Raw genomic sequence first — 72,089 nt, 5'->3', positions numbered from 1 at the left:
TCATCACGTAAAACGAGGTAAAACGGCCAGTACACTTACGCTTGCGCTCACCTGAATACCGGACAAGCTAAATTCCATTGTAGCAATCCTTCGACGCGAAGTGACGGCCGCAAATGCGTAGATGCTGGCGCCGTTTGGATACCGACAGTCCGATGCGCTACAGCCACTCCGCTTGTCTGCTGCCTTGCAGCGGGGCACGAAGTCGCAGCTTTACATGTCGCCGATCACTACGTTTGCAGCCGACAACGCAAGAACGAACCATGGTGCTTGCGAAAAGAAAGAACAAGACCAACACTGACCGCGCAGCTCTCGTCAACACGAAGCACGATGTAACACAAGCAGACGACACTTGCTGGGTGCCGAAAGTGCTTTTTGTGTAGTCATACATGACCTTGTGCATTCTCTTTCTGTAACTTTCTTTTTATAGAAACAAATTCACTAACATCTAAACTATTACGAATAACATTTGTTCACCATAACGTTGGAAAAATTATCGATGACGCGCCCTGGGCAGCCAATCGGATAGCTGGCCCAGTGACGTATTCTGGGCAAACACGTCATCTGGGTACAAAACTCAGCCGCTTGGCGTGCTGCAATCGGTAGCGATGTTCATCTTTAAAACATTATAATAAATTACACGCTTTACGTGGAGCGCTTAGATGCGTCAATCAATGATCAGAAGGACCTACTCTAACGACTCAACACGTTTGTACAAAATCGTCAAGATCGCTTCAGGGTCCATTCTAGGGAAAAATACCCATTTTATCTAAAGTTCCAGTCTTCTGAACTTTCTGGCACCCGTAAACGCTGTAACACGCAGTGTAGGGCCTGTAATGTAATCGCACAAGCGATGACATTACATGACATTTTACTGGTGTGGCTGTTTGCAAATAGCCGCGCCAGTAAAATTACAGTGGAATCTCGTTCACACAATCTTTACGGGAAACGATAAATAAAACGTCACATGAGAAAAACATATTATTCAAAGCAACCTCAAACATTTGAAAGATGTATGCGGTGACAGACTGAATAGCAAAAGTTCCCGTGGCGTCGAGTGACACTGGTCTGCAGGACACGTTATGCGGAGTGGCAGGAAGGCGCACCAGAAAGAGACGTCTTCCCAGTCGATTACGCAAGAGCATACTAGCATCGTGACGTTGTTGCTGTGGCCTCAAAACATGGCCAGTACCCACGAGGGGGATTGGCCACAGTGGATGAATTGAAACATACACTCAACAACGTCCCGTCATCGACCCGTCATACTGCGGTTTTTTTATTTTGCCGAAAAAATGACAGTTCTGCGCAACTGTTCAAAGCTCAAAGGCACAGACCTATCAGTGTCGGAGGATTTTTCATTCGCAGTTCGTGAAACGCGCAGGAAGTTATGGGAGTCCTCAAAACCAAACCGAGCATGCGGTGATAGGGTTGTGCTTCTTTTCGATAAGCTGAAAATAAATGACACGCTCTACGCATGGGATAAGCAAGTGGAAAAGAGGATACTTCTTAAGCAAGCGCGTTCTGAGAAGACTGGTCGCGAGGGTAATAGTTCAACTGCATGATGCCGAGAAAGCACGCCGTCGTTTTCTTTATTATGTTTCAACGCTAGAAGCATAGTGAACAAGACGGATAAACTAGAGGAGATTTTATTGGCTTACGAGCCTGATATTCTAGTAATTACCGAGACGTGGCTTCATCCCTCTATCCACGATTCAGAAATAATTCCAAAAGATTATAGCTTAATTCGCAAAGATCGTGATAGCCGTGGAGGCGGAGTGGCCATCGTTATAAAGAATGGTCTAACGTTCCAAGAGGAACAAGGTATACCTGACCACGAGAGTCTCTGGTGCACTGTCACATTTCAAGCCACACCTCTGCTAATAGGTGGAGTATACAGACGACCTGGGGCACCTGAAAGTTACCTTACGGAATTACACAACTACCTGCTCAAAAAAATGCATGATCGAACCAAGCTAGTACTAGTTGGCGACTTCAACTTGGCAGGAATAGACTGGGATAACCTAACCGTCGGCCATAGGGAGGTAAACAGCTGCGAACGACTTTTTGATACCATGCTAAGTTTTTCTTTATCTCAACGTGTAACGCAAGCGACACGCGTCCAAGGGCTTGTTTCTAATATCTTAGACCTTGCTTTGATTTCCTGCTCAGTAGATACTGAAGTTAAGGTGGAAGATGGAATATCTGACCATAAATTGATTCTAATTAATTTTCCTAATCTTAGCCTGGCAAAAAGTAACACTGAAAATTCACATATATTTATTAAAGATTATTGCAGAGCAAACGATGAAAGTATTATTGATTACCTGGAAATGAAGTTAGACGATTTTTATGCTGAACCTTCCGATGATGTCGAGAACTTGTGGCTAAAATTTAAAGCGGCAATTTTTCACTGTGAAGAAACTTATATTCCTACGAAGCGTAAGCGGACAAAACAAAGAAATCCTTGGATAACGCGCGAACTTATTCATATGAAACGGAGGCTGAAAAGAATTCGGAAGCGTAAATCCGATCCAGCAGTAATAAATCAATATTACCACGAATTTAAAAGTCTGTTGCGGCAAGCAAGAAATAACTTTTTTTCACACACCTTAACAGATTTCATGACCACGCAACCGAAAAAATTTTGGCGTTACCTTGCTAAGCCGGACAGTCCAATCCGTAAGATGGAAATCAACGGCATCGTTACTGAAAATACGCACGTAATAGTTAACTCATTCAATTCTTTTTTCCAATCTGTATTCACCCAAGCATGCCCAGTCCAAGTACCGCTTGTTCAACGTGATTCGGCTATGCCGGAAATCGAGATAACCGAACGAGGTATCTTGAATCTGCTTTTACAACTAGATGTTAAGAAATCCCCGGGCCCAGATAAAATCCCAAATGTGTTTCTTAAGCGTTATGCAGAACAACTTACCCCTTTTTTGTATAAAATATTTACGCTTTCACTGAAAAATGGTGCACTACCGACAGACTGGCTATGCGCCAGAATAATCCCTATTCATAAAAGTGGTAACAAATATACTGTGGAAACATATCGACCCATATCACTAACTACTTGTTCTTGCAAATTGATGGAGCATATCCTCAACAAAGCCATCATAGATTACCTAGAGTCTAACAATATTCTTTACCCTAAACAGCACGGCTTCCGTAGAGGGCTCTCCACGGTAACACAGCTTGCGGAAATAACACATGACTTCGCTGGCATAATTGATTCTAAGCTTCAAGCTGACGCAATCCTCATAGACTTTGCGAAAGCATTCGATCGCGTACCTCATTCTAAATTAATAGCCAAGCTTGAATCGATTGGCATTAATAGCAAAGTAATAGGATGGATTTCGGCTTATCTAACAAATCGTACCCAGTATGTAAGTTTAAACAATGTAGATTCTAATTGCCTAAGCGTTTTCTCCGGCGTACCCCAAGGGTCTGTTTTAGGGCCAACATTGTTTCTTATATACGTTAACGACATCTCTTCTTGTGCAGAACCAGGTGTAACATTGCGACTTTTCGCAGATGACTGTGTCATTTATACTGCAATCCGCAGTGCAGATGACCACCTAAAGCTTAATTCTTCCTTAGAAAATATTGCCCAATGGTGCAATACGTGGGGGATGGAAATAAATGTCTCTAAAACAGCGTTCATCAGCCTAACCAGGAAAAAACAACCTTCATCATTTACGTACAATCTTGAAGGCTTGAATATTACACAAGTTGACAAAGTAAAATACTTGGGTGTCACATTTTCGCAAGACTTAAAATGGGATAAGCACATTACCGATACATGCGCCAAGGCATTCAAGCAACTAGGGTTTCTGCGCAGAAGATTGAGCAAAGCACCTCAAGCCGTTAAACTAACTGCCTATAAAACTCTGGTCAGACCTATTCTAGAATACGGAAGCATAGTGTGGGACCCTCATCAAAAGTACCTTCGTGATAAACTTGAAAGATTACAAAATAGGGCTCTTAGGTTTATCTATTCAAAGTATTCTTGGCACGAGAGTGCAACGGACATGCGCAATCAAGCGCATTTGGCTACTCTTTCTTGCCGGCGTCATGTTGCATCTATGAAGTTTCTTTATCTCCTCTTTTACGGACACATTAAAATCAGAAAAGACGACTATACACCCGCCTGGCCGTCGGTCTAGTAGGACAAACCACGATAAGTGCATCCGGCCATTTAATACGCATTGCAATACATTTAAGTATTCCTATTTCCCTCGCGCTGTGAACGCTTGGAATGCGCTACCAAGCGAAGCTGTAAATAATCCAAACTTAGATCAGTTTTGTTCACTTGTGGAGCAGCTAATGGACCCTGTATAACTGCTTTTCCTGATGAAAAATTGCAAAAAGTATCTTGTAGTATTGTATTGGTATTGTTTGTACATTTCTTTTCTCATGTATAGCATACGATTTATAGTGCTAGATTTTTTCTTCTCGTGTACGCGATGTGTAACCATGCATAGATAATATAATATTCATGCACTTGCTGTTGAAAAATGTTCTGATTACCTCATGTTGTCGTGTTGTCTTTTTCGGAACTTGTATCTTATTATATGCCTATGATGATGTAAGCCCGCTCCCTGTATGGGTCTGCAGAAGACCTACAGTATTGATAAATAAAAAAAATAAATAAACGTACAAAATGAATAAGCCAAACAATCGAAATGAAGCGTTTGAAAACTAACTCCTAACACAGATTTTGAGAGGTCCTATAGATAAACTAAATAAATAAAAAATAAAGAGAAATCCAACTACAAAATAAAAATAATGTAACATGTCCCACGGTCGGTACCCTAGCAGCCAAACCTTCTGGATGCTTCAATGAATTTGTGCACAGCAGTGATCATCGAACCCTGGCTTGTGCCTAATTGACAGGCTCCAAAAGAGAAAAAGTTTGGTGTTGTAAGTGTCAAAGCCAGATTACTACTTGGAAATATCACAAACATTCTACGGAGGGAGGAGAAGCGGTGGCAAGAAAGAAAGAAATGGTCAATGGTTTCTGGTTCATTACAAAAGGAGCAGAGGTCAGTGATGGATAAACCAGATTTATGAAGAAAAAAAGTAAGCGGGGAACTCTGCAGCGGAAGTTTGACAACGTCACCTCACATTGGCGTGAAAGACATTTGCTCGTGTACCATCGAAATTTTAGATGTCAAAAATCGTCGAGGAAAGTATGGACGATTCATTGCAATTCAGCCGCCTTCGTTATTTTCGTCTTCTTCACATCCCCGCCGACAGGTGCGCCTCCTCCATCCATCATCAGAGGGCGCTATAGTCGGAGAAATGAGCGAGAATGTATTGCTTAAGCATTTGTGCATCGAGTGACGCTTACGCCACGAACAAGTAGCATTGGGACAAAGTGCTAAAAAGTTCTTCACTACACGACCAACTTCGGGCTGTCGAGGAGGCCCGCGAGGCGGCGGAGAGCTTCGCGTTCTCTGTGCCGACGTGGGAGGTGCCCTCTACACCTGGCGCCTAGCCGACTGTGCTTCTGGACCCCTAGTTTGGGGACCACCACCGTTGTTTGAGCACATCACGGCCGCCTTCTGCTTTTTTTTCTTGGTTTGTCTTCGCATTCCGCCGTTACGTGCGCCTCCACCATCCATCGACACAGGGCGGTACATGTTCACCATTAGCAGTTCGTGACAGGTGTGGGATCGGTCCAAGTTGTACGCTGGTATGCAGCATCGCCCGATTCTCACCATCATCATCTTGATCACCCCGATTCGAATCGGCGGTGTGGTAGCCGCTCTCTCCGCTCTTTCCCGGTGGCGATTTCTCCGCAATGCTGCTGCAGAACAAGCAAGCAAGCCAGCAAGCCAGCAAGCTGCTGCAGCATCTGTACAGCTGTGGGCGTGTAACACGTTGTTCGTGGGTAGCTGCAATGCTTTTTAAGCTAGTGTACTGGAATATAACGCTATGATTTTTAGAAATAGCAAAAGCGCACGTCTGCAGTCGTATTATCCAAGTTAAGATGATAACACGATCGCAATAACCATATGAAATTACATTGCTCCTAACGGAGGTCGGCTGGGTAAAGGGGAGGAAAATGTGTTATCCCGAAATACGTATTATGCAGAATCGTATCAACGAGTTTCCACTGTATATCACTTTCAGGTTGGAGCACTGTTATTGTTTTGCACTTTTAAATATTTACTGGTTTGAGTAAAAATGTATGTGCTGTGAATGTTATGTTTCGTGACATTTGTTTGTCGGCTGCTATTCTCAAAATTCTTAGGAATAATTTATTCAAGAACATAAGACGTGGTATAAGAGACGTTAGTGATAGAATGGTGTAGTAATACAATCCGCATCGGATTGCGGCATAGAAAAGCTTATGACATACACACCATTCTGGCTTCTGGTCATGCAACTCCACAGTCAAAGAATGACGAGCTCCTTTGGAGCGGTATTGGCGACTTCAAGTCCCAGAAACCGCAGTGTTGATTGAACGGACAGGGACAAGAAGATAATTTTGCCGCGTTTGCCAACAGGCCGTGGTGCTTATAACACAGTTTTCTTGCACGGGGAAGTACGGGTGTGGCCTATCCGTGAAGAGTACTTCCGAGATGCGCTGGCCAAGGTTAGTGCGCGACCAGATGTCGTGGCACTGGGGGCGTATCAAGTTAACCACGTCAGGTCAGTGCCACTCAGCTGTCCGGAAGCGACCATGAGATTCGCGGCGCTGAAGGAGCTACAGGTGAAGGAACGACGCTGCCTCGTCATCGACCCGGGGGAGCAGCAGGTTAAACTTTGGCTGCGCTGGCTCCTTCATGTGGTTGAGGGCGTCCGTACGGCACTGGCGGCCTTCCGCAAGGTTACAGAGGTGACCCGCGAGCGCTTGCTTGTCGACGGCGTCAACGACAAGGGCTCTGCTGCCAGGGCCATGCTGCTGACGCTTATGACAGGCCTAAAGGTATATGACTTGTCGCACCAGATTCGTGTCGCCGGCGAGCTGGCCTTAGTGGTCGCGCCAGGTTGCCCCATGCCTTCGTGGCCAGGGCTCAGGTCACGTCCGGTGAGACTGTAAGGTGCCCCGATGCTCTCTGTGCCGGTGGTTCGGACATGTCGACGCTCACTGCGTTGCCTCATACACTGCAAAAACGGTGAGCGCGTCTACCGAGACGCCGAGCGAGTTCGTCATGGACGTGAATGAGACGAAAATCCGGTCAAGGGCAATGGAAACACGTCGACGCCGGTTGGGACTGACGGAGCATCGCCTCCGGTAAACCAGATTTCCGGGGACCACGTCGGCGCAACAGCAACAGAGGCCAACGTGGCGGTGGCTGCGAAATGCGGCACAAGCTGTCGAGTAGCGGCTGCTGCTAAGTAGGCGGAGCCCATGAACGGGGACTCACCGGCTACTGGCACCGGTCGATCTACAGGTGTTTCCGCGCAGCTCAAACTGCCCTAGATACGGCCGCAAGCATGGAACGCGTGACCACCCGTATTCAGAAGGTGCCATAAGAGGAAGCCCAAGCTTGACTTGGTCAAGATAAAGCCTGGCGTCAACGTGCCCAAGAAAAGCAATGGCCACCTTATCCACGCCAGGTGTAATTGTCTTGACCAAGCCAAGCAAGGTCTTCAAGTTAAGGCTGATTTTAATGCGTAAGCATTCTTTGGCGAGTTACCCAGCCCCGTCACGCGAAAAGTGCAACGCCCTTTTATCTCCACAAAAATGCGTAATTTGCAAAGTTAAGACATTTAATCGTCATGATAGTGTAAATGGTAACTGGTAATAGTGGATTGGTAACTTTTTTTTCATTTTATTTATTTAGCAATACTGCGAGCCCTAGCTCTGGCCCAAGCAAGAGGGACTATGTACAACGCAAGAGGCAGGTTTGTCTAACAACATGCCAACAGAACATACTAACAGAGCTTCTTAATCCAAACAAGTCAAACGTTTTAAACCTGCATCTCGAAAGCATCAAAGGTAAGTAATGTACGTTAAAATCAAACTCAAGATACATCAACATTGGCGAACAAGCCGAACATAAGCAGCAGCAGTAGTGTACGGTGGAAAGACCTACAACAAAGATTTCTCTATTTATCTGCTAAAGTTACCTGAATCGCACACTTCAACTGGCAACAAATTCCAATCAGCACCAGTTCTGGGAAAGAAACTATGCTTAAATCCTTCAGTGCGTGCGAATATTGGAGCTAGTAAGTGTCCGTGAAATCGCTTTGTTTTAGTTCTAGCGGCTGGCTTAACACAATCAGCCAAATTAACAACTACCTTTCTTGTAATAATGTTCTGCAAGAAGGCTAGGCGAGCAACTCTTCGACGGGCCTCCAATGAAGAAATATTGTGCTGTTGCATGAGCGAAGATGGCGAGTAATTTCTTCTATACTTTCCAAAAATAAATCCTATTGCTTTCCTCTGAACACTTTTCAATTTTGCAATATCGTTTTCAGTCTGAGGATGTCAACTGACCGCCGCATATTCGACCTAAATGAAGCCATATAAGCTAACAATTTTGTACTTACGGGAGCATTTTTTTGCTTTCTTTTCGGAGCCGAAAGTTGACTGAGTGCAGATGCACAAATTCTTGAAATATGACTAGACCACGTAAGTTTATCTGATATTTGTAGTTGTTAACTTGGAAGGTTGAATTATTACGAAGACTGTATGAAAATGCAGTAGGTGTCTTCTTTCTTGTTATACGTAAAAGTACAGTTTTCTCCGTGTTTAGTTGTATGCCCAACTCCTCGCACCATTCATCTATTGACTGCAATGCCTTTTGAAGCAAAAATTGGAGCAACTATTTATAAGCCATAAGGAACAATTTAAGCAAAATGAAAATTTATACTGTTCTAGAAAATAGACGGAGAATATTAAATATAAGAGGGATGGGCTGTGAAAAAAAATTTCATGGCTTTTGTTTGCACGCTGCAATTCTAAAGATTCCTAAGGAATAATTCAGTCGATAACACAATACTGATGTCAGCAACTTTGGCGGTTGAATAGTATAGCACCTACCGAGCACGTACGGCCTACATAAACATATAGCATACGTATACCTAAATATAGACCCTTTTCGCTGAGCAGTTTTCTCTGGAGGAACGAGGTGGCGCTTCTGGCGGCGCGCCGCACGTTGCCTCAGCGAAAGCGCACCAACATGAAACCATTACCGCTTCTGCCCTGCTTCTGTGCAACTGCTGTCGGAAGTGAAAGTGGCTGTTCGCTAACGCACAGTATTCCAATGATGTTGCAAAATATAGAGCGGTTGAGAAAACACGTCTGGAATAGTTCGCTGCAAAAATAGTCACTGACATATTAAGAATAGAATGAATCTGTGTCGCTAAGTTCACGAACTACTGCTTCACAAGGACTGCTTGTGTAACCCACCGTTCGCACTGCACGACTTTCTTCAAGAATAAAAAAGTGACTGATCTCTCAGCGCTGTATCGCTAACTTTCAAAGAAAGGACTCGAAGCCCCGAACAACACCAAGAGTGAGTATTGCTCGTTACATAGTGACAAATGGAGTAGCGCTGCTTCCTGGCATGGTAAGTTTCTCGCACGTTATATTCACACGTCCACCTACACTCAGACGCAAACTTACGCCCACTCTAATGCCAACGTATCAAGAATGCGTGATCGGGTACACACTTGAATCAATGCGGCGAAGCATTGGTCACGGCAACTAAAGCGAGAGCACACGTATGCCCAAAGTTAAACGTTTTTTGACGGTCCACCAAGTGAGCGGGTGACTGGCGATAATACGTCTTTGCTGGAAGCTATTCAAATGTACAGAATATCTATGTTCCAAATCTTGTGTGCAGAAAGAACAAATAGCACACCCGCTAGCGATTAGGCACAAAGTAAACAATCGGATAGTGACCACACCGAGGGACGTTACTGAGCCAGAAACATGACAAGGCGCTGGTCCAAAGTTTATGCCAAATAAAGAATGAAGAGCAAAACCACACTGGACCTGATTTAACTCATAAGTGGAAAGTTTTGACAGCTTGGAATACATTTCTGGCCCCGCGTTTTGTACAAGCACTGTATACCCTGCTCGCGCTGTTAGGACAAGGCGTAATGGGCTCCGAAAGCGCTTACATGCCTTCTGAAGCTGTAGCCAAAGCTTCGTGTCGTCCAGTCACCGTATATAATATCTGCCGAAGCATAGCATTTCTGAGCCGCACCGGCGTGATGTACGGACATTGCAAATACAGAGGCAACGGAGACAGCTGAGGCAAGGCTTGAACGCGTCAACACGTGATCCAACATGGCGGCGGCCACAAGATCGTCGTGAAAAGGGTCTGTATACGAAACATCACGGCGATGCCGAAGGCAACAATTTGTCTGGAGTGTCCGTATTGTTGCTATCACAATAAAATATAACGTGTAACTTTAAGTGGCAGGACGACAGCGATGTAGATAAAGAGTAAACGAAGGAAGACGAAGGAAGTAAACGAGGTCGACAGCTAGAGGGGGGAAATCAAGCTGGGCAGGCCATGCAATGCGCAGGGAAGATAACCGATGGTCCATTTTATAGTTACAGACTAGACGCCAAGGGAAGGGAATACGGCAGTGAAAATGGACGGGGTAGTAAAATTGGGAAACTTAGAGGCACAACTTGCAACCAGCTATAGCGCTAGACCGTGGAAAATTAAGATAGTTGGGAAAGGCCGTTGTCCTGTAGAGGACAAAAAAAAGGATGATGTTGACGTCAGAGACAGTACGTGAGCCCTCTTACACTCTCCTTGCCTCTTCAGAAAGTTGCTTAGCGTGAAGTTTGAGGAACGCAAGTGCCACCGAACCGAAGCACGGCTCGCTGCTCCTATGCGACGGAGCCTGCGGAAGCCTGCATCATGAATCAATGGACACTTCTTTCTAAAGTATGCGTGGTCGTATGTGCATATAGAGAAAAAATATATATAGAAATGTATATGGGCAGAAAATGTACATTGAACAATTGAAGACAGCATGCGAAGCTCTTTAATAAACTTTCTGCACTAGTACATTGACGTTTCTCAACCAAGAGAACAGGCTGGCTTCAGGGCCATGTCGTCAATCAGGTAATACAGAAATCTGCAGAGTACAATGAACCTCTTTATATGGTTTTCATAGATTATGAAGACGCGTTTGCTTCGGTAGAAATACCAGCAGTCATGGGAGCATTACGTAATAAAGAAGTACAGGAGGCATAAGAGAATATCTTGGGAAATATCTACCAAGATTCCACAGTTACCTTGCTTATCCACACGAAAAGTAAAAAAGACCTATCAAGAAATGGGTTAGGCAAGAAGACGCAATCTCTCCAATGCCATTTATTGCATGCTTAGAAGTACTCAAGCTATTAGAATGGGAAGGCTTAGAAATGAGGATCAACGGCGAAAATCTCAACAAACTTTGCTTTCCAGGTGACATTGTCCTATTCAGCAACAATGGGGACAAATTGCAACAAATGATTGAGGACCTTAACCGCGAAAGTGTGAGATTAAGGTAGAAGATTGGTATGCAGAAGACAAAGATAATGTTCAATAACCTGGCTAGGGAAGAGGAATTCATGACCGCCAGTCAGCCTCTGGTCAGTGCAGCAGTATGTTTATAAAGGTCAAATACTCACGGAACCCTCATCATAAAATAAAATTTACAGAAGAATAAATATGGGTTGTAGTGCATGTAGGCATTACAAATCCTCACTGGGGGATTATTACTGTCTTGAAAAGAAAAGCGTGCAATCATTGCATTCTACCGGTGCTAGCATATGGCGCGGAAACTTGTAAGTAGAGAGAGGTATAGATCAGGAAGCAAACGGGGATGGCCGATATTCTAGCTGATATTAGGAAACAAACATTGCAGTTTCGATCAAAAGGTGAAGTATCGATTGCGATAGCAACTCAGTAGATAGCTATACGAAATAAGGATAGTAGCTTTATGGGCGTTGTAAACTTGTAAACATTCGCCAACTAACTAAATTAACAAGCATGGTGTCACGAGCGCACAAGCAAACGTGAGCACGTCTCACTTGATGACCGCGAAAACTCGCTGTCAGAACGCTGGAGTGAGGAAGCACGGTAGCATCAGCGAGCGAATTGACCTTTGTGCTGCCTCTAGCTTCAGCGCGAACAAAGCGGCGAGAACGCAGCGGAAACCAAGCTATCAGCACTCCGCGCACTCTATCTCCATCGCAGATCGCTTTCAAGATAAGGCCCTTACGGCCGCGCCATACGTAGCAGCCGCCGGAGTAGAAGGCCCCACCCCCTCTCTCCTCACTCTCGGTGCCTTGCGCGCCATGGAATACGGTGTACATCCTCCCCGCTTTCTTCCCTTGCGCGCGCAAGACTGAACCACCATCGTCGGCTCACCCTCGCACGCTTTCACTCGCACATACAGCATACGGCGTGCGGAGACGATGTTATCGCCCTTGGATTTTAGACGGAACATCACGGCAATGCCGATGGCGTCGACAGAAATGCGCCTGGAGTGTCCACATAATTGCTATCGCAATAAATGTGGATCTGGGCAGGCCATGTAATGCGTATGGCAGATAACCAGTGGACCATTAGAGTTACAGAATGGGTGCCAATGGAGGGGTAGCGCAGTCAAGGACGGCAGAAAACTAGGTGGGGTGAGGAAATTAGGAAATTTGCAGGCAAGAGTTGGAATCAGCAAGACATTGGTTATTGGAGATCGCTGGGAGAAGGCTTCCTCTTGCAGTGGACATAAAATATAGGCTGATAATGATGAGCACTCCTACATATCACAACTCCATCTGTCATGTTACTTTCATCACTATAATCATGATAATATGTTTCATAAAATTCCGCCAGAACTCGTCTCACGATGAATGTCGACGATAATGCAAGTAGCTTTTAAGAAATGTAGCGACGAAATTTACTCGTACTGCCAAATTATTCACTTCTGTGTAGCCGACTTTGGTTTGGTTTTGTTTTTGTTTTCTCTACGAGTGGCTTTTACGCCTACCTATAAGCCACTCGACCAAGAATCAGAATTAGGAAACTAATTGGTCGAATGTAAAAGGGAAGACTAATCGATCAAAAGAAAACCACTTCAATTTTTTGTTATCGTCTTCTGCACCTCCCTGCAGCTCGACGCTCCTCGCTGAATGAACGTTCTAGTCTCGTTCTGTTCACTTCACTTTCTTCACACTCGTCCACTATTGACGCGGGCTTCTTCACACCTGTATAGCTGACTTCTTCACTTTTTTGCCTTTTCTTCGGCTTGTCTATACGGACAGCTACACAGTGGCGGATGACCAGATGTAGATGTCCAGTGGGCCAAGTTGTTTATTCTTGCAAGCACACTGGAGCACATGCCCAGTTCCACATACAAATGGTCCATGTTCTCTATTCACAAGGGCGCATGCCATGTGGCACATCCCCAGTGGAATATACACAGTGGCCGAAGTTGGAGTGAAAGGGTTAGATGGGGACATGCATTATACCTTCTACAATATGGGTGAAGTTCTCCAGGAGTGTTGGTCACATTAATAATACTCACAGCATAGAAAACATGCCATCACCAGTTCCACACTCATCGCACGAAATAACGCTGACCACATTATTGGCGCCAATCATCTCCAAAAACGTGTGCGTGCCACCTTTCCTTGTTTTTTTCTTGATGCGACAACTGCAGCGCACGGCACAGAACTCAGTATCATGAAACTGCACATGGCTTACAGAGAATTCTGTAGATTTCTGCAAAATTTATGTCGCAATTTTTGTATTTTTACATGTAAATTTTGCTTCATTCGTATCTTTGTCCACCTTCGTGCACGTCTTCTGCAGCAGGGTACACATATGGGCTATTTTGTGAATTATCATGACGAAACGGTACGACAGGTACAACAGCTAAAATGCACATGACGCATATATGTCTCCTACGTCGTTTAGTCTTGTGTTCGCGCTGTTTGTTCAACGTGACGTGTACTTTGGGCTCTTTTTTTCATCAATACTTAACGACAGCACAACTCACAGAGGTTATTTGCCGGAGTATCCATTGTCATCAACAACGAACAGTACCTCCCCAGATATCGCCTAGGAATAGAAGAAGAGGAGGTCTGGACCTTGGCGGTGAGCAAAGGGGGGGGGCCTCTTTCGGCGGCGCTTCGCCACCGATGGGCCGGCGGCGGTAGGGTGTCCCCGGGCTCTGAGTCGCGGCAGCGCGGTCGGCGGGCCCGTCGGCCGTAGTAAGCCCCTATCGCCGCCATGGCCGAGAACGGCGCCAGCGTGGCGTTCAATGGCAGCGGAGGATTCGCCAAGGATATCGTCAACTTCGTGAGTCTCCCGTTTCACGCTCCTCTGTGCCGTCTCAGTGCATGGCTGCCCTCGCGGCTGACGCTTACGCGGGTCATGCGCCGTATCTTGAGCGCAAACGTTCGACGAGCCAGAGAGGGCTGGTCTGCGAGCCGGTGCACATTCTACTTGGGCAGCCTTTCATTGGTTGCAGTTTCGAGCGGGCTCTCAATCGTTGCATACCTGGTCGGATCACTGTAAAAACCAGTCGAATGAACCATTAAAGAAATAATCCGGTGGTACCATAAACATTTCTTGTCCTCTTCCTGTCCTCCTCTTCTTGAGTCTAAAGCTGCCCACTCCTTTAACTGGTGTCGTCCTGGTGTCGTCAGACCACTTCCCCCCTGTCTGACTTAACTAAAAATACGGGCCGATCCCACAGGTAGTGCAGTATAAAAATGTGGGCCGTTCCCACGGCGTGTCTGCAAGCCACGGTTATGTGCCACTAGGTTCATGCCGCTCTTAAATGAACCTCTTTGAGCCAATTTGCGCATGTGTAATTGAATATCTACCGCTGCTGCAACGGGGGTTCGTGAGTATCTTCCAAGGGGCACAAACCGCCAGGGACCTGTGGCTATCAGCGACTAGGTGACCTTGGCCAACCTGGGCTGTATAAGCCACCGGTGTCGAGTGCTATTGTTTCCTTAGCACCCCTTACCTACCGAGCCAACGATATGCAGCGATTTGGTGTGCGCCGATATACAATGAGCCTCTAAAGCCAACTTGGGTCTCTGGGTGTGTGTCACTAGTGGCGCCACCACAATTCGTGGTGGCACCGCTGGATGGCGTAGCGTGTCCAGAGGAAAGAGGTGAGGCACCAGCCAACTATGGGCAGCATTAAGGAACTAATAGACATGCAGAAGTGCAGCAGAAAAAGGCGAGAGACGAGCCAGGCTGTAGTTTGCGCATCATACATGGCACGTTTCGGCTATTCGCATGATTCGATAGCCAACGTAAATCAGTTCTGTCCGAATGTTTTTTCTTTGACGTGCGAGCAACCAGTGAAACATATTTCTTTCTTTTTTAGTTATTCTCAGTACGGAACTTATAACCAGAAGGCTTGGCTGACACAATATGATGTAGATGCTTGGTGCATCATGTGCTCTTGTTGACGGTTGCTGGAAAAAGCAAACGTTGCACAATAGTTTTTAATAGGGCTCAAGTGCTCAGCGAATGCGAAAATGCGAGAGGAAGGCCAGTCGCGAGACGCGAAACATCGAGTGAATCCGCAAGCAGTGCAGAAATATCAAAGCTCGCAGAATTTTTTTTTCATTAACTACGCGTCGAATAAAACCTTCGTAGCTTGCTCAATTCCGAGCGTAGATCTACTGAAAGCCACCTTTAGGAAATTTAAAATCTTGCTGTACTTATATTAAACTTGGTCCACCGACGATGCTGTATCAACAAAATTATCTTTCGTCTTACAATCAACAAACGTCTTAATGCTAGTAATATCCTAAGGCAAAAGTAGCATTTTGAATGCGTAATATTGACGTTTAGGCTGGTCTATCCACACCCAAGGTAGGCTTTTAATCAATGAGAAGAATTCCTCGCATTATACTATTTCTACTTGGTGAAGGGAACACTAAGAGGAAGTGGACCAAGAACTTCTGTTTAGCGAAAAAAAATTATTGCATATCCTCTTTTCCTCCCCATCGTTTTCCTTTTCCCCACGTGATAGCTGGTCCCCACGAAATAGAGGAGGACGTTACGCTGTTTAATGAAAACGATAAAGTGCGTCATGATACGATATTTCATTCCTACATCCTTCTCAATAGCCTTCTAATAGGGGCCACATAAATCCTCTTTCTCTACATCCGTGGTTTTTATTCACCCACGCTTTTCAAACGCATAATTTCATCCCCGTTTCTTATTTCTTTTATTTTCCTCCTGTCCTCGTGTCAATTTTCTGTCATACCTTCTGATGAAGCAGGTGGAAACGTCTTGAAGGCCGGAACTTTCGTCGTGCTGTTTCTGTCTTCAAAAGCTACATTTGCTTGTGGTTATATGCAGATGGCCGACGGCTCGTTAAACTGTGTATCCGTCATCCAGCTGAAGGAGAACGACTACCTCCTGCCGACAGCGGCGCTCTGCGATTACAGTCCCACCATCAGGGAGATCGTGAGCGTCCAGAGGGGGGACACGATTCCCAGGGTGAGCTCCTATGATTAAAGAACGCCAAAGACGATCACAAAGAAAAGAAACATCGAGAGACAATGTATTGACTCTCAGCTGAAGTTTACTGAAAAACAAAAACACAGCCCTGCTTTGGAGGGTGAGTGGCGCACTCGAGGGAATGCAAAAGGGTTTGGCCTGATGTACTATGGCGCGCTTGATACTAAATGTTGACGCCTGACATGTCACCTCATTCCGCGCCAAGGAAGGCAGACTGGGGTTAAAATTGAACCATAGGGGAAAGTGTAGCGCTCATCTCTCGGTTGCTGCTCCCACTGCAGAGAAATCCAATTCGCCGTTGGGGATAAAGCGTACTATGCTGCGCGGGCGCGTATCACTACAAGTCCGTAATTTGGGATGCAGCGTAGAACTATAGCCAATTTTTCGCAGCAAAATCTTCCATGCCGATGTTCGCAGCCGGGTGTCTAGCCAAATAGCAGCATCGATTCCAATTTCATAGTCTCGAGCTGGGCATACTTACAGTCCCAATATCGGAATAGTACCGCGATCTACTCCCTCCTCCGCCGTCTCCTCTCCTAAAACGCTTGTTTTATAAAGCGATAGCGCTAAGGGTCCCGTGTCGCAGAAAATCCGGCGTTGGCGTCGGTGTGGATGTCGGCTTCCGTGGCGAAGAAAATCATCCCGAACCACAGCGGCCGCGCAGGCCCTCCGCGTGCCACAAGGTGTTAGTGAACAAAAACTGAATTCCTCACAATGAAAGCCGTCAGAAAAACGGTAAAGTACTACTTAACCAGACATGGTGTCATCAGACTGTAATTTGAATGTACGAGAAAACATATTTCTATTACAAGGAAACTCAAACACAAACCCCTTTTCCAGCATTTCTACCATGCCAACAGCGGCGCGCTCGGGTAGGCTACTTGCGAAAATCTTATCCAGATGGCGCTCGCATCCTCGGCAGGTCAAATTGGGACTTGGCATGTCTAATGCGTTTTGGACACGCGCGCGTCGGAGCAATAGCAAACAATTAAAAATTAATTAAGAAGATCTTAGGGCATTCAGATTTTAATATAAGACGACTTATATTACCCCTGAAAAAACGTCTTCCGAGCAATTCATTTCTGTTTAAAAGTGAAGTCAACTTGAAGGGGATCGATGTAAGCTTGGTCTTTGTAAGCTGGCTTTCCTACGTTTTGTGTTGCAGCGAAGCCTACTCAAAGAAAAATGCGATACGAACTGAGCCCGATAACGCTATCGCGTTCCACTGTTAAAGGCGAAGCTTAAGCGTCCTCCAAGTTTTTCTTTACCCTTTGCTTGCGGTATAGGTACTTTAGGCGTACTTAGCGATAGAGGTAGTAGCGGGTCGACTGCGTTCGAAAGAAATTTAGCAGAAGAAACCAAGCTCATGTTCGCAAGCTTTTAACACTTTGCAAAAGAATAGTGTTCGAAAACAGCGTTCGTAACCAGTGTTAAGTGTTCAAATAGCACTGTTCAAAGGAACAGTGTCCAAAACAACACTGTTCATGAGGGCAGGTAGCAGCTACATGTGATTTTGGAAACACTAGCGAAAGAGGCCGGACAATGGCAAACAATATTTTTTAAATTACACTCTGGCGTTTTACGTGCCAAAAACCACGATATGATTATGAGGCACGCCGTAGCACTATGGTTTTGGCCACCTGGGGATCTCTACCGTGCCCCCAATGCAAGCGACACGGGCGTTTTTGCATTTCTTCCGATCTAAATGCGGCCGCCACGGCCAGGATTAGATCCCGCGACCTCGTGCTTAGCAGCGCAACATCGTAGCCGCTAATCCAGCACGGCAGGTACGCCAAGGGCAAACGGCTCTTTCGAACGAATAGGTTTGTGATTTCGGCCACTGACGAGAAGAAACCTTGCTAGCGACGAAGTTTCAACAGACACGCACTTCGCTCACAACTTGTATTACATTTCGCCACCAACGCGCCTTGATGGCCGGGTCCGATGCAATTATATCTGGCATGCGCTTGCCTATTTCCTTCTAGCTCAAAATAGTACCTAAACGAGCACTACAAAATGTAGCACACCAATTTGCATTCGACAGGCCGTAGTAGCCAGACATCTGCACGGAATATAAGAATGAACCATCAAATGCAATATTGAGCATTGCATGCATTTCATGCGTTTCATGTCAGCAGTATTGAAACGTCTGCTCGTGAAGTCCAACAGTTTCATATTTTTCATGCGTTTCTTGTGGCATTATTGCTGGACTTAGTAGCCATTGAGTATAGACTGTTTTATAGAGGGCGCCGCCTTTGCTGCAGCATGCACATGAGTGGTCTCCAGATTTTTGCTGCAGCATACACATGCTTCATCCAATTGCGAATATTTGCTACGGTATGTTTTTGTCCTTAGCGCCATTTCGCGACCACAGCTCCCTCTATCAGTCGGCGCCATGCTGATATCTGGGATCGCGCTGGAGGGTGCCCAGCAAACGTGCTGCCGACGACGAGTGGCAAGTTTTCGCGTTTACCGGTGAGGTCTCGGCAAGTTTTTGCGATTGGGAAATTTGTTAGCGTGTCTTTACTGAGCTTTGAGCTTCGATAGAGTCGCAACATTGAACGGCGACGGGCATAAAGGCGCTACCACAGCTCTACCCGCGATCGTAATAGGAGGCGAACATTGCGAAATCTGAACATTGTCGATAAGTAACATACGTGCAACGATGTATTATTGTATATCTAGCCTTGAAATCTATTAAGTTATCACTCAAGTTACAACAATCAGAGGTGTCTGCCATGTGGTGCGCCGCACCAGCATACATCCCAATCTAGGTAACTAGCGAAGCTCTGAGGAAACACGTTTGAATAGCTTGCGTGCTCCTAAAATTTTTGTGGTGTGATTTTCTAAACGTTGATTACTTGACACCCGGGCATCAAGTACAATATAAAGAAATTAAGATCACTCGACAGGACGGGCCGTTATAACATGGAGTACTGGTGACTATGGCTGCGAATATGCCACGATGAACCGGCGCACGCGGCGCACTGAAAGAATATGCGCACTCATAGGGCTCGAGTAGTTCCTGTGCAAGGACACCTCGCTGACTCGAGAGTGAGCTGAAAGACGAATAACTGCTCCCTGCAACAGCAACCTTATTTACTGAAGTAACACAGCGTGTGATGCGGGGCGTCGGCCAGGCAGCTTGCCCGCGATATTCGGACACCGTTGCCATTCCAAGCTTCCGCTGGGATAAACGGCGATCCGTACATACCAGTGCAAAGAGGAGAGCGGCGCGGCGTGCTGGTTCGAGGCTACGTTCCTCCTCACCGATAAGACAGTCTATAAGTACCACGCCGTTTCTACGGAATGATGGAGGAAGCATTTGAAATAATTAGACAACGAGTGAATTCAACAGGGAAGGGTAGAATCTACAATTTGTGTTAGGTAGGTTCTGGCAGATTCAGTGTTGCCGTGTATATTGTTTATGGCTGCACAAACATTGCCACTACCTGCCGCAGTGGATCAGCCGTTGCGCTACAGAGCGCAGTGTAGTGGGTTCGAATCCAGTGGCAGTGGCTGTTTTCTGTTGAGGGCGCTATTTAAACACTACCTTACACAGTGATTTCCGTGCATTTTAAAGCGGAAATCAGAAGGAATTTTAGGTTTAGTTTTATTTGTAAATTACGCCTATGGGCGAGTGACAAAACGTCAGTCTTGGTAAGTTCTTTCTGGGGTTTTACGTGTCAAAACCAGTTCTGATTATGAGGCACGCTGTAGTGGAGGGCTCCGGATTAATTTTGACCACCTGGGGTTCCTTAACGTGCACTAAAACGCAAGCACACGGGCGTTTTTGCATTTCGCCTCCATCGAAATGCGGCCGCCGCGGCCGGGATTCAATCCCGCGATCTCGTGCTCAACAGCGCAACGCCTTAGCTGACTGAGCCACCCTGGCGGTCAGTATTGGTAAGTAATCAAAGAGGCAAAATGTAAGGACACGTGTCGACGCCGCCTTGAAGTGCCTGGATTAGCGCAAACATAATCAAAGTGGAATAATGGCGAGGACAGCAGTGAAAGCACAGAAAAGCACACACTCAAAATCGGTCATTTCTTAATGTGCCGATTGCGTATTTATTAAAGCCCGTTTTTGCGCTACGTCTACATGATGCCACGAATTTTGGCAGTTTCTGCTCAGACCTCAATCAGTAATAGCAAATCTATAAAAAAATGAAGTTCCATTCACAAGCAAAGGCTCAACCTAACTAATTTTGATAAAAGTTGATCCTGATAAATAGCCCAAGCTTGCGAAAATATTCTTGCATGTATTACGCCACGCCTACGTGCCAACGTTGCGGCTTTTCTAGCGAGTGAGTTTTGCAACACAAGAATCTTTCAAACTCATCGTTGAACACTAGGTCAGAAATTCTAGAGATGTCACAATAGTAACTTCTCTGTTCCTTTCTACCTTAAGTATTCCTGGCGCACGTTTGCACAAGTTTGCATATGATATGCAGAAACATTTGAAATGTACGCGCGCCGTACGTTGCGGCGATGCTTGGGTGCCCAAAATGCCCTGTACGATCTGAATCACACTTGTCTAGAGCGGTCAATCGGCCAACTTCACCGCCGTCTTTTGCAAACACAAAAGTCGCAGTTTCGCCCGAAATGCGAAGCATCAATCGCGATAGCAAATTAGTAGGCAGCTATAGAAATTCAGGATAGTAGTTTTATCGGCCGTATAAATGTGCGAGCATTCGCTTGTTAACTAAATTAACACGCATGGTGTCAGCTGGCACAGGCAAACATGAACACATCGCACTCGATGACCGCGGACACTCGCTGTCAAAACGCAGGCGTGAGGAAGCGCGGCTACAGCAGCGAGTGAAGCGACCTTCGTGCGGTCTGTCGCTTCAACGCAAACTCAACGGCGACAGCACAGCATGCACAAAGTTATAAGCCGTCGGCGCATCTAGACACTGCCCCCAACCCAAACCCCTTTCGAAGGTGCGACCGCGCACGTCCGCGCACTACGCAGTTGCCGCCGGTGTAAAGCGCCGCCCCCCCCCCCTCCCTTACCTCCCCCTGGTGCCTTGTGTGCGACGGAAGACAGCGCGCTTCGTCCCCGCTTGAGCGCGCGACAGTGAGCCACGATCGTCGGCTACTCTCGTACGCTTTCAATCGCACAAACAGCATACGGCATGCGGCGACGGTTTCGTCGCCCTTGGACTTTATACGAAACATCACGGCGACGATGACGGCAAAGAATGCGCCTGGAGTGTCCATATAATTGGTACCGCAAGAAAGGGGGAAAAAGCACAGGCCGACGTCACAATGAGACCATGCCAGGTCAGGCCGCATGCTAGGTCCATGCGTTGTAGGACAAACATAAATGGAACTTAGCAGAAAGCAACCACGGAGTAGCAGTGGGGACGCTGGCACAGACCGCTGCCAGCCACTCGACTACTCTAGGCAAGTGCATTCCAGATTGTACATTGTTATAACTTCTGATTAGTGCTGCCATAAGAAACGACCTCAAACTTGGCCTACAGATTCGCATCAAGGGTATCGATGACAAGACCTTCCAAGTGATCATGGAGTACATGCGCACGGGTCAGGCTGACATCAATGTGCAGAACGTCATTGACGTCTACCACGCCGCCAACAGCTTGCAGATCACGCCACTCGAGACCATCTGCTGGAACGTGAGAATGCATTTTCTCTTTCGCACAGACGGGACGTCCACCAGGTGGCCGTCGGTGATTCATTTTGCTATCATGTTTGTCACGACCTACATCACATACCAAGGGAATGCTGTAGGAAGATTTTTAAAATTCAGACATTTAACATATGAAAGCAACACAGGCTGTTAGGGACGACTTAGTAGTTTCCATTTTAACGCGCCGAACACAAGGTGTTCTGTAGCCGTCTTGGACCAGTGTGAATGGTCTAGAACGCCTACAACTATTCTGGACGGCTATAAAACATCTTCTAGGTACGTTTCGAGGACGTCCTATGGGAGACGTCTAGAAGGCGTCTTGCTAAGCTGTTTTAGGTTAACATCTCGCTAAAAGGGGAAAGAACGTTTTGCAAAAACGTCGCAGTTTTGCCCGGAAGCCGAAGTATCAATTTCGATAGCATATTAGTAGATAGCTGTACGGAGTAAGGATAGTAGTTTGATCGGCTGTATAAACTTGGACACATTCGCTTACTAACTGAATTAACAAGCATGGTGTCAGCGCGCACAAGCAAACGTGAATAGATCCTATTTGACGACCGCAGAAAACCGCTGCGAAAACGCTGGCGCGAGCAAGCGCAGCTGCAGCAGCGAGCGAATGTTCGTGTGGTCTCTCGTTTCAACGGAAACTGAGCGGCGAACGCACAGCGCATACAAAGCTATGTAGCCGTCTGCAGATCACTTTCAAGATACGGTGCGGGCGACCGCCACAGCTGGGCAAAGTACAAGTAAGCAGTTGCGGGTAGAGTAGAAGCCCCCCTCCCTCCCTTCCGCGCTGCCTTCCCGCTTTCCTACTTTCTCGAGCGAGACTGAGTCGCCAGTTCCCCTTGCGCCGTTGGTGCCGCAGCACAACGTCACCCATCATCCCTGCCTCCCATCCCTCCACAGCATACACAGCATACGGCGCGCGGCGACGATTTTATCACCCTTGGACTTTATAGGGAACCTCACGGCGACGGCAGAAATCCGCTTGGAAGTGTCCATATAATTGCTATGGCAATAAAACGTCTAGGAGATGTCTGTGTGGATCCTCATCCAGAAATATGTATAAAATAAACATTTCGGTGCTTTCCTCTGCTTTATATGGTTGTTGGATATGTAGCACCCGTGCCGCCACACAGCTTGCACTTAAAACAGACGTACGTGCACTGCCTTTCCTTTGGTCTGTCGTTTTACCATCCTGTAAGGTGCACATTTCCATCAGCCATACATGTGTCGTTGTGCGGTATGTCCAGTCGTAGCATCTGTACGTATTTCACGAAGAAAAAGACATCGAGCAAAAGTAAAAAAAAATAGCGCTAGATTGAAGTCAGCACACGTACAAGCCCTAAGGCCTTTAACAACGTTATTTGAGAAAGCAGAAAACGTCAAAAATAAATCCAGGGGTTTCACGTGCCAAAACTACGAAGCAGACCGTAGGTGGAGACTGCGGATTAATTTTGACCACCTGGGATCTTTAAGGTACACATCAATCTAAGTACACAGTCGTTGTTGCGTTTCGCTCCTATCGTAGCCGCGATCTGGAGCTCAGCAGCGCGATGCTATAGCTACTTAGCTACCGCGGCGGGTAACAGAAAACGTGTGCCTACGGTGAGCAGTTGTGCAACTTTAATGTGAGCGCTAGTTTCAGATAGATGGATAGGTGAGTCCAACGATATATTATTGCGATAGCAATTATATGGACACCCAAAAGCAGATTTCTGCCGTCGGCGTCGCCGTCGCCGTCGCCGTGAGGTTCCGTATGACGTCATTTTGAGAAGAAATCGTCGCCGCGCGCCGAACGCTGTATGTGCGAGTGAAAGAGCGCGAGGGGCGCGTCTTTCACGGGGAGTGAACGCACGGCGGAGAACAAACGCGCGTTCTGCGCCGTGCTCGCTTAAGGGCTGCAGAAGTAGGCGTCTCTTTTCTCCTTTACAATCACTATATATGTAGAGCAAACGCGCCTTCTTCAGACGCGTGAGAGGCCGTGGGGGAGGGGGAGGGAAGGGAGGCGACGTTTAGCTGCGGCACCAAGTGCCTATTTATATCAGAGGCTCCAGCAACAGTCACCAACGCCGCACGCATTTTGAGCTAACGCGGGCAAAACGCCGATGGCGTCGACAACAGTTCTGCGTGTTGTTGCTACCAAAGCCGCTCACCTTACTTCGTATGACATTGCTGTGTTGCTATCGCATTCATTGCTTCGCCCTTAGGGCGAAACTGTGACATTTTTTTCTGGCAGAAGATCGAGCGCAGTAATTTGGGTTTCTACCTGTGCGGTTTTCCGCAGGCTGTCACAATCGGCGTTTTTCTCACGGTGCTGGTTCAACCTCCATGCCAGCGCGTTATTTGGCAGTCTTTCGATTCTACCGAAATGTGCACATTGAGTGGCATCACAAGTGCGCTGTCAAATGTTCAGTCAAGTAGTAAAAAAACTATAGTATCGCAAGTTGATCAATTCCTAATTTATTACGGTTTTCACCGTCGCGTACTCCGAAGTTGTGAGACGAAACCGTTCATTCCATCACTCTTTCAAATTAAATACCTATGTATACGCTCAAAATCTACAGCTAAAATTGCCGCTATACGTATTCATGTGCACGTTGGGGGGAGAGCAGCATATCACGATCATGCGTTTCATCTAGACGTGTTCGTTTTGGCCCATAATTTGTAACAAGTGCGTGGCGATTTTAGAAGTCCAACATATATTATAGTAAGCGCTTCCAGAAATTTTAATACTGCAAAGTTTATTTAATGTTTTGAATGAACAGGACGCCGTGATACTTCGAACAATTCAAGGGGTGTGCGTCTCCTCCTGCATCTCGGCCATGGCTGCTCATGGCTGTCCGCGAGGTTGAGCAGAAAAGCAGCCTGAGGCAATCTGCGGCAGGTGCAGACTTGGCAAGCCCAGATGGCTGGTGACTTTCGTGTGCGCTGCCTTTCCGCACGTCTAGTTTTAGAACTAATGTAATCTAAAGTTTCGGAGATGGGTTTAAGCGAGAGGCAGCACCAAGCATTCGTTTCCCGCTGTCAGCTCTGTTCATTAAGCGAGTGTCATGACAACAGGTATTCACAGTTTATCCAGGGAGATATTTTCATGTTTACCTGTGCCCGCCTGACGCCATGCTTGCTTATTTAGTAAGTGATTACTGAAATTATGAAGTTTTTGTTCTTATGATGCACGTACTAGTTAGCTGCCCGAATAAGGCATACGATTTCGTATTTACGTGATCCTTGGTTTTGTCATTGTAGTACACAAGTATTATTATGCACTCTTTCAAAGACCCTGCACAGGGCTGGTATTATTCGTAATTAAAAAGTATAAATAATATTAGCGTAAGTCTTACTACCTTAGCCTCTCGTCGTTAGGTAAAATGCCCTTTGCCTTTATCTTTCGCACATTCCCAGCAGTCAGCTATTTTATCCAGCCAGCTCATCCCGTGTCCCGTCGCAGCCACTGAAATGTTGTATATCATCAATTTGTCCACACGCAGAAACTATTCAGCACCCCTTTTCAGTAAGCATATCCGCAGACGAAACCAAGGACCAAACCAAAACCCCTCAGGTCCGCATCAGACGGTATTAGCCGATGCCAAAACTTCAAAAGTGAATGACCATTGTGAGCCTCTGTTGAGCAGCTTGGAGGTGGTTATGGGTGTTTGCGTACGTAAAAATGGTACGAAATATTAACAAATGAACTCGGCAGAGTTCTTGTGCAACTGTGAAACCACGCGGCTCCAGGCAGCACGTGAGATCTAGGTCGTGATTGAGCGGGGTCGCGAAAACGTAAAACTATTCCACTCTTGTTGTTCCAAGTCCGCGACTAGCATTCCGTGAGTGGTCAAATGCACCGCTAGCGCTCCGTGATTGCTCTAAATGTTGCACTCCGAACATTTTTGATCAATCACAAAAGGGCTCATCGCGAATACGGAGTAAGACCTGAGTGGAATAGCTTTGTGTTTTCTCGATTAAGACTGCAAATACGATTGCGCGAAGTGAATGCAAGAACAAAGAATAGACATCAGGCTGAGTAAAGGCCGCTTTATTTGCACGATATACTAAGCGTCCAGTTTTACAGCATATAACATTTTTTGAGCTCATACAGGCAAACGCTGTGGACCGAACTTCGGCGCACTCTACTGGTGGGTTGTTGTGGTGTGCAGAAAGTGTTCGAGAAGGAACCGATGGAGCGGAGCCTTCCGGCCTGGATCGCCGCCAAGCGACTGAACATGCCGAGCGAAGAGAAGCAGCTGTTCCGCTACATCACGCACAACTTCGACGAAATCTCCAAGACGGAAAGTTTCTACGAGCTGGACGCCACGCAAGTCAAGGAAATTCTGCGCGCCGACGTCATCAAGGCCGAGGAGTGCGTAGCTTAGCGCCGCGCCCGCATTTTGCCCTTTCAATAAGTAGTGTCCAAGGCGGGCGGCCATGGTGTATTTCTGGCGCCGCATTCGTATACAATAGGTGGTGCCCAAACCCGACGTCCATGACATGTTTCCGGCTCCCAAAATTGTTTCCGCCGCATTCAACCAGCAAAAGCATTGCTCTTAAGATCCGTAATTAAAATCCTGAGGACGCCACCCTGTGAAGCGTTGATTTGGACACCAGCTATTGTCAAAAGCATAGCCCTCGAGATTTGTGTCTGTGACTCAGAGGGAATCGTAACTACGGCGCGGATTTGGACACCAGCGATGGAAAATTTGTGATTTCGTCGAGTTTAGTAGGCGTGAAGGGGAACGGTAGATTCAGCTGCTTTTGTAGATTGAGCGTATTGATTCACGAATGGGCTAACATTTTCGTACCCATAGGTGTGAGCAAGACGGCACAAAAAAAGATGGCGCCGTCGCACTGAAAGTTCCGCAATAATCCATGTGACGTGAGAACATTTAGGAAGCCTCTGTTCGTGGCTAGGATAATACATTTAAAAATATATAATGCGCTTCACGGTAAAGCGAAGAAACACTAATTGTTGAATCTGTTACCGTCCACAAAGAGTGCTAGTGGGCAAAAAATGCTGTGATATCCGGGTGGTTACATTGACTAAGCCGAAGATTCCTATCGGACGAGCGCATATTCCTGGGAGAGCATGAATTTCTCTACGACTGGTCATGTCCTTTTGTTTTGGTACAAAACGGGCCGGCATCTAGCCTAGCTTTCGCCTGAGTTTATCGCTCGAGTAAAGACAAACGCCGTTCTCGGGCACTCGTACTGGCTTCGCTTTCGTTACGCTTTTGCTGTACTAAATACAGTGTTCATGGTATTCGTATTAGCCTAGTGTCTGTTTAATAGTGTGTACATATCTGTTATACGCATATTCTATTTGGTGTCAATACAGTTGTGCGCCGTAAAAGTAGGTATTAGTGTTGTATATTTGTAAATAAATATATTACAGAACCCTCACCATGCTCGCATGTACCCTTACTAACATCCCTTTTCACACAATGAATTTTATAACTCATTGTAAAACTAACTGTTTAACATATTTACGGTATGACCTTACTGTAAACTTATGTCTCGTATTACAAAGCCTAAATTATCTTGTTGTATGCTGTAATCTGTCTTCTACAATACTGTTACAGTACAAGTTCCTGGTATTTTTGCTCTGCCTGCGTACGAATGGCACATGGTGCTATGGGCCTAGTCAGGTGACTCATGTCGTCACCTTTAGCCTGAGCACCATGACAATCATGTATTCATGTATTGTCAAATAACGCATTGTCACTGTCATTGCTATTTACTGCCCCTCGAAAGTATTGAGCAATAATTCAAAGGCAATCGATTAATTCTATGTTAATTTCCTCCAAAACTTAAATAACATCGGACAGATATCGTATACAGAACGAGCTGGCCTGCTAACATTCGGTGCGTACTCGGCAGCGCTTCAGAGATTGCTTATCTTTACATACTATTGTTTTTTTTATTCATTCGTCATTTTCTATCGCTTTTGTCGTGAAGTCATCAGCAGCGGCACTGAAAACTCTCCCCGCGTGTGGGCTGGAAAGTAGGGCGGTGTTGTAATGTACGGACAAGATTGTCGTTACTCAGCATCTGGTTCCTCTGTGACGCACAACGCTTTATTCCTACTCCAGACCTTCCTGGTTAGACCAATGAAAAGCTGTCAGAATCGTTCGTAGGTGATGTCTTGGCATTGACGTCCTATAGGTCTTCGCTATCGAGACATACAAGCACCGGTTTAATTTATTTGGCCAATATGTGGTGGAGCATTAACATGAGAGACAAACATTCAGCTCCCCGGTTTGCTCCTATGAACATGCGCATGCGCGGGGCTGCTGCGCTGCACGGTCTCGGGCGTTCTACTGTTGCTCCCGCCAAATTCAGGTTCCCAAAATTTCGTCACCTATTACAGCTTGTCTGACCAATGGTTACTGAAAACCGAAAAACGGATATAAACGTTAAATTACAAAAATACCAAAACTGCAATAAATTACAAGTAATCAATTACGTGTAATTTGTTGCGTACAAGTCTGGCTGAGCGTGATAGCCCTCAATTGTAAACACTTTGAGGGTTTCGCTTCAGCTTGCCGTTACAGTTACAAAAACTTGGTAAAGATGTCACCATGTATACGTAAGCAGGCCTAGTTGGAACCAGCATCAAACTGTATGTTTAACATAAATGAGGAACAGTTAACCAGAACACATATGCAAGAAAAGGTTAGTTCAATGAATGAGTGAGGCTACGGAACGTATGCTGATATGAAGAAAAAGGCGAATTCCCTTGAACAAAGATGTCATTGTCGTTTGACTGCCGCTGCTGTTGAGGCGGCAAGGCAAAGACAGGCATCTCTTACAATTTTTGCTGATCTCCCAACGCAATATTGTATGAGACGGGAATGAAGAATGCAGAGACGTACGGAGGCAGAAAAGAAAACACATTTTCGGCACACGAGGGAAAAGATGTTCACTTTGCTGTAAATTTTTTAACTATCACATAAAGAATGCCTTATTTACACTTCTACATGCTTTCTTTGCATAAACAGGGCACCGGAAATACTTATTTACCTATTCACCAGTGCGCAGTCATGTGACAGAAAACCGTGTCCTTCGATGTACACATCCCTTCGATCGTGCCGTTTTGAAGTGCAGGACCTGGGCCTCAATAGAAAATGATACAATCTTTATACTTATGAGTCTACAGACGTATAGATAAGCGCATAAATTTACAGCTAAGACTTACCATTCATCAAACACTTGTAGCTTACAAGGATGAATACCACGAAAGTGAACACTGAAACTTGCTATGTACAAGATTTCCGCGAGACAAAGAGGCGAGAAACCTGTTTCACAAGTTGGTACATATTCCCGCGTTAATTTTGAACTAACAAATCGCGAGTAAGCATCGCTGAAGATTAAATTCTGCGTTTACAGCTACATATGTCGCAGGTTGTGCAGGCATGTGGGTTCTCCGGCAGTCTGAATATTTTGCATACAAACGTCTCTGACTTTTCATAGACTAGCAAAGAGAATTTACCTGAAGGTGTTCTCGTTGGCTATTGCTTCTGGCCCACGGCTGCTTTCAAGAACTGTTAATTCACATGAAGAGGAGCATAGATGCTCTCCGTGGAGCGAACTGTCGAAAGCAATGGTGCATTCGTCTGGTCGCTTCCAAGTGCCCGGTATGGCTCTCGCAGAATGACATAATACCTACATTCGCCTGATCAAAATTGAGTTCTCGGAAAAGATTCGCCTGGTTTATTTACGGCACGTCGCTACACGTCAGATCGCTCGGGGGCGCTTTTAGCTTCGTTCAGCAGGCGCGACCAAGATCCGGCAGGGTGACGTGGCTGCCACAACTGCCATTGTTAACGCGGCGTTAGCCGCGTCAACAGACATGCGTCTGCGGGCCTTATGTGCACACCATGTTTATTGCAAGAAAAGCAGAGTTGACGCGTTTTTGTTTCGAGTCTGCTTTTTTTTTTGGCGAGCGGATGGACGTTCGGCTCTATAGCAGGCTTTCTCGGGATCCGATGCCAGGATGCTTCCGTATCGTCGCCATACGGTTAATAGTATAACTAAGATAGTCGTACTGACCATATGGTTGACGCGATTCGAGTGGAAGCGGAGGAAGCGGTCGAATGTACCATGGTCAAATCCACTTATTGTGAACAGCTCCGTTATTATGCCGAGGCTTGTGCTCAACTGAGGATGCAACGGCAGTCAGGTGCTCTCGAAACGCCTCGCTATGTACTTCACTGTCCTGCCTCCTTGCAGTGAGCTGTCGCTGTACAAGTCTCTCATCAACTGGATCCACCACGACTGCAAGGCGCGCAGCAAGTACGCCAGCAGCCTAGTGGAGGCCATCCGCTTCCAGGACATGTCGGCCGCCCAGGTCGAGGCCTTCAGAGCTATCAAGGTGTGCCCCGAGGTTCAGAAGTACTTCGACGTCAGCCAGCGCATACCTCAGGCGTAAGTGTGGGGCCGTACATTGATTCCCCGCATCGTAATCTGCGAGTTCAGGGGATGGGGCGCTAACGAAATGAAAGCTGGGTGGTGGCAACAATTTTCTAAGCAACATCCCATTGTTCAGTACGTTGTTTGAAGAACAACTTCCCCTCATCGTTACAAGAAACATTCAAGGCTGAGAAAGAAAGTGACTGCCCAATAAGCGACAGTGATGTCGTGTATCTTATTGCTGACTTCTTTTTCTTTTTTTTTTGCCCTTAGAGTACTTACATGGCGTCTTTATCCAAAGAACCTGAAAGAAAGTTTTACTCGATCAACTGGCTTCACACATTGCTGCCCGTCTTTGCAACCATCCAAAACTACGTATGATCACTGAATAAATTGCATGAAGTCGCGTACGATGAAATCTACAACATGCCCTAACCTCGACTGACGGAACATGACACACTGGCAATGAAAGGCTTCGCGAATGTTCCGATCATGTTTGAACCTATGATTTTTCCTTGCCTCTCGTCTATCACGCCAGTTCGCATTGCCGACGCGACACTATATTGGCAGCTGTCGTGTATGGCTTCCAAATAATGATAGCCTCCACGTAGTCAGTGTAGCGCACCAAATAGTCAGTCTACAGAACGCAATGTCGTGCGAGACGAAGCCACTCTCGAAATTTGGAAGAGTGAGTTGCATCGCGGTACCATGCGGTGTCGTAAGCGCACGCTACCAAAAAGGCAATCAGACACGCAATGTTTCTCAGCCATTCGATTCTCACTGTCGCGTAACCGCCGCAGTAACTCAGGGGTAAATATGGCGGCTGAGAACGAGGTTGCAGGTGTGATTCCCTGCCGTGGCGGCGCATTCCTGGGAGGGGGAGGGATACAATACTTAGATTTATGTGCACGTTAGTGAACCACAAATGTTCAAAATTAATCTGGAGTTCCCAACTACAGCGAGCCTTGTGGCCCACTGTCGCTTCGGTACATTTAACCCTACGAATTATCAGTCAGCGCTGCACGTTCTACTAAACATTTGCCTCGCGGTGCCCACCGTCTGTCTCCCTTCAAGAGCATTGACACCGGCGATTGATAGAGGTCGTGCGATCGCCGCGACCACGGAGAGACTCGCGACGACCCATGTTTACACCGCTAAGCGCGACCTGTGAGTCACCACCTCGCCATTCGGAAACATTTCGACGCATGTACCACTCGCGTGCTAATTCGCACCAAATGAGTTTTGATTTTTGTGACTAAGCAGCGCAAAAGACAAGGTAAGTACCGGCTTGCGTCTCGTTCACCTGAAGTTGAAAACATGTATACCGTGTACATAATCGGGCCGTCCGCGAGTCAGCTTCTTCTATCGCGCACACTCCTGCCTCTTCCAGCTTTTCGCCTGTGTTCTTCTAGGGCTGCCGTCACCTACGCTGATGACGAGCTTGCTACGAGGGTTCTGAAATATACAGCAGGTGTTTGAGCTGTAGATGGACAGTAGAAGAAGATAAAATGAAAGTGATAGAGAGCGATAGAAATAATGGTTGTTCTAGGCCACTCCAGTAGCCTTCGGTCGTGCTACTGATATATTATCACGTAAAATAAACGCAAGCCTTATTCTGACTACTTGCTCCTACGCGCCACTGATCGTTCTTGCAGCTATTGCGGCTCTACTCATGGAGCTGGCAGTAGCGAGCAGCTCATCTTAAGCAATCGCTTTTCTACAGCTGCGAACATATGAGACTGTCGCTTGGCGACTAATTTGGTTGCCGTGGCCTCCGCCACTTGCCGCTATTTATGGGCCTTTCCTTCTGGATCAGTGTCTTATATTACGCTTTGCTGATTGCCAATGCGCTGTCGGATTGAAAGGATGCCAGTGGATTATCTTGCACTATCGCATAGCATTCCCAGTGCTCCACAATAGCGCCACTTGAACGGTCACTTCCGGGTAGACGTCGATCTTCTATACAGGCTATAAGACTGTGTCGCATGTCTTTTGCAGGGGACAGAAGAAGCCTGACAAAGGGAGAGAATACGCTCAAGTGCACAAGGTAAGCACTGCTTAGATACTCCGTCAACGGCTAACGAATCTGTATGAATGGGCAAACAATGAATGAGAATGACGCGCGTGGAGCGTATGGCAACTGGCCACGTTCCATCGCGATGAAAAGAAACGCGAACAGCGGAGCGCGTGGCCGAAGCATAGCTGAAGGTATTGTTCAGTCATCACCGTTCAGTCATCACCACTGACAGGCGCGCACGTCCGGTTTGATCGCGCTGTGGTATGATGCACTCCCTATACTGCGATATTTTTGTTTCTGTACTGCTTCTCTTTTTTTTTTTTTCAACACGAGAAAAGGGGAGCGCAGTACTGATGACATCGCAAATTGTATACAGTTTACAAACTGTATGCAGTGTACACACAAAGATATCCCAGTATAGGGGGTGCATCACCACACAGTGCGATGACACCGGACGTGCGCGCCTGTCACTGGTGATGATTGGACGGCACGCACTATACCTTCAGCTATGCTTCGGCCACGCGCTCCGCTGTTCGCGTTTCTGTTTATCGTGATAGTACACAAAGTGCAGAATCCTAGGGGTGCAACGGAAAAGGCCGAAGTGAGCTAAAGCATTGGTGTAGGCGTAAGGCTACCTTTTGCGAGTGTACTTCGGGGAGGTGAAAGATGATTAGAATTATCCGACGTTTGAATCAAAGGACTTGTGCACTAAAATGTATCGGGGGGGGGGGGGGGGAGGGGGGAAACAAAGCCAAATCCGATGAAGGGTGGCTGTAGATACGCTAAGGCAAAAGGGCGCATGAAAATATACACTTCAAAAACGAGATCACAAGTAAACATGTCGAAAATAATACGTGAAGAATTATGCTTCCTTTAAAAATATACCTGAAGGAGAGACACAGCGGTAGGACCCGTTGTTTCTCTACGACCTACAGACGACGTTTGAAGGCGTCGTGGGCTTATCGCGAGGGTGTCACTCACGCGGCGCATACGACCTTAGCACTGATTCTGTTTTCGACTAGGCCATGCGCAAGTGTAATTAGTACTATTAGGGTGTCTTTGTCGCCACTGCGTGCGTTTAAGTAGAATGATGCTTATGATAACAAACTATGCAACTAAAAATATATGCATAGAATAGCAGCTCCTCCACAATAGGTTTCGTAATTGGAGACAGCTGTTAGAAAATTAGTTTATTACAGTAATACTGAATCTTCGGCATCACGAGCTATCAAAAAAAAATCACGGCCCGTATTTACAAAAACATCTTACGGTAGAATTATTCGTAATAGCGAATTGCAGGTAATTGTGATAATGGGCATACTATTAAATGCGGTCAGCCAAAAGAAGGAGCACTTAAAAAAATCACAGCATATCCACGGGGTGATGATGATGAGTGGGCGAAGCTCCGGAGGGAATCATCGGATCTCCCGCTTAAGGGGACGCTAGCACAAACGCGTTAGAAACGTGCAGTACTCTCTAGTAAGGGGGAACGTCCACAGCGTCTTACGCAGCCATTTACACATGACGGAACGTGCACCGCGTTTGCCGACGCCATCACATGACTGCTGAGAGAGTATACCCCCCGTATTCATAAACGCTCCTCGACTTGAACTTGACTTGCCACCGCCTTGGGCAGCGCGTTCGAAACGCGTTGAAGGTAAGGCGGAGAGGCCACATCGTCTTACACCAGCTTCTTACACGGCCGTAACGCGCTAGCACAAGCGCGTTAGAAACGCGCTAGAAACGCGGCCTTTCGTTAATGTTGGGTATTTATTGCCATCGTGGTGCGTGTGTCTATGTGCGCTTCGTGGCGTAGTGGGCTAACGCCGCGCTCTCGGAAGCGAGGGGTCCCTGGTTCGATTCCACGCTACGGACACAACTTCAGAATTTTTTTTCTCATTTTTCTCAGATGGTTACACACTACTGGTTACAGACTACTACTACGACGACGGGGACGGAACGGGTGCCGCTATAAGGAGCTTCGCCCCTAAAAAGAAAATCTTTGTGAATTCATCCACAGGTGCCACTCAGGTGAAGGCAGAAAAAAAGATGTAAGAATGAGATTTATGTAACGCTCTCCAAAGCTACTAGGAGGTTTGGTCGTTTAATCTGTTTGAAGTATGGCACATATTTCTCGAGAAGGGCATAAGCTGCGCTCTTATTAAACAGGCAAGCCCATGTATTTTTGGGTGGTTATTTTGGACACTATCGGTATGGAGCGAATCTCCTCCGGAATCTCCCCGTGCCCGATGACGGCGAAACACGTGTGGCGTACCGCCGCTGGTAAGACACGCCGCAGTCAGCGCGACCGCTCTGGCCAGAGTTTTCTCCTCCGCAACAATCACGCGATAGCTTCTGTGCCCACGCGGTCTCTAAAGCAAAACGACCGCCAATTTTCCAACTCCAGTGCGCAGTGCAAGGTGCAGAAACAAACTTTATTTAAAGTGTTGTTACTAGCAGAGGTGGCCGGGCCAATGGAAAACAGCTCGTACGAGTGAGAAGCTTTGTGAATCTGGACCCGGGGTCCATGTTCGCAGAACCGTCTGAATGTAACAGGCATTCGTAAGAACAGAAACAGTGCGTGCGTCTGCCACATGTTTCGTGCACGCCGAGAACCCCTGCGTTGCACTGAGGAGAATTGCGCTTTCAGTACCAGAGCGACGTCGTAGGGAAGCCAGCCATGTATGTGTTTGTGTACAGCATTTAAAATACCGGACAGTTTAGCCAATTTAGGGCCGTAATGAACTGCATATAGTCGTAAGTAAATTTTTCGACAGGGACCAATAATTTGGCCCTTCTCGTTACCCGCCGCTGTTCACGAAACGGACCATGTTCCTTTTCTTCAAAACAGAACAGTTTGCTGGAGTCGATGCAGTTCATTTGGCTCAGGGTGGGGGCACCTGCCGACCGCTTGCGTGTGACGCGCAAATGCATGGCCGCTTCGCAGTCACGACTCTGCTCGTGCAGCGTTACTGCGAGAGAAATACGATTCAGCGCACGGAACTTCGGCGTGCGGACAATGTAGTAGACGACACGAATTCACACCTCCAGGCGTTACTGCGCCTGCGTAGGCATGTCTCTAAAGGCGGCCGTGCTGGCTACACTAGCGTGTTCACCCTAACTCTGATCGTCCCTGTGCGTATGTCGTTCCGTGCCTGAGACGCCCACAGCCAGGTCGTCTTGTCGACTGAAAAAAAGAAAAGAAAAAAGAAACACCCGAAAGATATCACTTGCCTTGGTAAGAAGCCAATCAGTGTTCAAAGTTTCAATTTTCACTTTATTTATTACCTCGCATAACTGTCCAATTTTGACAGATATGAAATACCAAAGGAATATACATAGTAAATTATCGTATTGGGACCTCTTGTCGAGAACATTGCAAAGGAAGAACTATGCAGCGGGCGTTGCGTGTGTGTATGTGTGTACGTGTGTGGGTGTGTTTTGCTTCTGACACTTTATTTTTAATCCTGCAGAATTTACTCACATTACGTCAGTACAGGTGAATCTGCGCAGGCGGACATAATTTGCCAAGAAAACCAAAGGAATTCATTCACTCGTGGAGCCAGTTGCATTAATTGAATTCCTGCTTACCGACTTAACGGCACATATTTATATTGTAAAGTTGAAGGGAACCGTCATAAAAACCTAGTTCCCTGTACGTAGATTTAAAAAAGGCCATATTGACCAAAATAACTGGCGGCATATTATTAGTTCAATTTACCTGATTACGCACGCGGCACCGCAGTGATGCTTCAGACACCCTTGTTGATTGATGTCAGCTATCGGCCAATAGCAGCCGTTTATGGTAATCTTGCATAGGTTACGCCGGCACCGTCGAAACGGGTGAGGAGAAGGCTTTTTAGAAAGGAGAGTGTTTAAAAAAAGAAGGTGACTTCGCGTTCTGCTTGTGAGCTCCAACATTTGGCTAGTATTTTCATAGCAGCATATGGTATCCGCAGCCTGTGCTTTTCCGCCAAGCCCGAGGGGTGGTTAAGGACTCCTCTAATGTTTCGGCGAGCTTACTGATCGATAGTTTAGGACCATACATTTACCAATAGACAAATGGCGCATTCGTGCGGGCATTATGCGGCAGATGCGGTGTACGTTCAAGATACATGGCTGGCAGGTGCAGTCTTCACGGCTGGTAGCAGATCATTGCGGAGGTGGTTGAAACCTTACTAGCACGTAGAGTAGAATGCAAGGTTAATAATATTTCAAAAAGCCGGCAGATCCCACGCCCTGTGAGAATCGATGTTGTGCGAAGCCGTGTGCGGGCAGCCTACCAAGTTAACGAAATGACCATGAGAGCACCAAGAAGCAGGCGGCTGTTTCATGGCCTACATGACACGCATGTCATGACTTTCATGTCACGAGTCCTCAGGAGTCCCTTTCGCTACGCCTAGGAGAACTTAAGGCGAAAGCCCTAGTCATGCTACTGGCTATGACTTGACCATCAACGTTTAGCCTTTTCCTTCACTTAGTAGCACATCCGAACCCTATCCGCTGTTCTTTGAGTGTTTATCTTTTTTTCGCTGAGTCATTGTCAGTTTTGCTGAAGTCATGCTGAAGACTATGACTACTACAATTATCCTTTAGTGTTTCCTTCACTTCACACCCACGTCAGAACCCAATTGAGTGGTTTCTGAGTGTTAATCTTTTTTCGGTGAATCATTGTAATTTTTGCTGAGTCATGCTCATGACTACGACTTCTACCATTGCCCTTTGGTGTTTCCTTCACTTAGTACCCATGTCAGAGCCCATTTTAGTGGTTTTTGAGTGTTATTGTTTTTTTCTGAGTCATTTTGATTTTTGCTGCGTCATGCTGATGACTGCGGCTTCTACCATCATCCCTTAGCGTTTCCATCACTTAGTATCCACGTCAGAACCCATTTCAGTTGTTTTGGAGCGTTAATCTTTTTTGATGAGTCATTGTCATTTTTGCTGAGTCATGGTCACGACTATGACTTCCACCACCTTCCTTCTGTGTTTCTTCACTTAGTACCCACGTCCGAACTCATGTCAGTGGTTTTCGAGTGTTAGTCTTCTTTGGCTGTGTCATTATCATTTTAGGCGGCTGTTTCATGACCTACATGACAGGCATGTCATGACGTTCATGTCATGACCTATCATTTATGTTCGTCATACACACTTGTCATACTATGCCAATTTTAGTACTTACTAAGTTAACGAAATTGGCTACCGGTCCGGGACAGTGGCCTTGGTAAACTCGGCGGTAATGCAGTTCCACTCAACGTGAAAGCTGGGGAAGTGCAAAGCCGCGATTCACCAGTGTTTCCCTTGTGTTTTCCTTGTGTTTATTTTGTTTTATCCTCTGTTTATCTTGTGTTTAGCAATCCCTCATGTGTTTTAACACATGTGTTAAGGCACACGTGGGAAACCGCCACGCACACGGAAACAAACCAACACGCACATGGAGCCAAAGCATTTGCTGCGCGTGGCCACGATCACATGAGATCACATTACACGACTTTCACTATTTTCACGAGTGTCTGCTAATTAATGCGCTTAAGGCTTGGTTATTCCTATCTTTTACATTATTCTGAATCATGTTAGTTTATTTTGAACTGATTTTGATCAATTCTGCACTTGCTTTGACCTTGTTTTTTCGTGTGGCCACGACGACATGAGATCACATAATCGCCCCTAAGCCCCTAAACGGCTTTGCACCTAAAAACTGCAATGTGTATTACCCATGTGCCAATTTCACCATGTGATTATTTCGCCTTCTTCACCGCTCAGTGTCTCGTAGTCTTGTTTGCATTTTCGAATTTTCCGCTTTCGGCTTTCTGAGCAATAGACTTCCAGGAGAATTGAATGCCTTCGTTGTATTAGTAGCACACATGCTCACACCTGTCGATCGGGTGCATGGAAACTTCTTCAGTGAAATGGCGCAACCCAATCTGGCGGATAGGCCATGAACCGAGCGGCAATAGAAACACATAAAAACACATATTGTCAATTTAACAAAAAGGAAAAGGCAGCTGATCCAGCGGTGAAGTCGCAGGCAGCGTCACTTCGTCCGCTTCTTCTTCGCTTGCTCGGTCAGGCTCTAATATACGATACATTGGTAGAAGAGTAAGCACGTGTACGTCAGCTGATATATTATTCCAAGCTGCACCATATCAAAGATAGGGAACGTTTTCAATTATTACAGCAGCGGGTGTCAACAGAAAGAGCGCAGGAGAGTGGAGTGGTTCGCATTTAACGCGCGAAAGAATAGGAACAACGATCGGCGCAGGAGAAGAGAGGCGAGGTCTCTCTGAGGCATTCTTCAGTGGCGGACTTCATTCCGTCTTTGCGAATATATTGGTTAAAATTAAAATTAAATGCGAGGTTTGCCAAAACCACGATATGATAATGAGGCACGCCGTTGCGGGGTACTGCGGATTAATTTTTACCACCTGGGGTTCTTTAGCATGCACCCAATGCACGGTACACGGGTGCTTTTTTTTATTATTTCGCCCCCTTAGAAATGCGACCGCCACGGCCAGGATTAGGTAACGCGCCCTCGGGCTTAGCAGCGCAAACCAAAGCCAGGATGCCACCACGGCGGGTAAGCTAATTGGTTCATCGTAGTTATAGTCAGAGGAACTCACAGCAAAACAAAATTTGACACAAAGTATAATTGTGCGTACTGGAGTGACGAATGAGATGGTCGCGCTAAAATAATAAGCAGTTCAACAGGTACACATAGGCAAGTGGACTGTGCTAGATGTCGACGATGTCCAGCGCTAGAGCTGCGGAACACGTTCGTAGTTTTAAAAATTCTGACTGAATGCTAAGAAGGGAACAGGTTTCAACGAAGTTGATGCAATAACTTTTGCATAAATACGTTTTGGGAAAGTGTCATTAGTGAGACGGGCATCAGCATAAGCATACGAGGGATAATCAACTACCAAGCGGGTAATTACCTAAATATCAGCAGTTAATCATTTCATAGTGTAGGGACACTTGCAACATCGAAGTTACTGGTCTCCAGCTGATTATCATATAACGATTAACAGAATATACAGGAATGCTGAGAAAATCGACGCGAATCCAAGCAAAACCGTTGTGGGTGTGCTCAAGGAATGTCCAGTTAAAATGGATGCGGAATATTGGGCACCACTTTTGAGATGTGTCTTCCAAGGTTTGTCGAAAAATGTATTGGAGCTCCGCTCAGGATGTTTCCACAAAGCTTACCGTTCGCAGTCGGGACACAGCTGCTTGGAGAACTGAAATATCTTGTGAGGAATTTCGGGCAGGAATATGCTATGTATCTATATGTAGATGACATACACTGCTGGTAGCGTAATTCCTACTCACAGCGAAACTTGCTTTGCTTAACCTGCCGAGGTTTGGTATACGCTCGTACGTATAGGTACACTTTCTCGACTAATAGACAACCTCCGCCACTGTGCATGTGCGACTGGATATATGTGTATCGCAATAGACATCTTCAGCCCCTGAGTTTGTGCAGTGGGTGGGTGCCCGTTCTTGGTCAATCCCCCAGGATGGGCATGCGCCACTATGACACAGTAGGTATATAGAATCCTTAGATTTACATACGCTCCCTATTTCTATTTGCATACACCTCACAACAACATTATTCCTTCGACGAGCATCATGAATCACGTTACGACTTGTTACTGCGCTAGTTGTTACATACCTCTTCCCGCCACGTTAGTTTATTGGTTACAGCGTGGCGCTGCTAAGCTCGAAGTCGCGGGTTCGCTCCCGGCTGCGGCGGACGCATTACGATGCGGGCGAAAAGAAAGAACACCGCATATCCACGGGGTGAATGATGATGAGTGGGCGAAGCTCCGGAGGGAATCATCGGTAAACCGTGAATCTTCCGTGTAATTCGCCCAGTCTCGCCGCACTAAATCGAACGATTGACTTCCACCAATGACACGCGCCATATGTGACGTCATTCCTATTTTATAACAGCGCCCTTCATTATAATTGCACCATCTCCCGCTTAAGGGGACGCTAGCACAAACGCGTTAGAAACGTGCAGTACTCTCTAGTAAGGGGGAGAGGCCACAGCGTCTTACGCAGCCGTTTACACATGCCGGAACGTACATCGCGTTTGCCGACGCCATCACATGACTGCTGAGAGAGTATAACCCCCGCATTCATTCATAAACGCTCCTCGACTTGAACTTGACTTGCCACCGCCTTCAACGCATTTCGAACGCGCTGCCCAAGGAGGTGGCAAGTCAAGTTCAAGTCGAGGAGCGTTTATGAATACGCGGGTAAGGCGGAGAGGCCACAGCGTCTTACACCAGCTTCTTACATGGGCCGTAACGCGCTAGCACAAACGCGTTAGAAACGCGCAGTCTTTCGTTACTGTTGGGTATTTATTGTCATCGTGGTGCGTGTGTCCATGTGCGCTTCGTGGCGTAGTGGTTAGTGCCGCGCGCTCGGAAGCGAGGGGTCCCTGGTTCGATTCCGCGCTATGGACACAACTTCCGGAATTTTTTTTCTCATAAAAGTAGACGTGGCTACCTACTACGACGACGACGACTACTACGACGACGACTACTACTACTACATACTACAGAGGAGGGACAGACCCACACCCTAAGGAGCTTCGCCCCTAAAACTTCCGTTCACAAAGATTTACGTGCACGTTAAAGAACACCGGGTAGGCCAAATTAATTCGCAGTCCCGCACTACGCCACGCCTCATAATCAGATCGTGGTTTTGGCACGTTAAAACCTCGGAATTCTAATTTGTTGCTTTTGTAGCGTTAGCTACACTGGCCTAGCCAAGCCCGTTTCGCGCGGCACATCTAGAGCCGTGCTGCGCATGCGCAAGGGTCAGTGATGTCACACGGCATGCGCACCGGAGCCACCGGAGCCGGCACCTCTCGCGCACTCCGCCGCCGCCGCGCGCGGATCACCGGCGCCGGTCTGCGCATTCCAGAGGAGTGACGTCGTAGCCGTGGTAGACGCACTGGCGCCGGCGCGCGCTCGCTGTGCAGTCGCCGTCTGACACTGCGCTGGAGCCGCTGCGCTTCTGACTGGCGTTTGCCAGTGTGGTATAGCCATGGAGGAGAGCGCAAATGCTGCTCAACAGCGCAGAAGAACGGAGAAGCTTGACTGATCGGATCCCGAAGTAGTTGCCTGGCAATTAGCGGTTGAGCGTAGGAGACAACCAGGAAAGCTAAGAATAATCAGCTGAACCTTTGCTAACGCTACGTATATCCTGGCATAGCCGAGCTAAGCCACTGCAACTTTTTTTTTTACTTGGTTCATAAGTGTGGTGTAACAGGACGCTAAACAGTGTGATGCAAGAGCGGAAAAAAAGAGCGTTCTTCCCCTATCCTATCAAGTTCTTACTTTATACTCTTTCGCGTGTCATTACAACATAACAATCATAAATCGCCTTGCTTCTCGTGACACAGACAGCGACAGGCGACACGAGTCCGGGCGGTTGTCATTCACTTGTGCTGCTACAGCGCTTACTCGAGAAGCTTGATCCTCTCCATACAGTCATATATATGGTCTTAAACCCTTCACACCTCCGCCCTACAAGGTGGCTCTGTCGCTTGAAGTCATTACTTCTATGAGAAAAAAATAAAGTAAATACTTGTCTGAATGTGCGCATATGCATACGCATAAACACAGAAATAAGCATAGATTTCAACGTTCTTTTACGAACTGAAAGAAGCTGCATGTGACTTAGATTCCCACATTGCGTTGAATAGGCATGTTTTTTAGCTCGATGGGTCATGAACACTGACCAGCTTCCGTTCGATAATCTCGATGCGTGTTTTGTAGAACTGAACCAAAGTTCACTTACTTTATATTAGCTATTTACACAGTTACACACAGATTATTAGCTATAAGTGATGTTCGCCGCTCTTTCTACGCGTTACCCGGCTGTTGAAGCTGCATAGTGTTGGGAGGGGAATGTTAAAACGCTTACGTATTTCAATATCGGCGCACGTTGGCGAGCCCAGTGTAATCAAGTTGAACTTTCATGATTATGTTTCATCACACATTTCGACATGCAACTGCACAAAAGAAAGAAAATACTGCTTAATTTAATCGGTAAGGGTAATAATGATGGGTCTAACATAAAGACACTTTAATGGCACCAGCGCGAGCTCATGACAAGACAACAAAACAATTGAATTGACTAGAAAATACAAATCTTGAAGTAACGTCGAAAAACCATAATATAATGCAAAGTATAATAAATATGGTATACTGTGTGAACAAGCAAGTTGCAGCCAAAGCAGTTAATCCAGAGCACTGAGCTATGGCACCTGCCGTGGCCGTAGGTTCTAGGACTCAATTGTTTATAGTCACTGCAAACTGCCAAGAAAATAACGCCGCTCTCTGATCAACAAAACTTTATCCCGTCGGTTGACGCCCCTAGTGTGATGTACAGTCGTGAAAATGCGTTTTATCGGCTTCATTTGCTTCAATGCTAAGCATACAAACGTGGCGGCGCAGGTGGAAGCAGGCGAAGGCGCCGAGCGGTTGCCTGCACCGCCACGCCAAAGCACCGCCGATGCAGCCGAGCCGCCCAAGCCTCCGGTTGTGTCACTGCCGAGTTACGACGCAGGCGCCCCGGGTCCCGTGCCACCCGCCGACGCTCCCATCGCGCGACAGCAAAGTGCGACTGTTGTGCACGCGGCGCCGCCACCACAGCAGCTGCCGCCGCCGCCGCAGCCACAGCCTCCGCCTCAGCAGCAACAGCAGCAGCAACAACAACAGCAGCAACCAAAACCTGTGACAGCGCCGCTGGTGCTTAGCCTCGAACAACAGGCTGCAGTGCTGCCGGCCGAGCCGGAGGAGAAGCCTCAATCCAAGCCTGAGGCTAAAAAGAGCGAGACCGCGCCGCGCAAGAAGGAAGAGCCCAAGGAAAAGTCCGAGGCCGCTGAGAAGAAGCCGGAGAAGCCCCACAAGGGTGAGGCCAAGGTTTTGGAAGGAAAAAAGGACTCCGCTTCCAAGGAGCTCCGCAAGGCGGCCCCCATATCGGAGCCCTCGCTCGTTCCCAAGGAACTGTCGAAGACCAAGGATGCCAAAGGGTACGTGTCCCCCGATAAAAAGAAGACCGATTCGCTAGCGGACGCCAAGGGCGACAAGAAGGGTAAGGACAAGCACCAGGGCAAACACAGCGGCAAGCACGGAGGCAAGCAGGAAGCGGACGCCGCTTCGAAGACTGCGACATCCGACGTCGCCGCGACGCCGTCGACCGCCATGCCTCCGACCGTGAGTGAGCCGACATCGGCCACGACCTTCCCGCCTTCGACCGCTGACAGCAAGGAAAAAAAGAAAGAGAGCAAGGAGAAGAAGTCCAAAGACAAGAAGAGCAAGAGCAAAGACAAGAAAAGCAAAGGCAAGGGTAGTAAAGAGAAGAAAAAGAAGAAGGGTTTCTGTCCTTGGCTAAGCAGCAAAAGCAGCAAGAGCAGCAAGAGCACCAAAGGGAAAGGGGGAGGCAAGAGCAAGGAATCCGCCGCAAAGGAGACGATCGGCAAGAGCGAGGCCAAGACGACGGAGGCCAGCAAGCACAAGTCCAAGAAGGCCAAGGGCTCCTCCAAGGAAGGCAGCTCGAGATCCAGAAGCAAAGAGAAGGCTGGCAAGGATAAGTCCAGCAAGGAGAAGGTGGGCAAAGGAAGCAAGGAGAAGGCTGACAAAGGCAGTAAGGAGAAATCGAGCAAGGAGCGTGCCTCCAAGGAGAAGCACAGCAAGGAAAAGAGCAGCAAAGAGAAACACGGCAAGGATAAGCAAAGTAAAGAAAAGCAACAAAGCAAGGAGAAACACCGCAGCAAGGAAAAGCACGGAAGCAAGGAAAAACACAACAAGGACAAGCGGAGCAAGGAGAAGCTGAGCAAGGAGAAGTCGACCAGCAAGGAAGGCAAGAAGGGCGGCAGCAAGGAAAAGATCAAGAAGAAGAAGCACAGCAAGGAGAAAAAGCCCGGAGAGTCCAAGTCCGAATCGGTTGGTGGCGGAGGAGGGGTAAGCAATAAGCGTGACGCCCCTGTGAACGCATCGAGGTCGAGGAAGCCTTCAGCGGAAGGACCTGGAGGCGGCGGGCCGAAAAGCGGCTCGAAGCACGGCATGTCGAAGTCGCACGAGCGCTCGTCCCGCAAATCGCACTCGGGGTCGAGCAGTCATGCCAAATCATCCGGCAAAAGCTCGAAGTCCACTGTTCCCAAGCGCAAGCCCGACAAGGACAGGGGCAGGTCGGACCTAGGCGTGGCGGGCAAGAAGTTCAGCTCTGGGGGCGTCCGACGCAAGGCACGTAGCGCTAATAGGCTCTCTTCGGGTGGCGGTGGCTCCGACTTGTCGCTCGTCGTCGGCAAGACGACTTCCCGCACCGACCGGGAGAAGCGTCGCCGGCGCCTGTCTAAGGTGCCTCACCGGGCGCGTTCCGAGACGCCGCACACGTCCGACCTGAGCTCCAAGGCGTTCGAGTACGCCGCCGTCGGCGACCAGCAGCTGGTGGTCGCTCTGCTGGGAGGTCTGGCAGCCGACTCCAAAGGCGCTAATCTTGAGAGTACGTACAGCGCGCCATGGTTCCTGTGCGTGCCATTTACGTAAAACTGAATAGGCCGAGTCAAAACTCTACGTTTGAGGCGCCAGACATAAGCCTTTCTGAGCGAGCAAGAGTCCGCTGTAAAATTCATACATGCTTTATGTACATCGGTCAACTTTATTGAACTGTTTTATCGTACCTCTGTGGGCGGAATCTTTTATAAACTGAACGTTAATCATTTCGTAGTCATAGAGGCTTGTTATATTTGTAATCTGCAACGACTAAATTTCCCTAAACTAAAAGTGGTATTTTAATGTCCCACGTGATTCATAAGTAGCATTTTGATCTTGGAGTAAATCGACAGATCGTACGTGACCGTGATACAAGGTAGTTGACTAATTTATCAGCGAGGCATTCTTCCTGGCGGTCTGCCAAAAGGGTAATGAGTCGGGTAAGTTAGAAGGCGGACCATGAGATAGCAGGTTGTCTCTTGCTCCACGCAGATGATGTCTGACGTGAATCACTTAATCAGGTTTTGCCGTCATGTGCTGCCATGTGTGTTCATCCTTGTGTTTCATTGAGGTCGGTGCAGTGATTGCTTTCTCGAAAATACGTGGGAAGCAAATCTAATTATTAGAAAAATAAAACGACTTTTTTAGACTGAAGGTTACCGGTTATATTGGGATAATTGCTGGGCCCTATGTGATTCTGACGTGTCTGTTCATTTTCTTTTTGTTTTCTCTCCGCTCAGGTGCCGCCATTTTCTCATTCGGGCCCCAAGAGAACAAATGGAAGGTTGTGGGCAGGATGCCAAGGCCCCGCTACGGTCACCAGGCTGTCATACATCAGGATTATATTTATGTTGTGGGTGAGTCGACCCGAAGACAGTTAACACATATGCAATCACGAATGTATGCATGGTGACCGAAGTTTGGATGTTGCAAGGTGGCCGTCACTGTTATCTTCATTCATGATCGTACGTCGACAAAGCGTCAGGCACCTAATGGTTCATTCAACTGGTTGCTACCGCACTCCAACTCGTCTTGTAGCGATGATGCAGAGCCCTCTCGACATTGGAGCCAGAGAAAGGCTGCCCCAGCCAAACGTTCAGTATCCCCGAAGCAATCGGAGTAGCCACATCTCGACATTCTGTCGAATTATCGGTTGCTCTCACAGCTCGACGGTGGTAGCGCTTCCGAGCGCTCTGAGTTGAAGCACGGCGCTTCGAATGAACCAGGCTAATGTGTTCCAAGCATTCGATTTCAACCAGCCGAATTTAAACCGCACCTCGAGAGCGTTCCAGAGCGCTCTGAATCTAGCAGTCGAATGTACCATTAGTGTCCATGCGCACTTATTCTGTGGCTACGCGTGTACCAGTTCCAGCCATGGGCACTAGCGATAGCATGCTCAACATGATCTCTGCTCGCCCTAACATGGTGAGTAGACAGCGATGTGGGGAATCCTGACAGCATTGCCGAATCGGTGATGGTGAGACAGGGAACATGGCTTGAGGTTGCCTTTTTCATTGTGCTCATGTGCATAATGTCATTGTCGGGAAACCTCCTCAGCCGTTCGGCGTCTTAACAGGTGACATTCAACAAGAGAACAAGTTCTTAGGCAATTTTTTTTGTACATAACACACAAACAGCGGTATAAAATAACAGGAAAAACATGAGAATGAGAGATTTGTCGTCAGTCTATAGTTAACGCGCTGCTGTCGCACTATGAGTAGCTTTCAACTCATCTGGGATATCTTCTATGTGCATGTCTAACTAAGTTATTGGAAATGCGCACCACTGAATGAGACATTTGCTCCTGCATACTGCGAGAAGTTTATTTAGCAGCCTAGCTGTCGGGAAACCATTTTTGCAGCAATGTGTGTCCTGCTGTTGCCGTTTCGGAAAGAAACAGCAGCAATGGGGTAAATTAGTGCGGGCTACAAAGGAATGAGAAAGAAAAAAAGAAAGAAAGAGAAAGAAACGGGAGCTGTTTCACAGTGACGTCCCGTTTCATAGAAAAAGAGGAGCCATTGCACTGAACGGGTGGAGATGTGCCCTTACAGTCTCACAGCTAAAATCAACGGGCTGTACTGCGCTAACCTTTGATAAGCCGTGGCTTTAATGACGGAACCCAGCTTGTTTTTTTCTCAGTCGGTATGTATCCCAAGCAATGGGCTACTAGGTGAACGCGCGGCATTCTCAGAGGTGATGTAAAACGTTTGCGATTACGGTAATAGAGCTCAGCCGACGCCAATTAAAAGCCGCCGTAGTAATTGGACTATGTATAACTGCAGAGCGAAGGCCTCTTGCAGCGCCCTCAAATTACCGCTGTCTTGTGTTAGCCTACTTGATAATTATGCGCCTGCAGCTTTCCTAATCTGATCACACCATCCCAACCTACGCGGCTATCAATTGCGTTTGCATTTCTTTAGCACTCATTGTAATACTCCAATGGAGCACGGGCTCTATGCATTATATGACGAGCGCAACCATTCTTAGTCCTCTATATTTTAAGTATACATATATCCGTTATGTCAGTTCCCTATAGAGACCACACTGTGAAAGCTTACGCATATATCTCCTCCTAAAAGTAAATTGATCGCATACCTTTTCCTCCCCTGTTTTGCTATGGTCAGCAAACCAGGCTTCATTAGAGATCCGCACCGATATTTGTTTATTACCACCTCGAAACTTTGCACCGTACGTTTTGCATTACTCGGAGCACTCGAAGAGCTACCACTCAGTGCAGCTTTGGCGCCATTTATTTTCCACGTCCTTGCAGGTGGCTTCGAAGTTGGCAACGACGCCAGCCAGCTGGCCACCGCGGCATGCCACCGGTTCAGCCTGTCCAGAAGCTGCTGGGAGACCATGGGCAGCTTGCGACGCGCACGCTGCCATCACGGCGTGGCCGTGATACTCGGGAAGGTGTACGCAGTCGGTGGACAGTCCGTGGACGAAGGGTACATCTGCGTTCGCAAAAAGGATATTGCAATGTCTCAGGAAAAAAATAAACACTATAGTGTATTTGGTAGCTCTCGTTCAAGTGCGAAGCAGCAACCGTGACAGCTATAGCGCATTACCCGTTATAGGGCTTAGTAGCATAGTCGCGTACTTGGGACAGGTATAATTCGTAGAGAGCATGCACAGCACCATGCAAACGTTCTGCCTTTGAAAAACACGGATTTCGCGTTTTTGTTTTCTCTAATCTGACTTGCTCGTCTTATGGCATGCTTGTGTTAGCATATTGTTATGTCCTGCGACCTCTTAGCACACACTAACCTCCTCTCTCGCGAGACAGTGCTCGTCTTTGCAGCAGAAGCAAGGGAGATGTTATGTCTTTAGGGGCCACTGGGAAAGAACGGATAACAGCCCTACGATGCTTTTGAATACTTGCTTATTAAGAAATTACGTGGCATGTTGACACTTTGCGCGCTCACGCATAAGCTGATTCATATTCTTTCAAAATTTCAACTTTGTGGCACGTTATGCTCTTTTGGAACATTGGGCAATATTCCTGCGTGGTTCATCATATATGCTTGTAAAGCTGCGGAACGCATACATGGATAATTTTCTACAACGGGCTTGCACTCTTTAAACAGTCAGTACACGTCATCCATAATGTGGCCTCCGTTCATATAATTGATACCACATTTAGTTGAAGCGTGTTATATAACACCTCCAAAGAGACAGGAAACCGTGGTTTAGCAATTTTCATTTAGCCCCTCATCGACCGACACAGTTTCAACATTTGCCTGCACATCACCCCTATAGCATGGCCCGATTCTGTCTAAATATAGGCTCGCTGATTGACCTAGGAATTTCACAAAACACCGAAAACTAGTATATAATGTTTTCAAACGCTTCTAGTCGCACTAACAGTTTCGCTGTAAAAGTGCACAGGAACCATTGGGGGATGATTGTCTAAGCCAGGCGATAGTTTCGTTGCGTAAAACTATATTTAAAATATCCGTCGTTTATCCTTCATAATCCCGTAGTTTCTATTGGATATCGCAGTAGATTTTTAATGCATAAGAGAAGCATTCAGAAAGCTTCTATTTCATAAGACTGCTTAGGATTGGTCGTTGTTTCACGTCCGCCGCTCATCATTGAAATTAGCGGATTAACCAGACGAATTCCGCGGCGATGGCAGGTCGCATACGGGGCTTACGTTACGTTAGATGAGTTGTTCGGACAAATGTACTAGGCTAAAGCAGTAAGACAGGCAGAAAGTGACGCCGAAATAAAGTTCTCCCACCAGAGGTCCCGAATGCCATTTTATCTTGCTCTGTGCACTGAAATCACGCTTCTTCTAGGTTTCACCGCAGAATGTGTGCGACGTGAAAATTCGGTTGGCATAACTTTCGCTGTGCGTTAATGATATTGCAAGAGATTTATCCAGTACCACTGAAGATAGAGGCAAATGCTCTCGACTTCCGCAAAGATCGCACGTAATCGTAAATTAATTTTTAGTTGCCGACAGCGTGTCTGGTTTTACATTTAGTGCGGGATTATAAAGACAAAAAAAAATACTTCCGCTCTGTGGGCACAGTCGATGCTGCGGCGTTCTTTCCAGTTCACGTCCTCGCAGGGGCCGAGGGCAGTCTCACTCTTCAGTTTTACTTTAAGTTCATGTATGTGGCAAAGTGGCACCTCTCGCAACATCTCCAATAGAGAGAGAGAGAGATTGATTGTGGAGGGTAAGGTGCGATATTTTCTGCAACCCTTTTGGCAGCATGACTCAGCGCCTTGGGGAATGAGACACAAAGAGGGGAAAGAAAAGAGATGGTCGTGGTGGCCACAGAGCCCATGACAGCCGACGCGCTCGTGCGAGTGAAGCGCTGTTAGGTGCCACTGCAACGTGTGCCTCGCATAGTCGATGGGCGTTACAGCGATCCTGACGGGAGTAGTGCAGGGGTGTCCGCCTCCTTGTATCCCTAGACGCCGACACAAGAGGGGAGACATTGCAGGACAGCTCCAAGCCACTCGAAACAAGGTCGCCAAGCTTTTCCGTCAGGAGGGCGACGCCAAAGCCAGTGGTCTATGCCGGTTGAGGAACCAAGAGCGCGGACCGTGAGTCGCAGGGGAGCCTTCATACACACACACGGCGTAGGCGAGCATATGAAGGCATCCAAGCCCAGGGATCGCAACCTCCACAAAGGAAGACGCATCGTTCTATATTCGTCATTTCTCGTTTTCAAGCCCTTGCCAGCGCAACGTAAGCATGAATTGTTTAATGCGCACACGTCACATACCCACGCACCTGTTTGGCTGCTAAGCAAGAGGTCGCGGTATCAAATCCCAGCCACGGCGGCCGCATTTCTATGGGGGCGAAATGCGAAAACACCCGTGTACTTAGATTTAGGGGCACGTTAAAGAAACCCAGGTGTCCCAAATTATTCCGGAGTCCCCTGTTACGGCATGCCTCATAATCAAGTCGTTGTTTTTGCGCGTAAAACCTCATAATGTTTTTTCACCAGGTTCATGGACTCAGTGGAGGTGTATGACCCAGACCTGGACCGATGGTCGGAGGTGACGCCTCTGTGCTGCGCCCGCATGGCAGCGAATGCGGTCGAGTTCCGCGGACAGATGTACGTCGTCGGCGGCCTCATGATGGTTCCCGGCCACAAGAGAAAGGTTTGCATCGTGCCCGACACCATGTGCTTCAATCCGATGGACGACACGTACGTGCCCTACTCAAGCAGTAATGTTATGTCGGCTCATTGTTATAACTTGTGACTCATTTTTACCCTGACATATGTTATATATCGTAGTTTTAGTATGCCAGATGTAGAGATCTCGGGGACGTTTTGTGCCAGCTTTCCATTTAATCGCAGAAGCCAAAGTGGAGGCTTTCTTAACCGTAGCTTAATTGAAGGACGCGGGACACATCGTTTTTAATCGTGCTCGAATACTGGTGACAAACGTATGCAAGATTCGTCGAAAAGGTTGCGGATGTTAAAGCGGAACTGGGATTCTGATGGTGGTTATGTGTATAATTACATACATTCGTGAAATCAGTCGCTACCGAACATGTTTTAACTGTCACCGTCCTGGGGCCGAACTCACTGAGATTTCACTGAAAAGTTTGCTTTGCCCTTGGCTGGCTGCTTTCGATAATACGTCCCGCTTCAGGGTTGGCTGAAATTTGCTCTTGCGAACAATTCTAGAGAGCTTTTTATGAATTCGGGCCCTGTTGTTTAGCCTCATTTAAGCACTTCCATCTTTCCGTTTAAGGAAGCTTTGGCTTTATAGCGAGATTCCTTTCTGTAATTTGCCAGTTCCTTTATACGTTTTCATTTATGTCTGGATGGAGTTGACTATCGCTTTTGCACAGTTGCTCTTCCAAGGCACAGACGTGAACTCTAAATGTATTACTGCAGTTGGATCGATCGTGAAGCGACCTACGTTTGTTTTATGCCATCAACATGACTTTATTGCATTCATGCAGTGAAAGAAATTAAAGACCTTGGTTATTACATTTTTTTAGTAAAATACATGTTTTATACGATAACATATCGTTTGGTTTAACTCTATGCGACACCCGAGTGCTGAGCTGACGTAGAAAAAAAATACGATGCGGTTTCAACGTGTGCGAAACATCAGCGAACATGCCGCGCAGTTTCATAGCGCGTCGTGTACGTACTAGGTGGCACCACAAGGCGTCCCTGCCCCTGCCCGTGTGCAACTGCTCACTGGTGGCTCACCGCGGCCGCCTCCTGGCTGTGGGTGGCTTGGTGCGCGCGCCGGCAGAGGCGTCGCCGCATCAGCAACCCATGGCACCCATCGGGGACGTGCTCGAGTACTCACCAGCCAACGACTCGTGGTCACGCCTGAGCGTCATGCCAGTGCGAGCACATAGCGTGGGACTCGCGTCGCTCGGTGAGTACTGTATTAACTCCTACGCATATCCAAGTAGTAGAATGGTGGAGCTGAAGGTATACCGTGAGCATACTTCTTAGATCACTGAGTGGAACGTAAGTTTGGAGGGAATCGCAAAATTAAGATTTTTCAATAAAACGTGTAAGCCTATATTAAGAGTGGTGTCGCTCACGTGCAGGATGTTGCTCATCAATCTCCGCTTCGAGTGCATGTTCACAAAATAACAATAGGTAAAACTTAATATTGCAAGTAAAATTTTGCATAATTACACATCTCGAAAACATGTCACTGGAACTTGTGCAAACAATAATGCCCAATCAGCGAAGCGCACAACAATAATCTATATCCATATACTAAAAACGTAAATGACTTTAGAGTAATTTCGGTGTTCGTTCAGACTTAAGCTTAAAAGGTGAAGGCCCACGTACACGTGAGCCACATAATGTGTGCGTGGTCACGTGCGGTCATGCGTTTAACGTACACCGGCGCGCATTTGAGTGATGTGGTGGGAACAGCACCAAGCGCACCCAGAGCAAGAGCCTGCTCGTGTGTTTTACAGAATGAGCATCTTTAGCCAGCGCAGCTTGCTGAATGAACTCTCTAACTTCTACGCACAACCCACTGAGTTTCTTATGGCTGAGCAAACGGCGCAGATACCGTTCCGGCAACCCACTTTTTTAACGTGTGCGATAGCTGATAGGTGTAACTGCGACCTTCCCATATCTGGTCCCGCTGTATCACGTTTCTGTTCTCACTTAATTCATCTTCGTGCATGCTTAACGTATAGCACACAATCACGTTGTCTGGCGTATTTCAGTATATGCTCGATTATGTCATACCTTAGCAGCTGTTCAGATGCCGTTTGTACTTAGCGCCCGACTTCGAGTAGAGCTTATCGGGGAATCGAGACATAGCATTATAGTTTCAATTCAAAATGATCGGCATAATATGTCATTTCCCTTTTCACGCTGGCACACGTGCTAGTGACTGGGACGCTATCTCCATGTAGTAGCCGCGCAGCACCCGCCGTAGTGTCGCCAGGCGAGGACAGGACGCCCTGGAAATAACTGTACAGCATTCGACTTAGCAGGGTATTGGTACGCAGGCGATGACATCTACATCCTCGGCGGTCAGTTAGCGGACGATGCCGCAGCAGCCACGAGAAATGCCTACCGCTACAACCCAGTGACCGACCGCTGGGTGACGCTGCCACCGCTGCCTATGCGACTGAGCCAGGCGTGTGCCGTCACCGTCAGAAGGCACGCGTTCAAATGACGCACACGCCGAGATGTTCGTGCTCATTGCGTCGTCGTCGGCCAACCGAAATTTAATAAATTTCTTGCAAGGAAAAATATTACTGTGCGAGTGCGGCTGTACGATTTCCTAGGTATTTTTTGATCGATGCCAATACCAACAATGTGGGAACATAAGCACACGATTGTAAATTTTGTGGGGGACTGGTTAACCTAATCCAGCGCCCGCTTAAAGGGCCCCTCTTCAAGGCCAAACAAAAATTTTAGTGGGGCCTGATGAGAGCGTGATAAAAAACATTGGAACTTGTAATGCGGCGGGCAGAGAACGTTCGCGCACAACGTCCGCAAATAAAATGATAGCATTCCTCACATCTCCTCTGCGTTGCCATGCAGCCAGGAGATGACCTGCACGGTCAGCAAAGACATTCCTTCCATTTGCTTCGAATAGAGTCCATCCGCAAGTGACATTCCTTCCTAGCATTCTCCCATGCGGACGCCGTGTGCCAAGGGACCCGGAGAGGGGGGAGGAGGAGGGTTGCGGCTGAGGTGGAGGAAAGGCACATACTTCTGCAGCCCTAACGGAAGGATGGCTCAGTGTTCGTGGGGAGAGGTAAGTGGGGCGAAAAAGGGTAGAATAATGAGGGAAGGGTTGGAGAGGGAAGGTGGAGTCACATAGTTGGACTGGCAGTGGCTAGCGGACCCCTAGAGTCGGCTGGACAGCGAGGTGCCCTCCAGGAAGTCGAGGGCGGCCTTGACGACGTGGCTTTGGTGGCGGGTGAGGAACATTCTCCTCACCCGCCACTCCATGGGGGCAAGCCTCCATTACAGCGGAGGCCTGCCTCAGGCCTCCATTACAGCGGAGGCCTGCCCCCAGAGGCAGGCCTCCGCTGTAATGGAGCCTGCCTGCCTCCCCAGAGCCTGCCTGCCTCCCCATGGAGGCAGGCAGGCTCTGACCATCCTGAGGCTAGCAGCGAGTTTTGCTCGTTGCATGAACTGGGCAGTGGCCAGACTTGTACGTAAGGAATTGCATGTATATAATTATAATCAATTACGTCTTTACGGGTAATTACGGGTAACTTGTAATTTAATGACTACTTTGTTTATTAGTTTTTCAATCATTATTTACATGTAACCAATTACATTTTTGCCTCAACAACCTATAACAGGCGATACAGCTTTAAACACTAGAACTTGCCGGGAACTACTCAGTCGATATGGATGAAAACACGTACATGGGTTACCTCCTTCATACCATCAGTGTTCTGCAGCATACGCCTCGATGATCTGAACGTGATAGTCTTGCAGATTTTTACACTTCTGTTGGAAGTCCGGCATCTAAGCTTTTCTGTTATACGTGCTCTCTCGTTTAACGGAGACTCAAGTGACGAGGTAAATAGTTTCCGTTTATCAGGCGTTCCATTTCCTGAGAGATTGAGCTCAAGAGTACACAAGATGCTCTTTCTAAAGGGGCAGACACTTTATTGCCCACAGGTGTAGCAGATCTAATCTTACAAAGTTTTTACTTGCCCGGAGGCGCTGACAAGAGATAGTAGCACAAATCATACTTACAAAAAGAAGGAAAGGAGTCATTTAGTAAAATAAATTAGCCGTTTCATGCGAAATAAACACTCGTCTCCAGCGTGAGCACATTGTGCGGGTGCTTCTGTGCCGCCATCGGAAGCGCTAAGCAAGCTTGCAGTTCACTGACATACTCAATCTCACAAAAAAAAAAAACAGGAGCCACGACCGCGGTAAAGCCACACTAACCACGGACAGTTCAAGTCGCCTTGGATATAACGAGCGGAACTAGCGAGGAAGCTCGAAAAGGAAAGAGGCGAACAGGGAAGCCTCTCGCGTTGCCACCGAGATCGGCCAGTCAGCTTATTTCTCCGTAATATTTTCAGTTCCGTTTACGGTACTAAAATGTGGTTCCGTTTTTTGAACATTTTTTCGCATTGTCCTCTTGCAGAAGCAACGAAACAGAAGGCTGTTCCGTTTAAGCGGCAATTCTGTTTATGCGATTTTAGTTTATCGAGATCCTACTCTAACAAATGTATTTGTCTCTATTTCAGAAGCGCTAGGCGGCCTTCATAGGCGGTGAGAGCTGCTGCAGAAGTTTTATTCGCTTAGTGCAATCGATGACTCCTCTGATATAGGCAGGCAGGTTTTGGCATGTAAACGCATCTGTTCCTTTGTGAGTTGTGACTCCCATACAACTATTTTTGTGATTGTAATACACCAAGAGTACATATAGGATGGAATATTATTGTTACGTTGCGAAAATCAAGGAATGGCACGTGAATATATATTTACAATGTTTACAAGAAAGGCAACGATACGCAAACAAGATGGCTGCCGATGTCGATTTCACCTCGGACACGTCAAACTGTCTTCTGTCGTTGTCGCCACTCTTGGTTGCGCCGTAACACATCCCCGGCTCTAAAGGCCGCGCCTCGGCGTTAGTTTTAATGGAGGTTAACTAGCGGCAAACTAAGGCTTCAGTCGAGACATGCACAACGTCAGTGGGGACACGCGAGTCCAGCGGAGCGATCTCGCAGTTAACATCACCAAGATAACGCAATACCGCGTAGGTCCCTGTGTAGCGCGGCAGCAACTTTTCGAACGAGCCGATGCGGCGACATGTTGTCCGTAGGAAGACTACGGAGCCATGGAAAAATCGAACCTCCCGGTGACGGCTGTCATTCCGGATCTTCTGCATGGCCTGAGCCTGAGACTCAGTGAGCCGGGATCTGGCAACCTGGCGTGCCGTGTGAGCCCGGGCGAAGACGTCTTGAGCATATTCAGTAGGAGGGTTCGTCGAGGAACGAAGGATGTCAAAGGGCAAAGTGCGGGGGCAGCCGAACAGAAGGTTAAAGTGTGAAAAGACAGCGGTCACATGACGGAACGAATTGTATGTACGCGAAGGTCTGCGAAGGGTAACGTGTTATCCCAATCATGGTGGTCGTCAGAAACGTACACAGACAGCATTTCTTTGAACATGCGATTGAGCCCCTCCCTGAGTCCATTTGTCGGCTGTTTGTGCTCGGCAGAACAGGAACAAAGTAGGTCTTCAACAACTCGGGACAAGAATGGTGTGGCCGCGATCAGTGAGGAACAGCAGACGTGTGCCGTGAGGGTGGATGGCGTCAGGTAAAAGGAAACCCGCCACTTCCGTTGCACCGCTTGTGGGCAAAGCTCGCGTGATCGCGTACCGGGTCGAGTAGTCAGTTGCGACACTTATTGCCAGATTTCGTCGTCGGAAAAGCGCCAAGAAGGTCGAGACCGATGCGAAATCGTTCTGAGGGCACATCGATGGGCTGAAGGCGTCCATCGGGCAGCACAGCAGGTCTTTCTTGCTGCGCTGGCAGAGCGCACAGGCTGCAGAGTAGGGGAGCATGGAGTGGTACAGGCCTACCCAGTAGAAACGGCGTCATGCGCGGCCGTACGTACGTGAAACGCCACGGTGGCCTGCAGTACATGCGTCATGCGACTGCTCAAACTGATGTCCGGAGATGACGTGGTACAACGAGTAAGAACTCTGGTCCCTCACGGCGTAAGCTCCGACTGTAGAGAACGTGGTCGCGGAGTGCGAACATGTGAAGGGCGGGCTCGCAATGTCCAGAATTGAGCCGAACCATGAGAGCACGCAACCAGTTATCACGGCGTTGCTCATTGCGAATGTCACGGAGATCAGAAATGGCCAGGACGCAAGCGTTGGTGTTGTGCGCATCATTTTCAGACTGGCCGACAGGATGACGCGAGAGAAAGTCGGCGTCCTTGTGCAAACAACAAATTAATAATCTTGGTGCCGGTGCGCCCACAGACCCAATCGTCCAGTGGGTTGTTCAAGTGACGAAAGTCAGCGCAAGGCATGGTGATCGGTCACCACGGGAAATGTGCAGCCATACATGTAGGAGCAAAATTTGGCTCCAACTAAGGCCAGGCGGTTACCGCTCAGTAATTGAAGAATTCCTTTCGGCGGGTGACAGGCCGCGGCTGGAATACGCAATTACGCGCTCTGCGTTACGCTGCCACTGAACGAGTACAGCCCCAATTCTATGGCTACTGGCATCCGGGTGAAGTTCAGTGGCGGCAGATGGGTTATAATGAGCCAGTAATGGGGGAATGTTAGCAAGCGTGCGAGGGCGGAGAATGCTTTGGTTTGAGCATGGCCCCATGCGAAAGCAACGTTATTCTTAGGTCGGTGGGTGGGCGAGCGGCGCAGGCAAAATTATGTATCAAACTGCAGAAAGATGAGCGTAGTCCAACAAAGCTTATTACGTCTGCGGTGGAAGACGGAACAGGCAAGCTCTGGACCCGGCAAAAATTTCGACTAATCAATTATTCGATGAAAAACGCTACATCAAATGCGATTAACGGTTAAAATGATGAATGATAAATTCTTAATCAAATAAAATTTATCGACCATCCTTATACTTCTTGTTTCACAAATTTCACAACATGCCTTATAGATTTACGATTTGTCATTGCAAACATGCCAGCAGTGTTTGCTGTATGTGCTGACTTGCTGCACCAAATTTATGCCTTTACTGTTTTTTCTTTTTGGTATTAGTTTTTGCTGACCTGTCTCACTGCCATGTGTTGTCAGAGGGTTGAGAGCTTTCAATCCGTTTCTTTACGGCTTCTTGTCAACCTCCTCCATTGTTAAATGGGAAATAAAGCTTCACTCGTTCCTCCAAATAGACGCCGTCAGGAACAGGCGGACACGACATTGGAGTGACGCACGTAGTGTCTTGAGGCAACTAGCTTTCCGGAGAGCATAAGCGTGGTTATGCGACTGGTGGACTATAGCAGCCGTGGAGTAAGTCAAGCTGAATGACACTAGACGTAGTCAAAGGGGTCTGAATGGGACGATAAGAAGTCTAAGGTGAGTATAACGTCGCAAGTGCATTGTTCCAAAATCACAAACAAAACAGTGGTTAGGTACCCTGCGATGCCACTGCGAGCAGTGCACTTACCAAACACGGTTGGCGTTCCTTCGTCGGCTGCAGTGGGTGTGAGGACTTTGTTCAGCTGTCAGCGCATTAGGCACTCATCACGGATATGTGCGCGCCAGTGTCAATGAGTACACGGACACTGATGCCATCGGCTACAACGTCCGTCTAGTCGTGTTTCGTGGGCAAAGCGATCAGGCGGGTTTGCGGTCGAGTCATCAGTGCAGCGTCACCTCCGGGAGCTGCATCGCGACGTTTTCCGGAGAAGGGCGTTGAGGGTGCATCGGGGACGGTGGGCGAAGAGCCTGTAATGAGAGGAATCACGGGCGACGAGGTGGTGGCGAACGGAACTGGTGATGGCGCAATGACGAGGAGGGACTGTTCCAAGTGGCACGGCGCAATGGTTAGGCTACTGCAGTTCAAATTGAGGCTGGTAGCGACGCGAACATTGTTCGGGGCGGTAATAACTGGCGAATGGAGGTCACAAGCAGGAGTAGACAGTGGCGAGCAACATGACCAATGCCGAGCCACATATTACAATGGACCGATACGCCGGCAGGCGAAACAGATTGGCCGATTATATGTGAATCGCCACTCGGTTGGATTTAGGTACGGTGCTGGGTGCCGCCTCAGAGTGGAAGGACAATCTGTGAAGCAGCAACGACACATTTCCTGCATAGATAGTACTGTAGGCAAGTTGTTCGGCTGCTGATTGGAGCGGGGGAAAGAAAAGGCTCGAGGGGACATGGCTTCAAGTACTCGCCACACCATCCGCGTCAGGTCATCTGATGATGATGGCCGCTGCATTCTTGGCCTTTCGTCACAAGAGATGTCGCGGCTATGTTCGGCAGACGTGCGAACGGCGTTTCAATGCGGTGGCTCTTGACCTGCTCAAAGCGTTTACAATCTATGATATCCTGTACTGTCTTGCAATTTTCGCACATGTGCAGGTTGAAACGTCAGCGATCCCCTTCACTAAATGCCCAACCTTGTCTGACTTAGCAATATCTTTGTCGGCCTTATGGTATAGAGCCAGTACGTCCTGGGTGTAAGAGACGTATGATTCTGTGGATGTTTGTACGTGAGTTGCTGGTTCTTTCTTAGCGGTGCTTTTCCGCCCGGCAGGATGACCGAACAAGTCCCTCAGCTTATGCTTGGACGTGTCCCAGTAGTTAAACACTTCCTCGTGGCTATCATACCACACATTTGTCATGCCTTTTAAGCGGAACACCAAGTTAGCCAACATAATCGTCGGATCCCATTTGTTGTGGGCGCTTACACGCTCATGCGTGGCGATCCAGTCTTCCACGTCGAGGTGGTCGGTGCCGCAGAACGTTCCTGCATCCCGTGGCTAAACCAGGAAAACCGGAGGGGAGGGGGGTTGTAGGCGTTGATGCAGGCCGCCCCATTTCTGTCCCTATTTCGACCGTAAGGTTGTCTAGTCCGAGGTGACGACCCCTACGGAGGTCCACTGTTGTCTCTCGTGGGTACCCCGCACCTTCACTAATTTGTTACCTCACGGAAATCAAGGAATCACATGTAACGTTGCATTTACAATATTCACAAGAAAGGCAACGATGCACAAGCAAGATGGCTACCGAGACCGAATTCACCTCGACACGTCAAATCGTCTTCTTCTGTCTTTAGTGCCACTCTTCGTCGCGCCGTATCAACTTGCAACATTTTATTACATTACATTACGGACATTCCCACCTCTTCAAGAAACGCATACGTTCACTGCCGTCTGAATTACTTCGTTTAAGTCTAAATAGCAAACGAGTGAAAGGTACCGGCAGGAGGTCTACAAGACCTTGCTTGCCGATAAATTGAAACGCTGCTTCTATAGCTCCATAGCGATGTCCGCTTCGGATGTAGACTCCAGGGAAAGACCTGAGGGATATTTTGCAGTTTTTGGCTGGCCCTATCGGCAGGACCTTCCCCTTGCCACATCAGCAATGAGGTGCTGCCCTTCATACAGGACCGAGCATCGCGTCATTGAGTAACGTCAATCTTGTGAGCAACGTGTTCGTACGCAACAACTTAACCCTTCTCTCCAGCGCGCACACTGACCGAGTTTTCTGTGCGCCTGCCCAAATGTCTTCACAAGAAAACGAGGGAATGTTACCGAAGAACATGTGTAAAAGCAATTCTTAGTGAAGATAAATAACGTGTGACTGGCTACGGAGGACTCATTAGAAGAGACAGGCCATCTTGTTCTATTTAATGCATTTGCGCAAAGTTAATAAATGTAGGGAGGGAAGTAATGTTATAATAATCCATTATTTTTAGTAATTGCCCAATTTCTTTCTCAGGACAGTAATTGTCAACTGTAATGAATAATTTTTTTCAAAGAAGTAATTGCAATTGTAATCGATTTCTTTTTTTGTGTAACGTGTACAAGTCTGGCAATGGCACAGCAGGTTCTCCAGTGTTTCATCTGCCCCACCGTCTATGCAAGCAGGGGAGGAGGTCCTGCCCAGTCGGCGCTTCCGTAGAGATGTAAGCGCCCGTAAGAAAAACTGGCAAGTGTGGAGAACAAAAAAGTTTTGTTTGGTGTTTCTTTTTTTTTTCAGCACGGAGAAATTCCAGAAAAAGAACAACAAACTTTCCACATACAGTTATATCTGCCATTGTCCGATCTGCAGCATACCATTCTAAAATCGTCGACGATGACAAAAAAATGGCAGCACAATGTTCAAGTGTCTTCAATAAATGCTTTCAGTTTCGTTTTGAAAATGCAGCATACATTTCAAACGTAGCGTAATACAAAACGCTCTCTGGCTCAGGACTGGCGTCTGTGACTCCGCTAAGCACGCGGAACCGTCAAACTGGTGGCAAGCCGTTTGCACTAATCAGCCGCTGACACCTATTGCTTGTAGGCAGGTACTTTCGTCATCTGGCTAGTTATGAAGAAAACTGGTATTTGCTTGCAAATTTGAATAACAATTAGGCTTCGCAGCTGACTCACACGTAAACCTGTCTGAAAATTCGTCTACGTACAGTGAAAGTTGAATGTGGACGCAGCCGTGACCGATTCTAATGCTAGTGTGTCCAGCGAGAGTGACTTAGACACTGAGTGGCCTTTTTCTCGGCTATCACATTTGCAATCTTTCGTAAATGAGAACGAGGCGATCATTCCATTGTATTCGCGTTCTTTGCGCAATGATCGCATGTAGTTAAGGGTAATTACGTTTTAACGCGACAGCGTTTCGGGCTCGGTGTCGCGAAAATTTGGTGTCGGCGCCAGCGTCGGCGGAGTTCCCGTGAGCGAAAATTTCCGTATATACTTAGGTATGTGTATAGGACACGCCCAGTTATATGACAGGCGGTATATGCGCGGTATTTTGCCACACAATTTTATCACTAAGATTGATCATACCTTGTCTTACGTTCATGATAAAGTTACTCCTCGGAATTCTGAAAATGACAGCCTACAAACATATGTCATGAAACAAAACACCGACAGCGCATGCCTTTTATGTTAAATCTTCTCAGACTGAAATATTAAAAATGCGAAGCAATAACCGAAACCTCAAAATGGTTTTGGCGCGGCTGTGCACTACCTCCGGGATCGGCACATGCAAGAGGCCGCATTTCTACCAGAAAGCTCACCTTCGTGCATTGTGCTCATCGCAAGCGTTTGCCGGTAAAGATTGCGGTTAAATAAGCTGCAGTTGCCCGGTAGCATGAGTCAGGGATAATTGAATGCTATCACGTTCCACTCTTAAGGCGAAGCTTAAACGTCCTCCAAATTTTTATTGCTGGAACGGTAAAAGTGAACTATTAAGCATGAAATGGTTTCAGCTCCTGTTGTCGGCGACCTTCGAGTGATCTTGAGCCAAAGGCCAAAGTCGTTATGCGGGCACTCAAAACGAGAACATGCCGGCAACTTGCGAGAACAAAACGAGATCATCCGGGCAACCAGTCAGAACTTAAGAAAATACGGTCTCTGGTAGAGGGCACTACACGGGCTCGGGCTAACCGAAAGCCCGGGCCCGGCCTGGCCCGTGGGCCGGACCGGGCCGGGTAGGGCAGTGTTTTCACGGGCTCGGGCAGGGCACGACATGTGCTTTTTGACCCGGGCCCGGTCCGGGCTCGGGTTTTTTGACGCGGGCCCGGGCCGGTCTCGGACTTTCTGGTGGTGCAGCGAGTTATCCTCACGCGTCTCGACTTTTTCGGTGTCGGGCCGGTTTCGAGCCGGGCTCGGGCCTAAGGTAAATTCGTGGCGGGCCGGGCCGGGCGGGTAATGTAGATTATTTCCGGGCCCGGGCCGGCCTCGGTTCTCGCCATAAAACTTTTGGTCGGGCCCGGGCCCTGAAAAAATCGACCCGTGCAGTGCTCTAATCTCTGGCCCCCAACCCTTTGTACAGGACCTAACTACATGTGCTAGTTATTCTCTAAACAAGTTACAAAAAATATTGCTTTCGAGTTCTTCCTAATGTTTATTCACAATATTACTCAAGCTGTAACTTCTAGTACGCTGAAGTTTTATTTGTAATTTCCAACAGCGACGTCGAAAAAGCAGATACAGGGGACCTAACGCCACACATTTGCAGTCGACCACTTCAATGCGACAAGAAGAAAAAGTGGCGGCAGACGCTGAGCGTATTGGACTGTTGCAAGAAGAAACGCGGTAGAAGGCGGTGGCACCACAGGCAGCATAACACGCCATATGGTAGCCATTTCATGCTTACATCTACTCTCGATTACGGGAGAGCCAGCAATTTTACACGTGAAGCTTGTATTGCCTCGTAAGTGTCGGTGCCGTTGCAGGTCTGCCCACAAAAAAAAAGACTAGGAATAGAATAGAAAGGCTAAGAATAGACCGCTGGTGAAACAGGTGAGGCGCACGCCCGTAACACGTGGCGGGAGCCCCGATCAAGACCGGGCGCGCGCCGGGGGAAGGGCAAGGAAGGGGCCTCGCGCGTGTTGCGTCGAGTCTGCTTTTCAATGCATTGACGCTGAGCCGTGCTACCTCAGGGGCTGCAGAAGATAGAGCAAACCTTTCGTTTCTCATGACGAACCACTAAGTTGTTCAGTGCACGCTCAGCAAACGGATGGGAAGGCTTCGCGTTGTTCGGTCGGCGGTGCAACAGGCCACTTTCGACGAGAAACGCCGTCAACATCGGCGAGAGCAGGCTCGCGCTCGCCATGCGTATCCTGCGTTCAAGGAAGCCCAAGCCCAATGCTCGGTTACAGCAGATTTCACGTTAAAAGCCCGTCTTACCGAAGCCTAGCGTCACCGAAGGCCAGCCAACCCCAAGGCCACGGAAAGCGACACCAAATTTTCAGGATATGTAAAGCTCCGCGTGCCTCCTGCCTCCCCCTCCCCCCTCCCCCCCATTTTCCCAGTAGGGGAAGCTGATCACATGGCACGTGCAGCGCATTAAGAGAATGAATTATCACGAGTTCCTCTAGGGCAACGAGTGATGCGCGATGCTTATTGCACAAACTATACGGTAGATTGTCCATGGAAACTTGGTTCCCAAATGATTAGCAGAACTCTCAATGGTATAATATTGACCCTGGAATAGAATTCACTATCCCGTTTAAAGTTAGCCCATCTGTTGAAACAGCAGTTTATAGGCTTCGGCTAGGCACTGCCTATACTAAAAGCTTCCTGTATAAGATAAGAAAAACTAACAGTGTTACATCCTCATGTGAAGAGGCTGAAGAAGACGTAGAACACCTTCTTCTACACTGTAAAAAGCATGTTGCTCCTCGTAACAAGCTTTCCGAAAAACTACATGGGTTGGATAGACGGGCACTATCCTTAGGAAAGATTATGGGACCATCGCTGACAGAAAAACATTTAAACATCGCTGCGCGCGCCTTAGTACAATTTTTGGAGGAATAAAAATTTCACAAAAATGTCACAGTTTCGCCCTAAGGGCGACGCAATGAATGCGATAGCAACACAGCAATGTCATACGAAGTAAGGTGAGCGGCTTTGGTAGCAATGGGAATTGTAGTAAACATGAGCAGATTAAGTAAGCAGGTGTGCTGCGTCGTAAGTAGACGGACATGAAGAGAGACTCGATGACCACGAGAAGGCGCGTGTGAAACGGTGGTGTTGATGAGAAGCGCTTCCCGTGGGCAGCGCGTGCGAAGGGACCCACCTGTAGCGCTGCACTGCCGATCCGGGCAGCATTGCATGTGTAGCGTGCGTTGGAAAATGTGGCCCGACTATTACTAACTGAATGAACAAGCGTGGTGTGAGCGCGCACAAACAAACACGAATAGATCACACTGAATGACTGCAGACAACGACTGTCAAAACGCTGGCAGCAAGCATACGCCGCAGCGGGCGAAGGTACGTGCGGTCTATCGCTTCAACGGAAACTTAGCGGCGAATGCACGGCGCATAAAGGTCAGAGCCGTGTGGATATAAGAGACGGTGCGGACGAGCGACGAGCGCGGTTGTTGGCAGAGTAGAAGTGCACCCCCCCCCCGCTCCCTCCGGCGCTGGCTTCCTGCTTCCTTGCTTGCGCGTGGGAGATGAGTGCGTTCGCTCTCCGTGATAGCGCGCGTCCCCGCACGCTTCCGCTCGGGCATACGGCGCGCGGTGCAGATTTTATCTATAGAGAACCTGACGGCGACGACGACGCCGACGGCAGAAATCCGGTTGAAGTGTCCATAGAATTGCTATCGCAATAAAATGCTCAGTCAGAAAACAGTTACTGCTGGCATTGTTATTATTAACAGGCACTCTTGATTACATGTTTATTGTGTCTTCATGTTCATGTAGCATTTGTGTCTGCGTACAAGACTGATGTATTTAGATCGCGGCATTCAAGAAGGACCTAATTCGCAAGTGCCCTAAATATTCTGTGTCAACATCTTGGTGTTGTGAACATTTATGCTTTGAGAACTGATGTGTTGCGTGTGAACACTTCGGTTTTGTGAGTATTTATGCTATGTGAACTCTTCTGTTGCGGGAACATTTATTTATATTGCAGTTAAGACTTAGTACGTCAATGTTCATCCATGTGTTTATTGTTGTCGGCGACCTTCGAGTGACCTTGAGCCTAAGGCCAAACTCGTTATCCGGACGCTCAAAACGAGAACATGTCGGCAACTTGCGAGAACAAAACGAAATCATCCGGGCAACCAGTCAGAACTTAAGAAAATACTGCCTCTGGTAGAGAGCACTGCACTGCAGTTTTGTGATTGTAGACAACTTCCCGACGGCAACTATCATGTAAGAGAAGAGGAGTAGCCGGCGCCACATATAGGCACCAACCTCTCCTTAGCTACACTTAATAAAAAAATGGCCGAAGAATTTTTTGTAGGAGTTTCAATTATTGCCGAAATTTGCGAAATTTTCTGAAAGAACAACATTTTCCTCCCGATCAAAATTTCAATCAATTTTATATCGCCATGCTTGCGGGCAGCGATCCAGCAGCAGCCGACTCGCATTCTTAGCAGTAGTGTCCGCTCCTTCTTGGTGAACCCTCGATCCGGGAGCAGCGGCGGGGGGTTGGCCTCCAGCAACCCTGGAGTATGGGCCCCGGCGTAGCAGCAGTCGTAGTCGAAGCGTATGCCTCACGTTTGTGTAGCGATCAAGCTTTTCTTGTCTCCGGTTTTCGCAGTACGGCGCACTTCCGGCTACAGTCTTGTACGTTATGACGTCAGGGACCAGCTACGGAGTCGACAGTACTTAAATAGGTAATAGATACCTTCAAGCTGCAGGAAGACACTAAGAATTAAACTTCCCTTTTAAGAAGAGACAGATATTCCTCCAAAATTTACTTCATTTTTACTATTGGGTGTATGGTGTGGAAAACATATACATATACAGTATGTGATATCATGTGCTTATTTCGAATTTTGCTTGGCTTCTCAAACTTCCTTTAATTAAATTTGTGCCAACATTTCCAAATATGAGTTCCTCAGATGTTGGTAAACAAAGTATGAACGGCTTCTGCCTCATTCATGGCATGCCGTAGATCAGATCAGCCTTATTGCTCCGTCTACCCTAGAACAATAGTTCTGAGATTTTTTAGCTGAAACTCGATATAGTGTTCGTCTGGTGCTTATATTCGAAGTTTTGCGACTCTTGTTTTAAGGTAGGTATGAGCAATAAGGTTGGTCTTACGACATTCCTTCAACTATGCAGAAGCCGTTGATATCATATTTAACAAAATCTAATGAACTGATATTTTGTTGCAAAAAGTTAAGCAAAGATTGCACAAAATTAGAACCTAAGGAGAGACAAAATTAGATTTCATATCTCAAATCTAAGTTCTAGGCGCCGTTCGATAGCTGAGCAGCTGTTCGATAGCTGAGCTGCCGAAAATCTTCATCTCGTTGCTTTGACCTTAGGAAATGAATAAAAGAGTTTATTGCACAGAAGGAACGGCCCCAGTCAGCGCCGCCAAGGTCGAGTTATGGGTGGCTCTGGAAATTTGCCTTTTGCGTCAGTTTAACGGACCACAATATATAGGGTCAGTCGCACTAAAGTTCAGACGCATTAAACTACCGGAAATCTTGATTATATGGATAACGCACTATTTAACCAATCGCTATCAATTTGTAGCAATGCCTTAGCAGCAATCAGACAATCTTCCGGTTAGCTCCGGGGTCCCCCAAGGGAGTGTTCTGGGACCATTACTGTTTTTACAGTACATAAATGATATAATCACTGTAATTGATCCTAACGTGCAAATCAGATTGTGTGCGGATGATTGTGTGCTTTTTCAAGCAAACCTCAACTAACGATCAGAACCATCTTATTACCGCTCTTGCCAACCTTTTTTAAGGTATATCACACTTAATACTGATAAAACCGTCTTTCTTCGCTTCTCTAGGCCAAAAGCTCCGCTCTCATTTGCGTACACGCTAGGCACGGCACCGTTGCGGGAAGAGACTAAATATAAGTACTTAGGCGTTACACTGACTAATACTTTATCTTGGCATTTACATATAGATAACATTTGCTCTTCTGCGTTCCGTAAATTATATTTTTTAAGACATAAGCTTAAAAACTCACCCCGAGTGTAAAATTACTTGCGTATATACAATTCAATAATTAGACCGAAACCTGTACATGCATGCGTGGTTTCGGACCCGTTTACTAAACACAATACTTCCCGTCTCTAAAAGGTACAGCGGAAGGCTGTACGGTTTATTTACTCAATGTTTTCTCCGTATGACTCGCCCTCTGAAATAATGCAGGCTAATGGCATTCAATGTCTCGAACGAAGAAGGAAAGCTTTACGTTTACAATTTCTTTTCTGGCTGTGGAATCGGCACCTAGCAATCAATCCATCACCCTATCTATCATCTTCTACATGAAGGCATACTCGCCACCATCATTCCTACTTCGCTGACACCCTATTTTGCACGAACAGATTCATTCAAGTTTTCATTTTTTTCCTCGCACTGTAACCGATTGGAATGATTCTTTATAGCCTTTCGCGTCAATTTGATGTCTTCTCAATTTGATGTTTTTGAAACGTTATTAACTCTGTCGTATTTGCCTTGTTTACCTTTTTACTCACCCTGCTTCGACCTGTACAAGGTCTGCAGTATTGAATAAATAAAATAAAAAAGAGCATTACCATACTTTCTTACAAAGGCTGGTGGTCTATCAGATTCTGGTGTAGGTTGTTTCTTAGCTAATGCCGACTGCCTGTCTAATCTTGACGCGACGTCATAAGCCTGGTCGAGAGGAATTTGATGATGGTTTCGTTCTGCTAGCGTTACATTAAGGCCATTTAGGTGGTGGATATAATCGTTGTCTTCGCTACAGATTCTTCTTATTCATTTCGCTTGCACGACAAAAATTCCATGCTTGCAGTGTCGCGGGTGATGACTGGTGTAGTCTAAATACTGCTGGCTATCCGTTGGCTTCCGGTAAAGTGTTGTTATAAGTTTTCCATTTTCTATGTAAACCGTCGTGTCGAGGAAGTTGATCTGACTAGGAGAGTGGTGAGCAGTAAACTTAATACTCGGGCGAAAGCGGTTTAAATGGCTAATCAGGTTTGTTAGCGCGTTTGTGCCGTGCTCCCATATTATGAATATGTCGTCAATGTAACGCAGGTAGGTGCGGGGTTTTAAAGCGTACAGTTTTATCAGGTTTGCTTCAAGCTGTCTCATCAAAATGTTCGCATACCTGGGAGCAAATGGTGTTCCCATGCTTGTGCCGAAAGTTTGTAGGTAGTGAATAGAATCGAATTCGAAATAGTTAAAAGTGAGAACTAACTCGAGAAGTGACAGGTAAACTTCAGGAGAGTGCGCTTGAGGATTGACTGCGAGGGACTTCGACACGGCTTAAATTCCTTCCTTCATGGGTCGTTATTGTAAAGATAAGAAGCATCTAAGGTTACTAGAATAGCGCGGTCGGAGAGGATTTGGTTAGCGTTAATCGAGTCGATAATTCGAAGGAAGTGGGGCGTATCTTGAACAAAAGATGGTAGGGTGGTTAGGATGTTTGACAGATGGTGATTTAAGAATTTAGATAGTGACTCGGTAGGTGTGTTGTCATTTGACACAATAGGCCTGCCTGGGATTTCTGCTGTAAATATTTCTTCTACGGGAACCTTACGTATTTTAGGAAAAAGGTAGAAGCGGCCGGCTTCTTTGTTATTGGGCATCATGAAGCGATATTCAGACTGGGTGATTAGTTCCTGGGACATCAGCTGCGCTATTGTACTTTTGACAAGGTTGCTGTAAACCGATGCTGTGTTGGAGTTGAGTTTTGTGTAATGGGCGTGGTTGCTCAGTCGTGTGAAGGCCTCATTTTTGTACTTTTCTATGGGCTATATTACGATACTGCCGCCTTTGTCTGCTGGTTTTATTACAATATCATTTCTTTCCGCAAATTCTTTAAGAATTTTGTGTTCAGCGGGGGACAAATTTTTTGCGCTTGTGGCAATGCCGCGTTGACTCTAGAATTTCCTTTGAGATTTTTTTTTTATGTATAGGTCAAGGGCTGGGCACTGTTCGGCTTTCGGTGTCCACGTGCTAGGTGGTCTCAGAGAGTGTTGATCATGTTTTCCTACGTCGGGCCTATCGAAAAAGAATTCCTTGATGCGCATGCGTCTTGAAAACTCTGTTATGTTATTGTGGAGTACATACTCATTTACGGAGTTGTTCGTTGGACAAAACGCTAGATCACGTTTGAGGATATCAACTTCATCGTGATTCAAACTCTGTGATATGTCTACTACGTTGCTGCAGTGCTCTGGATGCTGGCTCGTGACACTATCGGTGGAACTATGTGCTGTAGGGGTCATAGTAGTTTTATTAGGTGGATCTGTGGCTCCAATACTTCTGTGTTGGTATTTGTCTATAGTAGGGTTTCCTCCTTAGTTTTTACGAATTGTTCAAGCTCTCTCTTTTCTGGTTCAGATAAATGTATGCTGTCGAGCTGATTAGTAACTATTGCAAGTTGTTCCCGACAGTTTTCTTCGAGTATATGAATTAAAGAGAGCGACGTCTAGGACAGCATTCCACTTCAATAATAGCCTGGAGGGTAAAGAGTCAAGGGCACATCTAACCTTAATTCTAAGGCCTTTTGGGATTTTCCTGTGTTTTATGCAGCTAGCGTAGGTTTTTAGGTGAAATCTGTAATTTTTCTGTTTGGCGGCGAGTTTACGCGATTGGAGGAAAGAGCGAGATGTCTGCTATCCGTAGTGCGTGGTAGTCATATCTGTCTGACTCGGGCCGACCTCCGGGGCGAAACATCTTTAGGTAGTGTCTTTTTACTCTTTGTTGGTTTGTTGAGGCCTGCACCGGTGTCTGTCTGTGTATCTGTCTGCTTATTAGTGTATGTAGCTGTTTGCGTAAAAGCTTCGCGGGTGGTTGTGGGTTTCCTTATGAGCGGGTGTTGTTCAGGTGGTGTTGGTTCCGCGTCCACCGTTTGTGTAGACGCCTCTTGGGTTCTAGCTTCGGCGAGCGTGCATACGAGCTGGTGTTGATGGTTTCAGGCATGTGTTTCTGTGTTGTAGCTAACTGGTACGAATGCTTTACCGGTGTTGTTGGCTGCAGTCGGATTAAATGAGTTCGTGAGCCTGTACTTGATGTTGTTAACAATTACCTTGACGCCATAAAAATTGGGGTGCAGTCCGTCACGGGCGAGCAGAATGTCTGGGTCCTGGTGTATTTCAGCATGGTGGATGATATCGACGTTTTTGCGTTCGTGTCCGATGTTCAGAAGAAAATGATTGAGCTTACATGTCCCTTGTGCGTGAGCTAAGAGTATCTGATTGTTGAATAAGTATCCTTCAATGTGGTTTTCATTCCCACCACGAAAAAGAGCTTCCAGAATACTAATTCTTAAAAGCGGTAACTTGTGGAATCAATGAAAGTGCTTTTAAGCTTTCCTTTTTACCCGTTCAGTGTGCTAACTCCTTGCAAATTTCGTGGCCCCTTAATATTTCCTAACATATGCATTTATCCCTATCACTTTTGGTTCCTTTGATGTCAAAAGGCGTGCACGGGCATTTCTAGCTGTCATTCTTTCCTACTTAACATGATACTTAGTAGTGCAAAATCTCGAAATAAAAGATAACAGTGAGAGGCGAGAGGAATGGAAAGGCGAGCGCTACTAAGTAGCGCTCGATAACGAGTCGGAGTAAGCCTCTCACTGTTATATTTTATTTCGAGTTTTTGCGCTAGTAAGTATCATGTTAAGTAAACACCAACTCGCTCAAGAAGAAGTTATTCTGAAATGCTTCCGTACTTTTCTCTCTTTATCTTGAGATGTGATTGTGCGACCGAAACATCAGTAAAGTCGTGTTGTTGTATTTTTTTTTTTTTGCTGTGTTCTCATGTTCTTTTAACTACATGTATACGAGTACGTGGTCTTTGTGGGTGAAGGCAACTGGTCAATAAACCCACATATGATACCTGAAGGCATCATTGTTGCCGGATTCGAGCCCTCGTTGCGTACTCGTGACGCCTGCGGCAGAAAGGATGTTCCACATCCGCCACCTAGGTTTGTGAGTGGTGGCACTAGCTAACATTCCCAGGGCTAGTTCAAGTTGTAAAACACAAGTACCCCAGAAAGTGGATGGGAAAACGGCGCTGCGGTAGCTCAATGGTAAGAGCATCGCACGTGTAATGCGAAGACATGGGTTCGTTCCCCACCAACGGCCAGTTGTTTCTTCATCGATTTTCATTTTCATTATTTATTATTTCTTTAATTCAATTAGTAAGTACAATTAATCTCCCCTATGTTGACCTTGGTGTCATTGTTCGTTGGATTCTTATCATATGATTAATGAAAATCGGGCCCCTTTTTTCTCGTTCATATATATATATATATATATATATATATATATATATACATGCGTAACTATTAACTTTTTTTTTCATCTTTGATACACCACTGACTATTTTTCCTTGTTGCCTTATGCATTTCGTAACGGTTATATAAGACATATGGCATGTTTATGACGTGATATGCATATTTCCGCAGCATTAATTAGAAATTATGTTGATGTTTACCATTTAACCTTGTCATATAACTTTACATTTATATTATATTTTATTTTTAAAGCACTCATCGACTTTGTATACAATACGCCAGCCCAAAAACACCAAGGAAACTTCATCAATACTTCTCTTTGGGCGAGTTGGTTCATATTAAAACATATGTGGGTAATAGCGCAAACAGACGACCACAACAAGGAAGACACGTACACACAAGCGCTGACTAACAACTGGTTTTATTGGCAAGGATAGCACACCTCATATATGCCAGAGTGAAGCAAGGAAAATGAAGGGAAAACAAATCAATCAAGGGCGAAAGCGTGCCAACAACGCAAGCGCAATACAGCCAACCATGCGCAACAAAACGCAATCAATTATTTTTCTTTGGAATCTGAGCCTCGATAGCCGCATCCAAAAGATCAAATTCTGTATCAAAGGGAGCAAGGGAACGGGTGCTAAAGCACTTATTACCAAATTGTCTAATGTGGTCGGCTTCTAAACTGATGCGCCCGGTCTT

At 47.1% G+C, this 72,089-nt stretch overlaps 1 protein-coding gene across 1 annotated transcript; it reads left to right on the top strand.

The window, feature by feature from the left end:
- The first annotated feature begins 13,989 nt into the window (after positions 1 to 13,989).
- On the top strand, positions 13,990 to 53,266 carry LOC119444533 (uncharacterized). Its single transcript, XM_049663409.1, has 12 exons — positions 13,990 to 14,273; positions 16,305 to 16,445; positions 21,956 to 22,108; positions 26,283 to 26,485; positions 30,352 to 30,546; positions 32,530 to 32,578; positions 43,018 to 45,067; positions 45,798 to 45,914; positions 47,828 to 48,005; positions 50,523 to 50,726; positions 51,692 to 51,924; positions 53,030 to 53,266. Exons 1-12 carry the CDS (start codon positions 14,205 to 14,207, stop codon positions 53,197 to 53,199), a joined length of 3,762 nt encoding a protein of 1,253 aa, XP_049519366.1. The 5' UTR covers positions 13,990 to 14,204; the 3' UTR covers positions 53,200 to 53,266.
- Positions 53,267 to 72,089: the final 18,823 nt, after the last annotated feature.

The sequence above is a fragment of the Dermacentor silvarum genome, chromosome 3, assembly GCF_013339745.2.
Source record: "Dermacentor silvarum isolate Dsil-2018 chromosome 3, BIME_Dsil_1.4, whole genome shotgun sequence".
Lineage (NCBI taxonomy): Eukaryota > Metazoa > Arthropoda > Arachnida > Ixodida > Ixodidae > Dermacentor > Dermacentor silvarum.
The sequence above is the reverse complement of the archived record's forward strand: the minus strand, read 5'-3'. Positions and strand labels throughout refer to the sequence as shown.

Coding starts and splice junctions, on each gene's coding strand:
- LOC119444533 (XM_049663409.1), top strand. CDS start 14,205: ATGGCCGAGAACGGCGCCAGCGTGGCGTTCAATGGCAGCGGAGGATTC. Junction 48,006..50,522: donor GGACAGTCCGTGGACGAAGG/GTACATCTGCGT, acceptor TTTTTTCACCAG/GTTCATGGACTCAGTGGAGG. Junction 51,925..53,029: donor CGTGGGACTCGCGTCGCTCG/GTGAGTACTGTA, acceptor ATTGGTACGCAG/GCGATGACATCTACATCCTC.